At 42.3% G+C, this 72,089-nt stretch overlaps 2 protein-coding genes across 4 annotated transcripts in view; one reads left to right on the top strand and one right to left on the bottom strand.

Annotated features, from left to right (window-relative positions):
* chst11 (carbohydrate (chondroitin 4) sulfotransferase 11) overlaps positions 1 to 13,108 on the top strand; it is a 78,387-nt gene extending 65,279 nt beyond the window's left edge. For both annotated transcript variants that reach the window (XM_074624874.1, XM_074624873.1), the window contains exons 3-4: positions 10,316 to 10,545; positions 11,215 to 13,108. In XM_074624874.1, coding sequence (XP_074480975.1) covers positions 10,316 to 10,545; positions 11,215 to 11,839 — 855 coding nt within the window. In that variant the 3' untranslated portion in view covers positions 11,840 to 13,108. The remainder of the gene's footprint in view (positions 1 to 10,315; positions 10,546 to 11,214) is intronic.
* Positions 13,109 to 37,572: 24,464 nt separating this feature from the next.
* Positions 37,573 to 71,017, bottom strand: slc41a2b (solute carrier family 41 member 2b). Of its 2 annotated transcripts, none has more exons than XM_074626452.1 (11): positions 70,890 to 71,017; positions 68,083 to 68,747; positions 67,504 to 67,611; positions 64,767 to 64,838; positions 63,972 to 64,116; positions 63,585 to 63,731; positions 59,553 to 59,700; positions 58,022 to 58,101; positions 53,002 to 53,133; positions 51,978 to 52,126; positions 37,573 to 40,299 (listed from the first exon to the last, which is right to left on the bottom strand). In XM_074626452.1, the coding sequence occupies exons 2-11, from the start codon at positions 68,623 to 68,625 to the stop codon at positions 40,114 to 40,116; spliced, it is 1,710 nt and encodes a 569-aa protein (XP_074482553.1). In that variant the 5' UTR covers positions 68,626 to 68,747; positions 70,890 to 71,017; the 3' UTR covers positions 37,573 to 40,113. The 2 variants fall into 2 exon arrangements, with proteins under 2 accessions (XP_074482553.1, XP_074482554.1); XM_074626453.1 differs by lacking the exon at positions 70,890 to 71,017 and adding an exon at positions 70,397 to 70,503.
* Positions 71,018 to 72,089: the final 1,072 nt, after the last annotated feature.

The following is a 72,089-nucleotide window of genomic DNA, read 5'->3' as shown; positions in this document are numbered from 1 at the left end:
CTATAATTATACCCGCCACTTTTCTCTTTGAGGTATACTGACACACACCCAGAGACACACTGGCATGTTTACTGTCATAGTGACACAGTTTCTTCTTCTTCTTCTGTCCTGTGTTTCACAGCACCATTTCAAGGTAACTGGTCATAATGGAGGAAAGAGCAGTGTGAATGTTTTTCCCAGGTTCACTTTCCCCTGGGAAGCCGGCACGGCTCTGAGCTCAGGTTACAGGTTTAATGTGGCCGTGGGACGGCGAGAGTCAGGCTTTACCCAGGTGTCAGATATCCTGCAGATGTACCCTGAAGAGACCACAGCAGAGTTGTTTATGCGGTGTGTGTGTGTGTGTGTGTGTGTGTTTATGCGTACACAGTTGGGCATCAGCAGGACTTTAAACCATTCGTTTGCAATTTTTCTATAAAAGCTGCATTATGGTTCATCTTGTGGTGACGCAGCTGTGAGAGGGAGGGCTTTTAAAAACTCCTTCACAGGCAGACGGTGCATTCAAGGACACACCGGAGTCAGAGAGTCGGTGTTTGGGCAGCTGATAAACAAATCAATTCAGAGGCTACTTTGTTGGAAAATCTGATCCAGGTGGTAAAAAAAACATAGTCACTAGATATCATATTCAAAAACAGTCGCCGCTCTCACCACACTGTGATAACACTAAAACTAAAGCTGATGAAATTTCTTCAAAGTCTGCTGAAATGAAGTGAAAGCGTTTGTAGTTAACAGGCTAAATTGTGCTAATCTACTGTGGCAGCATGGTCCTTAAAGTGTTCATGAGCAAAATGTTGATCCCCAAAAGAAAGTTGGTATTGAATGATTCAACAAAAACCACAGATTATCTTCAACGTAGGGCCGTCGAAGATAACGCCATAATACCGCAAATTAGTTTTAACGCCGCTAATTTCTTTAACGCATTAACTTGTGATTGTTAGGTTGTAGCGGGCTCAGTTCTAAAGCTCGAGTGAAGATACTGGTATCATATGAAACTAAAAAACCTGATGAATCCATCGGTACCAACCATGTCAGACTAGCTTGTCATGAAAGAGGCTAAATAATGCTCCAAACTTTTGGCGAGGAAAAACTGTCATGGCCATTTTCAAAGGGTCCCTTGACCTCTGACCTCCAGATATGTGGATGTAAATGGGTTCTATGGGTACCCACAAGTCTCCCCTTTACAGACATGCCCACTGTCTGTCGCCCTAGTTTTTGCGGTGCACTGTTTTCGCTAGTTGACCCTTGTCACCAGCATGTTGAATCTGAAACGGAAGTGAAACGGAAGCGTCTTACACAGCGTCTTTTGTAGTCCATCTTGGGAACGTTGTAGTTTCACCACAGCAGATCTGCGTCAATAACGTCCACCGCCGTCGCATCATGATTACAGAGCCTAGTGAAGTGCAGTTGGATTCTCTTCTGAATCCTCCCTCACACCGTTCCTTGACCTCATGACTTTCCCATCAAGGTTAAAGAACAGTGGTTAGAAAAATACGTTAGGACGTAATTTTCTTTGTTGACTTTTCGACCGCAGCCCTCGTATATCCGCTGTCTTTGGTCTTCCTGTTTGCCCCTTTCTTGAATGGTGAATACAGACTACAGCCACCTGCTGGTGTGGAGAGTTATTTCCTCTCATGCTGGCGCCGAACGTACGCGCTAGTTTACCATTAGCTGTAGTCTTTAGGGTGCGTTCAAGTGCAACTTTTTGGTCAAGACAAAAGGCGACGTGAGGCGACGCAACAGTCGACCTTCATCGCCGCTAGTTCTTTGTGTGTCAGGGTCTCAAAAGGGTCACTACAAGATACAATATTTGCTTTCATTTTGAGTATTCTTTATGGAAGTGCAGTACTAAATTGCTGGAGTACTCCTTTAAATTGATTTCACGACTTTAGACTCTACCAGAAGCAGCTAATATTTAACTCTAATATTTAGTCCTGTTCATTTTGAACATTTTCCTTCCCAAGATTCAGAGCTTCCTCCCAGAGTCCTATCCCTGTTTTCAGTCAGACCATCATGGGGCACTTAAAACTCTCCATTAAAGCGTGCTAGTGAAATGGTCTGTTAACACTAACAGCTCCTCCAGGGTAGGTGAGGCAGCTTTTACAGACAACCGTCTCTGGAGTGCCCTAGAGTGCAATAATATTCACAATCCCCATCATATATTAGGTAGGCAGCGCTGACTCACTTTATCTGACTTTTACTGAGAGGGACATATTGGGGCGTAGCAGCTGATTACAATATTATTATTATTATTATTAGGGTCCGAGCATCGACAACGACGGGCCAGCGAAGGCCCTATTGAAACTGTAGCGTTCATTATTATTATTCAGGCAAATTAAACGCCTTTTTGACGACCTTTATATTCCCAAAAAGTTGCTAAACTTGGCACACTTATCAGACTTGGTGAAACATTTTATATTTTAAGGGTCTCGGGCTCGGGTGTTGCAAAATGGCTCGCTAGCGCCCCCTAAAAAAGTTGGAAAAATTGAGCCCCTCGCTCCGGTTTCACCTACATGTATGAAATTTGGCAGACAGATGTAACGTGAAGACACACAAAAAAGCCTCTTGGAGATATGCCCAAAACTCAACAGGAAATCAGCCATTATGCCTTTTTTGCGTGTACTTTAACGAACTCCTCCTACAGTTTTAATCAGATCGACTTGAAATCTGGTCAGGACCATCTTAAGACTTTGATGACGCATTATTGAGAAGACTGAGTTTTCGTTGAACGCCGTTGCCGTGGCATAGCGGCCATTTGGCGTGATTCGCCATAAAACAGGAAACTGTTGTAACTTCAGCATACTTTGTCAAATCTGCTCCAAATGTCTCAGCCATGATGTTGGTTCAGGCCTGACGTCATTTACATGTCAATATAGATTCATAGCCACGCCTCCTTCCATAACTCATGAAGCTTTTGTCGTAGAGTCTTGTGGCAGGCGTCATTGCACTCGTCAGAGTTCCGGTTTCATTGTGCCTGGCCCCGTCAGTCGGCGTCCCGCCAGTACCCCTGACGCGCGGATACGCTCGCAGCTTCAATTATTATTAGCATTCATTGGTGCTGAGAATGGAACAGAAACCCTGCAGCAACATCTCGTGTGTATGTCTCTGTTTGTGTTTGTTTGTTTCCCAGCAGGGCAGCCCAGTGCTTCTTAGCCCCTGACACACACACACTGAGTCCATTCACTGCCTCCCTGCAGTGCCCTTACATAACAGGCGTCAGTCAGCACAGAAATCACGAAGCGGTAGATTCACAGCTTTAAAGTTCTTTCTCCCTTTTTGCTGATTTTCCAAAAGTTTGGGGGATGTCTAGAGGTTAGAAGAGAGAGACGGTTTCAATCCGAGCAGCCTGTTGCAACCAGCTATATGTGTGTAAATTCAGCTTAGTTTGAATGTGTCAAACAAAACCTGATGTTTAGAATGAAGTCCGTTGCAGCCGACGGACAGAACATTGATTTGTAGGATGCGTTCACTCGAACAAGGGATTTCCTGTAACAGAACTATTCCCTCGTTTAAGGAAAGTTTCTGTATACGTCAACCTGACTTTATGGGTCGTGCAAACTTTACAGATTTGGGAAAACCAGCTGTCCAAATAAATATGATTTTTAGGTCATTTTACAGGTCCGCAAATGTCATGGTAATTAGGTGATAATAATTAGCAAGTAACCTTTTTTAAATTTCTTTGGAGTTACTGCTAAATTGATTCCATCACTGCCGATCAGAGCAGGAGCCGATAAATACCCGTCACTACTGCAGCGTCATTTGTCCCGGGAATGGATGCTGATTGTCACCTTTCCGACTAAAGACAGAAGCCAGATGTTAGTGGGTTTTAGTGGGTTTTTAATCCAGTGGGCATGGGGCTTTAGTGGATCAAGGAGAATGTATAACCAGATGCTGTAGTGTTTGTTGCTGGTGAGTCGCGTTTGGACCATTCAGCCTCGTTCTTCCCTTCCAGGTGATGTTGGGGCGGTGAAACAGAAAATGCAAGCAGAAAAGAAAGCAGAAATGCTTGTTAGCAGCGACACCTGTTGCCTTGAAATCAACGAAAGTCAGCATCTGGCTCGCGCTTGCTCGCTCTAAATATACCTGAACGAGCATCGCTCAAAACAGTGAGTCGACACACGTCAGCTAAAACCACAATATCACTCTATATTTCAGCTGCTTGGCAGTAATGTTGGCTGACCAGACCAAGGTCTCTCCATGAACATGATTTAGATCTGATCCTAGTGTTGGCTTTTCCTGTCTCAGTGCAGGCTGAGGTAGAGGAGCTCTGCAGCGTGTCTTCCTGCTCTCTCCGCCCGCAGCCGGAGAGAGCAGAGGAGACACCGGCACCCGGTCGGTAACGAGACGGTAACGTTTCTCTCTGCGGAGCCCCGTCACTTCACAAGACACGGGAAACCTCTGTTGGTCTGGAGGAGCTGCAGCAGTTATTTCTGCACAAACGTCCACTGAACATTCACTAGATATTCTCAGAGCTAAACTAACTCTTCTGCAGTGTGGAGTGAGCGCGCGTTCACGACAAGAGGTGGAGCGAGCTGAATGAGAACGCACGCGCTGTCTGAGTGAAGGCGAACAGGCAGAGGAGAGACAGCGGCTACACGCGAACGCGCATATGCGAGCGTGCATGTGTCCCGACCCGGTACATTTATACGCTTAAAAAGTTACAAACAGTCCCTTTAAGGGTTTCAGGGTACGTACATACTGCAAAGAGGTGCGAGGGAGCAAATATTTTCCGCGGGGGCCTTTTAAGCGTATAAATGTACCGGGTCGGGACACATGCACGCTCGCATATGCGTGTTCGCGTGTAGCCGAAATCACAATATACTGTAGAATATCTGTTGAAATTATTCATAGACTTAAGAATTAGGGCTCTAAGTGACCAAAACTCATACTGAGATACATCTCCAGAATGTTCCTTTGAATTACCATACATATGGAAACGTCTTTCTGCTGATAATTTATTCCTCAGAACTTGAGAAAATATGTTATGAATACTGTCTCGGAGAAGATGAGATGCTAATGCGTCGTGATTTGTAGCCTTGGGATTCTGCAGAGCATCGGAGCACTTTGTTTAGGAGGAAGATGCCTGAAACATCTTTTCCTCTATAAAAAAAAAAATAAAGATTCCTATTGCAATTTACACACTGCATCAGTCAATACCGCTATTTGGATATTTCCTCCATTAGTTGTGCAGCCCTGTTTATTTTCTGCGAGGCTATTCTCGAGTATTTACTCTCTCTGGAAACAGGAGGTGAATTTATGCCTCCGGAGTGAATCAGGTGAAAGCTGATGCAGAAATTCTCCTCACTTTGACGGCGGTAACGTCGGAGGAATGCTTCTTCTACGCGAAACAACTCTTCCATTTTGTCTCTTCAAACCTGATCCGCCTGCCCTCCTTCGTCTCCAGTTTGTGCAGCTTCTCTCTCTTCTTGCTAGCTGTGAAGTCATCTAAACAAAGATCAATAGGATTCATCAAAGCACACACACACACACACACACACACACACACACACACACACACTCACTGAGCACTAAAGGCAGCCTGTCTCGCTGACCCTCTCTGCTTACAGACTGGCATTCATAGAGCAGGCAGGAATAAAGCTGCCAGTGTACCAAACACACTCACACATATACACAGATTTTCAAGTGCTTCACCTGAGTCTCTATTAAAAAGCCAACAAGGCGAGGCCCCTTCTATAAAACCGTGACAATGCCGACAGTTTACGGGGCGAATTCATCCTTTCCACCGGAGGCCGTCGGCACATTAACTTTCCATAATGTCATTTTATGAGAAGTCGGACCAATACAGGAGGACCGGGCAACTTTGCCGTGACCATCTGCGCCCACTGCGACACGGAAAAGACCGGAGGAAATGTTTCTTTACCTTTATTTATCCAGGGAAACTACTGAGAACACATGGTCTTTTTCAGAGAAATGCCCTGCTCCATATTCATGCAGCTCCACACACATTCATACCTGGAAAAGACTCCGTATACAACCACAGACGTCTACCGAGCAGCTCCGAAAGGACGGGTCGGGGGAAATGTATTCGTCAAAAGGCGCCTCGATGGCACATAAAGTACACTGTGGGAAATACTGGGGTGAATAGAAGGACCTGCATTCAAAATGTTATTAAGTAAAAGTACAATAGTACAATTAAAGTAAGGCTGTCAGTCGATTAAAATATTTAGATTAATCGCATGATTGTCCGTCGTTAATCGTGATTAACCCATATTACCCATAGAACCCATTTTCATTCACATATCTAGAGGTCAGAGGTCACGGGACCCCTTTGAAAATGGCCGTGATAGTTTTTCCTCGCCAAAATTTAGCGCAAGTTTGGAGCGTTATTTAACGTCCTTAATTAATTAATACATATAATATGAACATATGTGAGAACGTGAAAGTGATCCAGGAGGATGTCATGTCAAGCAGCTTCCCAGCGTCGCCAAATAGGTAGAGCCAGAGCAACACGACCTCCTCTCCAAGCCAGATAGATAGAGCCAGAGTAACACAACCTCCTCTCCACGCCAGATAGATAGAGCCAGAGCAACACGACCTCCTCTCCACGCCAGATAGAGCCAGAGCAACACGACCTCCTCTCCAAGCCAGATAGATAGAGCCAGAGTAACACAACCTCCTCTCCACGCCAAATAGATAGAGCCAGAGCAACACGACCTCCTCTCCAAGCCAGATAGATAGAGCCAGAGCAACACGACTTCCTCTCCACGCCAGATAGATAGAGCCAGAGTAACACAACCTCCTCTCCACGCCAAATAGATAGAGCCAGAGAAACCCACTTCATACGGTTAACAGCAACTTCCTTCCTTCCTTCCGTCCGTCCGTTTGTAATCCCCTCCTAGCTTCCTTCCTCTATCTTCCTTCCTTTGCAACCATCAGGAGGAAGCTATTCATTACCGCCTCCGCGCTCATTCTCGCATCATATTTCAAAGTCATAACAACTTTCAGTGAGAATCATACAGCCTTGGCGAGGGAGGAAATGAAGTCTTGAAATATGGAAGCACATATCTCCACGTTCCCGGCATCAGTTTCTCACACATTTTTTAACAACAAATGTGCAGCGACGAGTAAAAGAGCCGCGTCGTGAATGTACAATGGGCTCGCCTCGAACTCCTCCCCGACGTCTGACGATAAGGAAACAGAGGCTTTTCTTTCTTTTCTGCATACACCACGCCGATAATGATGTTTCTATGGGGAGATTTGGTTTTAAAGCATTTCCTTTGAATTCTTCTCCCAGTTTTGATGGACAAGTTTTGCCAGAGGGATTGGATGCAGTTGCTAACACAACCCTCACATCCAAATCAATATGCTGGAACACTCAGTCATTCATCATATGCTGCAGCTGCACAGGGGGGATTGCTGAGCTGATACTAAATTGACCATATCATGCAAAGCTGCTAGCTACATTTACAGTTGTGGTTTTATGACTGGCGCTTATCCGACGCTGACCCACTAGTTCGTGTCCACAGGGGGATTAGAGGAGTAATGTGCAAGCAAATATGCAAGTAATGGTATCTGCTCTCCCGTGGGAACAGCTTGACACGGCCAGAGGTCGGTGCTCTCCATCACGCCTCCCTTCTCAGACCGCATCGACCTATCGCCTCTCTCATCTCCTCCTCACCCTTTCATCGAAACTCTGCACAAGAGACTCAACTGAGCTGCTTGAAGAAAAGATAAAATAGCAGAAAGCAATCCGGTGGAAAAGAAGAAGAGAGATAAGGAGAGGAACACTGAGGCAGAGCGGGAGATGACAAGATTCCCCTCCCTTGTCTCTTTTTCCCTCCCGTGCTAATTACAGCGTTTGTCCTCCTCTGGGATGGAGGGCCGCAACGCTCGCTCGCTGCGACATCCGTGTGAATCATAGCTTGATGTCTCTGAGCGGAGAGAGAAAAAATTAGAGATTTTCATCAACAAAGAGCTGCTATTCTCTGTGCACTGTTACGCCTTAGTGGGCTTTCATGTGTTGGCGTAAGCATGAATAGGAAGGAGTGGAGAGCACACAAAGAGAGGAGAAGTGGGAGGGGAGCAGACGTTCATAATCCATCAGCCATGTCAATTCATACTTCCCTCACGATGCTTTAGAGGTTTGATATGACAGGAAGAAAAGAATTATAAGGAAAGAGTAATAAATAAACTGATAAAGTTGTAAAGTAGAACGTCGTTAACAACGGGGGAAAGAATCTCTTTTGAATCTTGTGGAAACAGGATATTAAATTGTCCATAGCAGATATGAAGTATTATGTTTTGAGCGCAATCTTGTGTGAACAAGATCGAAAAGTTATTTCTTTGGCGAGATTCATAGCAGTGCACATGAGATGACATCGTGTTGGAACGAGGTATTAAGTTGTGGGTGCACAAATTATTCACAGATCCATATGTGTATACACGTTATCATGTTGTGGGAACAAGTTCTATATATTGTGCACGCTATAGTTATTTCCGTGCAGGGCCGAGATCCATCAGTTGTAGGGACAGGTTATTATCTTATGGAAACAAGATTGATATGTTATGTGCACCGGGTATTTTTTTTGGAAGACAAATCCATTTGTTGTGCACGTAGTTACTAGCTGGGTAATTCAAAAGTTACACCGTTTGCACAAGAATTAAAAAATACCATCTTTTAGGATCCGTACTGGCCGTTAGATCGAATACGCCACTGAGGAGGGTGAAGATGAAACTTTGTGTTGAAGCAACGAAAGGAACTTTTGGCGGTAGTGTTTCCGAGTCCCTTTAGAAAATCTCTGATTTGACTGCAGCAGGGTCTGACAGTCTGCCCCGCTGAGTCCTGGTTCTGGTTCTCTTGTGCCTCCCTTCCCTCCAGCGGGGATGCCTGGATGCATGAAGGTGCAGTGTTTTGTAGTGGCCATTTTCATGTGACGTTTGTCACCTGTTGTGTAATGACGGAAGTCTAACGTCAGAGCTAGTTGCGTAGTATATAAAGTGAGAAAGACCACTTAAGGTGGTGAGGTGTATGAGTCCATCAAACATAGGACTATCAAGCCCTGAGGCCCGTGTCGAAGGGGCACTGACCCAACGGCGGTATTTGACGAGTTGGGAGGTTGTTTACAGACATCATTCTGAAATATCTCTGATTCTAATTTCATGCATTAGCATCATGACTCCTTCATGGCTGCTTTTTGTATGTTGTCATCAGATAAAATGGTATAAAAGATTGGTTTGCACCCATGTTCTGGTATCAAGCTGTGCACGTGATGAATTGCTCACTTGGGAGACACGGTGACTTCAAAGAGAAACGCATACAAACCTCTTTAGTCAAGCTGTCTGTGTGGTGGGCATCCCTGAGTTGTGTCAGCACTCCTGGCCAGTGTAACACTCAAAGGCCACACTTGTTGTGAGTGGGATGGAGCAGGTAAAGATGCAGGCCACAGTACAATCAATTTAGATCGGGCGGGCGAGGCAACCGGGGGAACTGCCCCGGAGGGGAATTCAGACCCGGCGGAAAAATAATCAAGAGGCATAAGAAAACATTCCTGCCCTTCAGATGCAAAGCCCTCCGGCTGCTCTCCGCCTCCGACTCTTTTAATTCCTCCCCAGCCTCCTCCTCTCTCTCCTGCCATGGTCCACTTCATCACAAGCATCATGGTGAATATGAAATATGCCTCAGATGAATGATTGCCGCCTGGATTTGCGCATATTGAACACTCAATATGTGTAATATCCTCCAATATCATTATCTTCCTCTATACCCATGGACTAATCTCTATCATAGTCTGTGGAGCGGCTCAGATAGGAGAGAAAGATAGAGTCAATAAAGAGATGAGTATAATAATAAAGGCTGAGATTAATAACGCTCTCTCTATCTCCCTTCATCACTCCCTCTTTGAGCTTTGGTTGAGTTTCCTTCATTTTAGAGTGCTTTATTGGCACGCTGAGGTTTTCCTTATACACCGCTAAGGAAGGTTATACAATAACGTGAGGGAAAAGGTGAAAAGACATCAAAAGAAGAGACAGGAAGTCATTTTGTCACAAATCTCTGATCTGTGAAAAAAGATTTTTGCTTTAACTTAGAATAATGACTCCATCAGCATTTAGATTGGTTCCCTTTAGCCTAAACCTCGCTTTCACTACGCAGTTCTGTCTGTTTCCGGGTCACGATCTCTCTGGAAAATGAAGGCTTGAGGGCCGCCGCAAAATATATATGTAATGGAAACACTAGGGTGTTTGACTTTGCCTTCATCATAGCACTGAGATCGGGGTTTATAGTTCAAAGTTTGGATTCAGATCTTCATGTCCAAATTTAACAGCAATGTTTACTTCTCTGTCCCACTCCCTTCTTCTTCAGCCGGAGTTGTCTGGAGCGGCCGTCCTCCACCAGACCAGGAGGGATCAGGTCGTGGATGCTTGTCGAGTCTACAGCGCGTCCAGCCGTAAGCGCAGAGTCCTGACGCCCGGAGACCTCAAACACCTCGTGGTGGACGAGGACCACGAGCTCATCTACTGCTACGTCCCCAAGGTGGCCTGTACCAACTGGAAACGCGTCATGATGGTGCTCACAGGCCGGGGCAAATACAGGTCAGTAATACGGACACATTCATTGTATTCCCTTTCTAAATGTATTTGCTCTGTGATTGACAAATAGGAAGGTTTTGAAGCCTCGAGTTCGGCATCTTGGAGTTTTGCATCCAAATGTGACACGAGAGGGTGGAGCTAAGTAGTACTTCAGATGCCAGACTGGAGTTGGAGTTGAGAGACGACCGGACTGTTTCACAAGTAGCCAGTTTACAAGCTAATTTTAAACCAATAAAAAAGCTAAATCATCGGCAGATGATAGCCGGTGGGTTCCGAGATTTGGCCAATGTGTTCCACCTCTTTTGGTCTCCGCACGGATTGTTTACCGGCATTCAACCAAAGCCTGCTCGAACGTGATTGGTCAACAATACTACTTGCACTACAAACGGAAACCAGAACGCTTCTGGGACCAAAAACAGATTCTGCATATGAATGCACAATCTGTTTACATAGATTACTGAGGTAATAAATCAAGTGAGGCTCATTTTCTCAGAGATTTCTAAACAATCAGACTTCTTTTTGCAACCAGAATAGTCGCCCCCTGCTGGCTGTTAGAGAGAATGCAGGTTTAAGGCACTTCCACATTGGCCGCTTGAAGTTGATACAAAGACATGAATGCATATTGTTTGTTTTGCTGTTGTTCCTCACTGTCTGCATGCCTCTCTTCTACAGCGACCCGATGGAAATCCCCTCCAATGAAGCCCACATTCCTTCCAACCTGAAGACGCTGAACCAGTACAGCATCGCTGAGATCAACCACCGCCTCAAGAACTACCTCAAGTTCCTCTTCGTTCGCGAGCCCTTTGAGAGGCTGGTCTCCGCGTACCGCAACAAGTTCACCCTCAAGTACAACTCGTCCTTCCACAAGCGCTTCGGCACCCGCATCATCCGCCGCTACCGCAAGAACGCGACGCAGGACGCCCTGCTCAACGGCGCCGATGTCAAATTCAAAGAGTTCGCAGAGTATCTGGTGGATCCGGCAACGCAGCGCGACGGCCCGCTCAACGAGCACTGGCAGACCGTCTACCAGCTTTGCCATCCGTGTCACATCCACTACGACCTGGTGGGCAAGTACGAGACGCTGGAAGAGGACGCTAACTACGTGTTGCGGCTGGTGGGCGTCGGCGACTCCTTGCGCTTCCCGAGCTACGCCAAGTCCACCCGTACCACGGATGCCATGACGGCACAGTTCTTCAGCAATATCAGCACTCAGCAGCAGATCCAACTCTACCAGCTTTACAAGTTGGACTTCCTCATGTTCAACTACTCCACGCCCAGCTACCTCCGGCTGGACTAACGGAGGACGGAGCTGGGACTCTGAGAACGGCTGCCTCGTTTAAGGAGAGGCAACTAAATGAGGGATTTTTTTGGGAGGTAAACTTGATTTTAAAAAAAACTGTCGTCGTAACTTGCAGGCGTGGGGTCTGAATTAGACATATAAGCAGGTGCTGAAAGAAAGGAAGGTGATGCGTGCTTGTCTGGGCATAAAAGGGGGGAGGATGTCCGATCTCCTCTGTGTGATACAGAGGGCACTGATTGGATGAATGTGGGCTAAATGGACCAAATGCATGCAAAGATTAAAATGTGTGGGTGAAGCAGGTCTTCAAGGTGTTTTGAACTTCTCCTCAGAGGACGGACTTGAAGAGGGATTCTCCTGATGATGTTCCCTACATGTTTAAACAAACTGCTGACTAAAATTAGGCTGCTTCCGATTCTACAAAGCAAACAGCGGCCTCGCACGCGCCCTGACCCCCAACGCATCGTGGGAGCTAAGCTTATCTCCCCCCTCCCCCCTGATCAATAGAGAAACTCCGTCAAATTGTAAAACAACAATTAATGTCCTCATGTCAGCGTGGTGTGTTATCACCCCTTTGCCCTCACTAGATTCATGCATTTCAGGGGGGAAAACCAGCTCATCACCGCCGCAAGGACGCCCTGTGATAGATGGCTACTGGCTTCACTCTCAAAGACCTTTACAACTGTAACTATGGCGACATGGCCTTCAGCCAAAAAGGGTTTTTAAGGAAACAAGTTGTCACCGGTCTCTATCATTATGATGTTGGCAGAAGGGAGCTCTCGTGTTACACCCTGAGGACCCCCGAGAAGACGGAGACTCCTGCTGCGGCAGTAGAGTGTGGAAGTGCTTAATAAATCATTGCCTGTAACACCGAGCATCCTTAACACTTTGAGCTACAGGAACGTGGTCAGAAAGGTACAGGATGTTCTCACGTGACTGGACGCGCCGGCTGTGAGCGACAAGTCTGCGGCGGAAAGTCTGAGCTGAAAGAAAAGAGACAGCTGGTTGTGAAAGGGTTAAAGGCAACTGGATCTCATAACCCCGCTTTGCCGTGGCCCACCATGCCCCGCCCAGGGGCTCGGTGGACACGCCCAGGGACACGCCCACAAAGCCCCTGCTCAGACGACCAAACATGTCCTTCAGTAAATTAAGATTATGCTTTTGTCTCCATGCTTTTTTGTTTTTTCTTGTTTTATGAAGCATTGCTGCGAGCAGCAATAACTACAGATTATTTAATTTGCTTTGTTGATTAAAGACAGAAAGATTGAACTGTTTTTTTCTCTGAACATTTTTAGGAAATGTTTAAACTGTTGTTAATGTCATGTCAATGCTTTCGTTCTTCACAACTTGCCTCCGATATGTTATTAGTGCGTCGCCGCATTTTCATTTCTGAAGGTCGTGCGGATCATTTCCGCTGGCTTTGTCCTTCTGTGTCTGACCTCGTCAGAGATTTATGAGTTATTTTCTGTTTCCTGTTGTCAAACATTTGGTGCCAAAAATGTCTGCGAGAGCCTCAGAGATCCACACTCAGTGTTCAGGACACATAACTGCCGCTAAGACACCCCCCCACCCCCAACCAGAACATGAGAACGAGCTGCTACTCTCAGTGTACATATCAACAATCTACTGCCCACATCACACAATCAGAGACTCGATCTCACACTGTAATGTGATTAATGCTGAGCCATGTCAAGGTTAATAACTGCACTCTCCATCACGCTGTGAATTGGATTACAGGCTCATGTGTAAGTATTATACAGGAAGGAGAGAGAGAGAGATGGAGAGAGAGAGAGAGAGGGAGAGGGAGAGAGAGAGAGACAGAGAGGGAGAGAGAGAGATGGAGAGAGAGAGAGAGAGAGAGACAGAGAGGGAGAGAGAGAGAGAGGGAGGGAGAGAGAGACGGAGAGAGAGAGAGGGAGAGGGAGAGAGACAGAGAGGGAGAGAGAGAGAGAGAGAGACGGAGAGAGAGTCATTTTGTTTTTTACACCTCTGTAAATTATGAACCGCTCCGGCTTCAAAGTGAAAGAGATCTTTTTTTTTTGTTGTAAAAGCTGCATCTCTTTGTTGCACCTGACAGAACCAGTAATAATATTGTTTGTATGTCGTCTGTTGCAGACTGCATAAGAAAATAGATGGAAAACAGAGTTTTATAGAGTTTTAGAGTTTTATTTATGTAGTTTGGTTCATCATTCCTGCCGGTACTGGTAATATTTCACTCACCAGATTCAGTGTAGAGAGGATGCAGAGCAGGTTCGTGCCTTTGTATCAGGGATGCACCGACACCGATACCAGCATCGGATCCGATACTGTGCTTATGTACTTGTACTCGCAAAACGGCTCCGATACAACGGCACCGATCCCACTTTACGGTGGTGCGCCCGACCCCGCTGGGCCGGGATCCCACCTCAGCCGGCGCGCACCGGCCCTCACTTTCATTGCGCCATGGGGTTTTGTTTGCACCCTCTGACTCGCGCATGCGTTAGACTCCTTGGTCCGTGTTTCAAGACGGGTCGGATGGGTTGCCAACATCGCCGCAGACGATGCCTTGCCTTGGAAGGAGCTTCGAGACGGAGCTCCTGAGGCGATGCTACTTTCCAATTACGCTAGCTTTCCATCATCGTCAACCCTACCTTTAAGTTAGATAACGTTATGTAACCTAACTAAATTAAAATAAGTCAGCGTTGACTTTTGGTTTCACACGGGACACGGAGCAGCGGGTTCCTGGTGAAAGCCCACCACAACCTCGCTTTTTATACTATGTCACCTTACTTCCTCCTTCGCTCCCGATATTCCAGCATAGAAAATGCAATGCACATAGAGGGGGGTGGGGAGGGATTAAAGGGTTAAAGGGGCCCAGCAGCTATTTTTTCCCCCGCGGCCGCCTAGCAGGTTAAACCAGCCCTGCTGCTGCTCGACGCAGCTTTATGAACACCATTTAATCTATATATGAAAGGTCATTAGGCTACTATTACATTTTTTTAATTTACATACAGCTTAACAATGCAGGAAATGTTTTTAATGGACAGCTTACCTTGAGTTTTTATTTCCAGATTGATAGTACAGTCAGCTGTTCCGCCCGGTGATGACTCCGTGTCTTTAAAACGAAGCTGGTGAGTGAAATGTCAGCGTATAACTGATGTGGTGTGATGACTAAATGTTGGCTTATAAATAGACATTTCCTTCAGGACACGAACACGTTTCAGCTGCAAACCTCTCGTTGTAACTTCTGAAGTATTATTATTACTGTAGAGTGTGCACATGGCTGTGTGAGGGGGGGTTATACTGAGAGCCAGACATCTGGCTCTAATAAAGGAGAGCAGCTACCGGTCTGGCCTGCAGCCGCGGCCGCCGTCCTTTCTGCACAAACAATGGCTGTATTCTCAGCACGGCCTCCTCGGCTTTGCACATTATAGCTCTCCTGCTGATGTTGACGCCACGCAGCATCTTACTCAGCAGTTGCGATGCATAGGCACAGGCGGGCAGCAGCAACTCTTAACAAACTCGACTGAGCCTCGGCTTAAACTGCTCATTTAGCTCCCAGAATGGAGGAACCAACGATACACAGAGGACCTCTTAGGCTGCAAACAAGCCGCTACAGAGGCCTCGCTCTATAATTCTCCTCTCCCATCTCACTCCAAAAGTGGCCTCCTGTATATAAAGTCAGTGTCGATGATCCCTGCTGCCGTCCCGGTGGGGGAAAAAAGGGCAGCACTGCTTAAACAAACAGAGCTGGTAAAAACAAGCCCACGGGGGAACCGAGCGAGCACCTAGAGGACCCGGCTGACTTTCTAACAGCCACATTCAGAGTGCTGTTGTCCCTGTTCTTAACTCCTCAGTCTGCAGCGGTCTATGTTCACTGCCCAGCTGTCTCATACTGTACCGGTGCTTATACTCAAATCAAGCCGACGGGTATATTTATGTTGCTTTTGAACGACGTCTATTATTAGACTGAATTACATATTTGCTGAGAGGAACACAGGAAATATCTGAGGGGGTTTTTCTCTCAAGGAGTGGATTTGATTGTGCTCATATTTAAGTATTATTTATGCACAGATTAACAGATCTTTATATACAGTGAAGCGTGGTGTCATAGCAGGTAAAAATCAATTTAATGTTATAGGGTAGTTTGACCATTTTTGGGAAATACGTTCATTTGCTACGCAGCTCACGTGGTTCTTTGCTGCGCTCCTTAGTTTTAGAGTTTCGTCTGTGAAAAGGCCCAAAGAGTCTACAGCCCAGCTAGCAGCTCTGTGAGGTCGTACGTTACGTTAGATTACTTTGCGTTAAATGCCAACGTCGGCATGCAAACATGCTCACAGTGACGATACTCAAATGTTTACCATGTTCACCATCTCATGGTACGTGTCCACAGGAGCGTTTTTTATCGCGAGGGGACGCGACGCTTCCCAACATTGGACGCTTGGTGTGCTGTCCCTAGAAGCAAGGCACTCGGCTCCCGATTGGACGCAGTAAGAAATCAAATAAACATATTCCACAAAATGTCAAAGTGCTCCTTTAAAGGGCAGAAGACTGAAAACGAAAGGGATTTTATTTTGGTTCCTTTTGGCACCAAAAATTTTTTATTTAACCCAAAAATCTGATCACATCTCGTCTCATCAGCACAGACGGACAAAGCCAGGAACTGTTTTTTTAATTTTGTTTCTCTCCTTCTCGGCCTGTTTCATTCCTGAAGTCTCTACAGTCCCAGCGCAGGATGTTTTTGTACAGTGTAGACATGATGTCATTCATTCTGCTGTTGTTTCTCTGAGCTGTCATGTCTGGATCGATGAGTTGCCTCACACACTTACAGACATTACACACACACTATGTTTGTGTGGCACTATTGTTTCTCTGTGCCTTTCATTCACAGCGACACACAGAGCAAAGATTCAGAGTGCCACCTTCTCTCTGTGGTCACCTGGGCCTTCCTCCATTACCGACACACACACACACACACACACACACACACACACACACACACACACACACACACACACACACAGTGAATACCTACTCCAGCGTCTGCCAGCAGGACAGATGCTTCTGCTTCTCACTACGCTGTTTCACACACTGCTGCGTTAAGTTATCAACATAATTACAAACCGATTGGTGAAGATGGGTGCTTCAGATTGCCGGCCTGTCAGTGGCCGTATTAACCTTCCTCTTCTTCCCTCTTCTAAACAACAGTTCAAGATAACACTTCATTTCACAGGTCCGCAAATTTCATAGGTGATAATTAGCAAGTTACCTATTTTAAATTTCTTTGGAATTACTGCCAAATTACCCAAATATTTACCTCAATTTATTTTGGAAATTACACATTATTTAATAATCATATGCTAAAATAATAATATAATTGTAAATAATAATAAATGATTAATTAATACAAATAATTGTGTGACTTATTGTCAACACAAATGTAGCCTGGTTTCTAATTCAGGGAGTTTTTAAAGACATTTTAATTAATTGATTTGCTAATTATGATCTATTTATCAGCAGACATGGATATAAAGCATATCAATTAACTTTGTATTCTTTTCTATTCATTTATATCGGGAAATAGCGGAATATAATTATTAAATAATGTTTATAATAAAGTAATTTTTGATCAATTTTGAGGTAAATGTTGGGGTAATTTGGCAGCCTCAACATTTATCGAAAATTACTTTTATATAAACTATTTCCCAATAGCTGGTAATTTATTTAATACATTTCCAGGAAAAGAATACAAAGTTAATTGATACGCTTTATATCCATGTCTGCTGATAAATAGTCTTTAAAATGTCTTAATAAACTCCCTGAATCATGACATTAGCTACAGTTGTGTAGACAATAAGTCACACAATTATTTAAATTAATTAATTATTTATTGTTAATTATTAATTATTTTAACAATTATATTATATATTATTTAATATATTATTATTTTAGCATATAATCATTAAATAATTTTTAGAAGAAAGTAATTTTCAATACATTTTGAGGTAAATATTGGGGTAATTTGGCAGTCATTCCAAAGAAATTTCAAATATCTTACTTGCTAATTATCACCTAATAACCATGAAATTTGCAGACCTGTAAAATGAAGTGTTACCTCAACAACAGACGAGGGAAGAGTAGAAAAGCATCAACAGGAAGCACCTTAATTCAGTTTGAGGAAATACAGTAACACCTATAAATTGTGATTTATTCCATTCACAGCCCTTTCACGCAACAATTCACCTAAATTAACCTGCTTGTAAGATTTAATTTATTGCAACTTGGGATTTATTTCCCAAATGTGGCCGTCAGTGCTGTCAGTTATAATAACACTGAAGTTACTGCTGAGACGGAAACATGCCGACATCGCTGCAGTGTCACTGATAATAATGGACAGTACCATGGATCCGATCAATACACAGCACAGTTAGGCTACTGATGTTTCAGATTCTCAGTCAGATAAAGGATCAATGACGACGACGTTTTTGCCCTTATTCCAAAAAAAAGACAATATTCCTACTAAGATGTTTACATGGCTGATAAAAATCAATATTCTCGTTTACATGCAGCCGTTCATACTCCGGTTAACCGGTGTTGGACTTGTTGGACCGTGCGAATGCAGCCTCCCTCTTTCATTCCTTCAACCAGCTTCTTGAAAAAGGCCGGCGTTGTGATATTTGTGCAAATCCCAGCACCTGTTGATATCCGAGTGTTTAAAAGGAGGTGTGTTTCTCCCCCTTCTTTTCTTTTGGGCATGCATCTCTGCAAACTGTCGGCTAGGTGGTTTGTGTACAAACGCACAGAGTTGGCCGTAAACTGCCGTAAAACCCCCCCGATTGAGACGTATATTCTAAACAACCCCCTCGTCAAAGAGGCTTTCTGCCTATCTGTGAAGAGCACGCCCGGTGGAACACATTAAAGTGAACTTCCTTAGATAAATCAGTGCGAGTGGAAGGCTCGTCTTGGCCCGCGTCCCCGGCGGGCTTCATGTGTCTTGACATCTTGTACCTCCTCCTACAGCGAGCAGAGGTCACGCTCCCTCTGACCTCCGGAGTGTTTCCATCGGCGTCATGTTCTACCAGATGGTGTGGCTGTTGTGCTGTGACCTGTACAGTAATGTGTGTGTGTGTGTGTGACCTTTTGAGGAATGAGTCCTAAATCAGCCGTGTCTGTTACTGAATTTATACCATGTCATCAGCATTTTTCACCGTTGTGTGTATCAGAGTGCCTCATGTGCTGTAAAACTACGAGTGGAGCGGCTGGATAACGGCTGCATGTGTAGATGGTGTGTGTGTGTGTGTGTGTGTGTGTGTGTGTGTGTGTGTGTGTGTGTGTGTGTGTGTGTGTGTGTGTGTGTGTGTGTGTGTGCTGTACCCGCTCTGCCTTAGAGGGAACGTCTCCGATGAAAAGGCGACACTCTCATCCAAACAGGCGCCACTTTATTTATTTATTTATTCTCAGACAACTACCCATACTCCTTTCCATCCTTCGCAATCACCATGGCAACACACCCAAACTCCCCGTATCTCTCGTTTCCTCCCGGGGGGGGAAAACGGCTTCTCACTGTTTCTGTTTTACTCCGCTCATTTCCAGGCGCACTCACCAAAGTCATGAATAATTGACTGTGTGCTGTACACTGAGTGTGGGAGAGCGGTGTCGACCCTGCGGCAGCGCGACCTGCGGTTCATCCTGTCTGATGTTTTCACAATAAAAATGACACTGAAACTCCCAGAGCCTCCCACGGACTTTTTTTTCAAGCATGTGAAATATGTAAGAACACATAGCAGCTGTACATGACCCCCTGATACAGAAAAGTCCCGGCAGCACTTAAACACACCATACAGAACAGAAGAATAAAGCCGTGAATTCATCTCACTTTGCCTTCACATTCCTGTCGTCCTGGCTGGAGGACATACAGTAATGTCCCTCTGGCTCCATAGCGGAGCTCTCTGAACGGGTTCTATCCCTATAAATTGATCTAATTGACAGGGTGTCTTTATTCCAAGGTATCGACACACACGTGGTGTTTTTTTTTCTGATTGAAGTGAACTCAAAGTGCCGGGGGAAAGTGTAAAACATGTTCAAAATCACGACCGTATTCACTTATACACTACTCCCTTAAATACTAGATACTCAATAGCTTAATAGCAGTGATTTTGAATGCTGCCACACAGGTATTTGCAGTGTCCAAAATGCATAATTAGTTAATTAAAAAAAAGTCGTGGTAAAGTATATCAAAAAAGTAAAAGAAAGGTCATAGTAAAGTATGTCGAAAAAAAGTAATAGTATAGCATCTCAAAAGCATAAAAAGTCATATGTCGAAAAAAAACAAAAAAAGTCAGAATGTAGTATGTCGGAAAAAAAAAGAAAAGTCAGGATATAGTATGTCGAGAAAAAAAAAAAAAGTCATTGTATAGTTTATTGGTAATTTAATTTAAATGAAAAAAAGTCATAGTATAGTATGTCGAAATTTTTTTGAATAAAAAATAAATAGTAAAGTATATTGGTAATTTAATTAAAAAGAAAGTCATAGTATACTATTTCGAAATTTGACATGCTATTTCATGACCTGTGAAATGGCTCAGTGTGGTAGAAATTTGGTTGAAATACCGGGGGTTGTGGGTTCGATACTTATATGACACAGTCTGTTTTCAGGTCTAACTTCTAATGACCAAGTCAAATATACCAAGAGAACAATCACAAGTGTATCTGGTGGTATGGCTCAATGGGTAGATATCAGGTTGGAATACTGGAGGTTGTTGGTTCGCTCCTTATATGACAGTGAGTTTTGAGGGCTAACTTCAAATGATGATGTCAAATATACCAAGAGAACAGTCTTAAGTGTATCTGGTCAGATAGCTCACCTGGTAGATATCTGGTTAGAATACTGGAGGTTGTGGGTTTGATCCTTATGTGACACAGTCTGTTTTCAGGTCTAACTCCTAAAGACCAAGTCAAATACACCAAGAGAACAGTCCTCAGTGTGGCATTGGTGGCTTGGCTGCTAAGTTCCCGGTTCTGGCTGCGGCAGAGCGGGGTTCCATCCCCACCCTCACATCGATGCCCGGTGCCCGACAGTGGAGTGAGACGAGCGTCTCCTCCCAGAGATAACTCTGGGGGGTTATGCAACAGGAAACATGAAGTTGTAAATATAATGTAATATATTTATTTGTGCTTGTAAAACCCTAACCTGTATAATATATAACCCTAACCCTAACCTGTAAAAATATATAATCCTAACCCTAACCTATATAATATACAACCCTAACCTGTATAATATATAACCCTAACCCGTATAATATATAACCCTAACCCGTATAATATATTACCCTAACCCGTATAATATATAACCCTAACCTGTAAAAATATATAACCCTAACCCTAACCTATATAATATATAACCCTAACCCGTATAATATATAACCCTAACCTGTAAAAAGATATAACCCTAATCTGTATAATATATAACCCTAACCCGTATAATATATAACCCTAACCCTAATCTGTATAATATATAACCCTAACCCTAATCTGTACAACCATAACCCTAATCTGTATAATATATAACCATAACCCTACCACAGACATGTCAACCATCTGCAGGAGCAGAGCAACAAATTTAATGTGTGAAATGTAGTAAAATTTACTGCAACGTCATGTTCCCTGTTGCATAACCCCCAGTGTTATCTCTGGTAAACCCTGGGAGGAGACGCTCGTCTCACGACACTGTTGGGCACCGATGTGAGGGTGGGGATGGAACCCCGCTCTGCCGCAGCCAGAACCAGGAACTTAGCAGCCAAGCCACCAATGCCACACTTGAGGACTGTTCTCTTGGTGTATTTGACTTCATCATTAGAAGTTAGACCCGAAAACAGACTGTGTCACATAAGGATCGAACTCACAACCTCCAGTATTCCAACCAGATGTCTACCACACTGATCTATACCACTAGATACACTTGAGACTGTTCTCTTGGTATATTTGACATCATCATTTGAAGTTAGCCCTCAAAAGTCACTGTCATATAAGGATCAAACCAACAACCTTCAGTATACCTGATATCTACCCATCCAGCTATACCACCTGCTACACTTGTGACTGTTCTCTTGGTATATTTGACTTGGTCATTAGAAGTTAGACCTGAAAACAGATTGTATCACATAAGAATCAAACCCACAACCTCCTGTATTCCAATCAGGTGTCTACCACACTGAGCTATTTCACATATCAAATGTGACTTTTTTTCATTACATTTTTTCATTAAATTAATGACTTTTTTTAAATTAAATTTACAACATACTGGACATACTATGACTTTTTTTCATGAAATTTTCGACATTGTATTTTTTTGTGACTTTTTTTTCATAACATTTTTCGATAAAAACATAGTATGTCGAATAAAAATAAAAAAGTCATAGTAAAAAAGTAATTGTATAGTTAGTCGAAAATAAGTCATATAGTATATTGAAAGAAATAAAAAAAAGTGATATCATAGTATGTCGAAAAAAAGTCATAAGCATGCTGTTTTATGCAAATGTATTTATATATTTAATATTTGAAATTAATTACCAACACAAAACAATGACAGATATTGATCCAGAAACCCTCACAGGTACTGCATTTAGCATAAAACAATATGCTCCAATCATAACATGGCAAACTGCAGCCCAACAGGCAACAACAGCTGTCAGTGTGTCAGTGTGCTGACTTGACTATGACTTGTCCCAAACTGCATGTGATGGCTTTAAAATGAATATGCGTTAACGAGTAATATAATATTATTCTATCAGTCATACAGACCACTGTTGGGTAGATTTTAGCCTGAGTTTCTGCCTCCAGTAGCCCGTCATGTTGCTGCCTCTGATGCACCTGCTAGTTCTAAGCCTCGGCTCATTAGAGCTGCAGCAGCTGTGTTTGTGTCTCAGTCCGTCTCTGAGCCGGCACAGCCTCCCTGCAAAGACCCCCGTCCCTCTCATTACGCCAACACTGTGTTCTGCTGCGCTCAGTGGTTCCTTTAAAGTGGCCCGCTTTAAAGAAAAGGCCCTGGGTCCAAAAAGTACCACATGAAAAAATACCCCCAAAAACAGAAAAAAAAGAGAAAGGCAGAGTCTAAGACGGCTCTCATCGGTGAACCTCAGATTGGAGTGTATGAGGCTTTTATCCGAGAGCGTGGTCTTTCAATTTGAACTCATTGATTTCAGTTTTTGTAACCCTGTCCTCGCACTCAAATATGGCCCTTGCTTGCACTTAGATTTGCATGACCTGCAGAATGTCTGTGTAATGTCGTGGTATTTTTACGCCTTCCTGTGAGACCAGGTTGTCACTTTTCATGGTAACAATCGAGTGCAACACAATGAATGTGTCTAGATATGTGCAGCGTTACTTCCATATTTAAACAATATCACGCCTGTTCGACATGCTATACTATAATTTTCTTTTATAAAAACATAGAACATTTTCGTATGTCGAAAAAAATAAAATGTCACAGTATAGTATATTGAAAAAAAAACAAAAGTCATAGTATATTAGGTCGAAAAAAACATCATAAATTTAGTATAGTATGTTGAAAAAATATATATATCACGCTCCCTAGGGTGACCATATTTTCAAACCCCCAAACCAGGACCCTTAGGTGTACCGCACGTTCATGCATGTGCGTACATGCGCTAATATGCATGCACCATAGGCGTTTTTATCAGGATGGCTAACTTAGCGCACCTGTGGTGCATTTGAGCACGGAGTGGGATCAGAAAGAAGGCGTTATTATAGGGGGGTACATTAAAGGCTGTGACAATCAGGACTATCCCCGTCATGACGCACTGACTGTTTGGGAGTCCCGTAGAGAGTTTTCCTCAGAGGAAACGTATTGTTGTCTGGGACTACGTACATTATTTTTCAACTTGTTTCATCTCAGGCTGTTATAATAAAAATTGTGGAGCTCAGAGGACATTTTGTCCAGGATGGAGACACCGTCCGGGTGGAAGACTGACGGGAACGGACGGTCCTGAGGGAGTTACATAAGAGGAGTTAAATGCCTGTTGATGCTCAGAAGGAACTGTGTAGAATAATTAATCAAAACGACACGTTTGATGTGCACATAAGCACGGAGGGATCTGTGGTTCACACTAAATGCAACCGGCAGATCTGCCGTGTTCGTGCGTAATTGAGGCTTGACCATGCACAACATCACTCTCTATAGAGCCGGCAGCGGTGCGCTGTGCTGCCTCTTTGTATACTATATCTCATGCACACAAATTAATAATGAGTGGAACATGATAAACCTCTATCTACGTATAATATTATTATTTCAATTTGGTGAAAACAATTTGAGTGTTTTACAGATGTTTTTCGGGACTCGGGACACGTCAGCTTCAAACCAGGACGTCTGGTCACCATACGGCCTCCCCCCTGAGGTGGCTGTGGCTCAGGTGGGTTGGTGGTTCAAAGTGCCCTTGAACAAGACACACTATATGAATTCAGTCTGTTTAACATCTTGGCCTGAAATAGAACCTGCGACAACATCAACACGACGTGTGTCCTGCTGTAAACAAGAAGACCCACTGAACTGACTTGAAGGGAGTGGTGGTGTTGTTCTGATGGCCAACCGAGAGCGACCGAGAGCACACCCCCCCCGAACCCTCCCACGCCTTCACCAACCACACATTCAGACACACGATCGGCAGCGTTCCTCCTCATGGCTGACCTTGTGGTCCCATCTCTGAATTACACATTGCCCTTCCTACCCTCTCCAACTGCACACCCTGTCATTAGCGGGAGGCCAACAGCAACTGGTGTGTGTGTGTGTGTGTGTGTGTGTGTGTGTGTGTGTGTGTGTGTGTGTGTGTGTGTGTGTGTGTGTGTGTGTTTCAGTGGAGGTTGAAAAGCAGAAAAATCAGCTTCATATTCCGACCAAGAAGAGAAAGAGATGGAGGCAGGTTTCCTAAACAAGCTGTGTGCTACTGCTCTTTTCTTACATGCATTCTTCAGACTGACATCAATTACTGTCATTCTACAACGCACAACGAAATGCAAGTCTCTTTATGCTACACAAGAAAAAGAAAACAACCAAACAGAACTATTTTGAATGGTGGCGTATGGAGGATGATATTTGTGTTATTGGTGAATTTGGGCACACGGCACGGTCTCATTCGCAGGTCCTTAAACACTGACGTTATGTCGCAGCCCTCGGCGTCTGATACCAACGCACAAAGCACCCTGTAGCGTCCGTATGAGACGCACCGCGCTTTCAACTAACATTATTAGAAGCTCCGAGAAACTGCACCGGAAGTCAAAAGACGTAGTGAAGAGAACGGTAAAGTACTTTGCAGAAAGAGGATGGGGTGAATGGACGGGTCAAACAAATACAGGAGTTTCACCCAGGAGACCGCTGTTAGTGTCCCGCGTGAAACCAGAAGTAAATGTTGACTGTTTTAAGTAACTTAACATACACCACGTAAATAACGTAAGCTACGTAACTGAATTTACGTAACAAACCTACTTATTTGAATCCAAACCTTGACCTTTTACTAAACCTACCAAAATAGTTTTCTTGCCTTAACCTAAGTCAATAGTTCTCAACCTATTTCGGACGTTATCACCCTTAAAAGAATTACAAATCCTCGAACAAAATCCTCAAATGGAATAAGATGATTCAGTGTATTTAATGAGTTAGTCTTTTTTTTTATTAAATCAACTTTCTTTAATGAACAGAACTCTGTCAGTTTCGTCAACATGAATAAACTGATGACGTCTTCACGGATTTGCCAAGCGAATGAAGATACATAATGTGTTTTTCTTTTTTTTGTAACGGCTAAATTTACTATAAAAGTTTTAGAGCCGAAATAGATTTGTTTTGTTATTGTGGTTAAATAAATGTAATTTATGGTGCTGTTAGATTGTTAGATTGCTACTAGACCTCCTTGTTAATACAGGTACGGGTACCTCCCCTTTGTGTACATCAAGAGGGAGAGTAAAAAGGATTTAGACCGCAGCGAAGATGTTGTTTTTGAAAGAATAAACGCCAACAAATATGGATTGAAGCAGAATATTTTGTTCGATTAAAAACATGAATTTTGTAAATTATATTTTTTTAATAGTTTTATACACAGACTTTTATCTAGTAAGTATGTTATTTTGATTTTAGTTATACATTAGCAAATCTAATTTTGACGAAATCCTGGCGCACCCCTCTGTGATCTCCCAGGTTGGGACCCTCTGACCTGAGTGATTAAAGGACAGGTTCACAATTATTCAAGGCTGCTTGAAAATAATTATCAGGTGCCCAACATGTGCTTTGAAACAGGTTTTGCTCGCTGTAATCAATCCTATTGTTCATACAGGCTTTTAAGAGATCCATTCCTGATGGGAGACTAAATCTGCCATCACATACATGAAGGCACATATTACGTTTTTATTAAGTTATAATATGGTAAAATGTAAAGTTCTGTAAAGTTCAGACATAATTTATCTTCGTGTTCTTTTACCGTAACACAGAATAATTCATCTGGAACATGCAGAGGAATTTGAACGAACACTTTGCCGCTAAATAAACGTGATGAGAAGCTTTTCATGCCTCGATAACACAGATAACATCACATTTACTGAAATTTCCCATGACAGGGCTAATCAGGCTCATGACCACGATGTTACTGGTCCAGATTCACACCAGCGTCCCTAACCCTCCAGTAAGAGATGCTTCCCTCCCGATGCCCTTGAGTAAGACACCCGCTCCTCAGCTGATCAGCAATAAAGAGCTGTCAATGAACAAGTTGTTAGGGAGGTTTTGCTGTAAAACATTACGCACGGTTAGTCAATTTTTCGTCCATAAAGATGAAAAGTGTTGGCGGGATATCCAGACTGAATGGATTATCTGATGGGATGATAAATCACCCGCTGATTTATGCTAATGCTGACATTTAGAGTCGAGGGCTAAAGTGAACGGAAGAGGACCGATCTCTTTGCTCACATCGCAGGCAGTTTGCGTCCTGAGGGTTAATGTTGCCATAAAAATGTCATCTGTTATCAGGAGGGAGAATTCATAGCATGAGGTGGTGCAGTGGTCAGAGAGACTGGGCTTTTAACCGGAGCAAACCGATGAGACAGATGCCCTGCTGAAGCGCCCGTGGGCAAGACATTGAATCCCCCACCCAACAGTAGCCACAACAGATAAATGGTAAAGCTGAGGCAACAATAAATCATAAAACCCTCACAGGTACTGCATTTAGCATAAAACAATATGCTCCAATCACAACATGGCAAACTGCAGCCCAACAGGCAACAACAGCTGTCAGTGTGTCAGTGTGCTGACTTGACTATGACTTGCCCCAAACTACATGTGATTATCATAAAGTGGGCATGTCTGTAAAGGGGAGACTCGTGGGTACCCATAGAACCCATTTACATTCACACATCTTGAGGTCAGAGGTCAAGGGACCCCTTTGAAAATGGTCATGACAGTTTTTCCTCGCCAACATTTTGTTTAGAGCGTTACTTAGCCACATGACATGGTACCAATGGAAATCCTTAGGTTTCCTAGTTTAGTTATTATCATGTTAACTTTAACAGCCCTAATATATATAAAGATATACAGTCAGGGTCTGAAATTAGCACCCGCTTCCCGCCAAATGTGGGTAAATTGTTGGCAGTGATGGGAAAAGTTAGAGGATCACTACAGTCTGTAGGATTAATCTTCTGAGCAACGTGAATGTACAAACTTTAATGTCAGTCAGGAACACAGCGGTGGGCCGATGCTTCTCTGAAGGAGTGCCGGAGGTCTTTGAAGCACTTTGATTGACAGCTTTCTGAGCCAATCACACACAGCGGTGATGCCCTCTTTAACCCACCTCGCACTAAATGAGACATTTCGGTAACTTCAGTAACTGACAGATGACAGCGACACCTGCCTTTCAAATGTTCTTTCAGAGAAGCGTGATTGACAGCGCAGACGGTACTCCGTGTTTTTGTACACTCTATGATCTTTTATGCACTGTTCTGAAGGAAGGTGACCTCTGACCTCCCTAAAGGGGACAAGCAGTAAAACTATTCTTGTGCCTGGTTTAACAAATGATTCACTTTCCAGAGGCCGGCCCACACGCTGAAATAACACGGTTATTGATGGCGGTGGAACGATTCTGTTGGATTAGACCTGCTTTTATTTGCTGCCCATGAATTAAACTTCTGTCCCCTCCCAGTGAATAATCACTCTACAAGCTCTAATATGCAACTTTTCACCTTCATGCTGCTCTTTATACGCCACTCATCCTGAGCCGTCTGCACTGAGAGAGCTTCCAGCTTTGAGCCTGAGCTAAAGACGCCACAGGCACTGGACAAACAGATGGAGGAGAGCAGCCGATCCTCACTGACTGTAAGCTGGTGGAGCTGCAGGACGTGTCTGATCAAAGTTTGGCTTCACTGTTTGTGTTCTTTGACTTTCTTCTGTAGCTGAAGCTGATGCACTGTGGCTGCTACATCACTGAAGGCAACGTCCCGGACAAATATAGGCTGTTCAGAATCATACTAGACCTACTCTATCAAACAAAATGTCTTCTATTCACTGATTATTTTACTGTGAATGAAGTTAGCCTTGTTGCATAATTCCCTTGTATTTCCCTCTGGCGTCTAAGCTATTTCTTTGCTATTTTTAATCCGCCTTTTGTAAAAATGACTCTCAACGCTGTAATGCACATCAATCATGACAATTAAAAAAAAATTTTCAGGACAAACTGGCTAATAGAATATGTAGTGCAGTGATGTCACATGAATGTATAAATAATAAAAAATTACCATAAAGACAAGAGAGAAAATAAAAACGGAAATTGAATCTCACAGAAATGTACTCTGTGTTCTAACCAACACAAATCAAAAGACATTTCAATTTTTTTAACAGAGAAGTCCTGGAGTTTTTCTACAAAAAGACTTCAGACTTTTTTGTCTCACATTTTTCAGATCTTTTTTTCAGACATTTTTCAGATCTTTTTTTTCAAACATTTTTCAGATCTTTTTTTCCGGACATTTATTCAGACTTTTTTTTCAGACATTTTTCAGATCTTTTTTTCAGACTTTTTTCAGATCTTTTTTTTCTGACATTTTTTTAGATCTTTTTTTCGGACATTTTTTCAGATCTTTTTTTTCAGATCTTTTTTTTCGGATATTTTTTTAGATCTTTTTTTTCTGACATTTTTTCAGACATTTTTCAGACTTTTTTTTCCAGATATTTTTTTCCAGATATTTTTCAGACTTTTTTTGTCCGACATTTTTCAGATATTTTTTTTCTGACTTTTTTGTCCGACTTTTTTCAGATATTTTTTTCAGACTTTTTTGTCCGACTTTTTTCAAATATTTTTTTTCAGACTTTTTTGTCCGAGTTTTTTCAGATATTTTTTTTCCCGGACATTTTTCAGATATTTTTTTTCGGACATTTTTTCAGATATTTTTTTTCAGACTTTTTTTTCAGACTTTTTTTTAGGACATTTTTACAGATATTTTTTTTCTGACATTTTTTCTGACATTTTTCAGATATTTTTTTTCAGACTTTTTTGTCCGACTTTTTTCAGACATTTTTTTTCGGACTTTTATTTCTGGACATTTTTCAGATATTTTTTTTCGGACATTTTTTTAGATATTTTTTTCGGACATTTTTTCAGATATTTTTTTTCAGACTTTTTTGTCCGACTTTTTTCAAATATTTTTTTTCGGACTTTTATTTCTGGACATTTTTCAGATATTTTTTTTCGGACATTTTTTTAGATATTTTTTTCGGACATTTTTTCAGATATTTTTTTTCAGACTTTTTTGTCCGACTTTTTTCAAATATTTTTTTTCTGACTTTTTTGTCCGAGTTTTTTCAGATATTTTTTTTCCCGGACATTTTTCAGATATTTTTTTTCGGACATTTTTTCAGATATTTTTTTTCAGACTTTTTTTTCAGATATTTTTTTTCGTACATTTTTTTCAGACATTTTTCAGATATTTTTTTTCGGACATTTTTTAGATATTTTTTTCGGACATTTTTTCAGACATTTTCCAGACATTTTTTTTGGGACATTTTTTAGATATTTTTTTCGGACATTTTTTCAGATATTTTTTTTCAGACTTTTTTTTCAGATATTTTTCAGATATTTTTTTTCGTACATTTTTTTAGATATTTTTTTCGGACATTTTTTCAGACATTTTTCAGATATTTTTTTTCGGACATTTTTTTCAGATTTTTTTCTTCCGACTTTTTTTTCAGACACTTTTCAGATATTTTTTTTCAGACATTTTTCAGATATTTTTTTTCAGACTTTTTTTTCAGACTTTTTTTTAGGACATTTTTACAGATATTTTTTTTCTGACATTTTTTCTGACATTTTTCAGATATTTTTTTTCAGACTTTTTTGTCCGACTTTTTTCAGACATTTTTTTTCGGACTTTTATTTCTGGACATTTTTCAGATATTTTTTTTCGGACATTTTTTTAGATATTTTTTTCGGACATTTTTTCAGATATTTTTTTTCAGACTTTTTTGTCCGACTTTTTTCAAATATTTTTTTTCGGACTTTTATTTCTGGACATTTTTCAGATATTTTTTTTCGTACATTTTTTTAGATATTTTTTTCGGACATTTTTTCAGACATTTTTCAGATATTTTTTTTCGGACATTTTTTTCAGATTTTTTTCTTCCGACTTTTTTTTCAGACACTTTTCAGATATTTTTTTTCAGACATTTTTCAGATATTTTTTTTCAGACTTTTTTTTCAGACTTTTTTTTAGGACATTTTTACAGATATTTTTTTTCTGACATTTTTTCTGACATTTTTCAGATATTTTTTTTCAGACTTTTTTGTCCGACTTTTTTCAGATATTTTTTTTCGGACTTTTATTTCTGGACATTTTTCAGATATTTTTTTTCGGACATTTTTTTAGATATTTTTTTCGGACATTTTTTCAGATATTTTTTTTCAGACTTTTTTGTCCGACTTTTTTCAGATATTTTTTTTCGGACTTTTATTTCTGGACATTTTTCAGATATTTTTTTTCGGACATTTTTTTAGATATTTTTTTCGGACATTTTTTCAGATATTTTTTTTCTGACTTTTTTGTCCGACTTTTTTCAGATATTTTTTTCAGACTTTTTTGTCCGACTTTTTTCAAATATTTTTTTTCAGACTTTTTTGTCCGACTTTTTTGTCCGACTTTTTTTTCAGATATTTTTCAGATATTTTTTTTCGGACATTTTTTAGATATCTTTTTCGGACATTTTTTCAGATATTTTTTTTCAGACTTTTTTCAGATATTTTTTTTCAGACTTTTTTCAGACTTTTTTTCAAACATTTTTCAGATCTCTTTTTTTCGGACATTTTTCAGATATTTTTTTTCAGACTTTTTTCAGATATTTTTTTTCAGACTTTTTTCAGATATTTTTTTTCAAACATTTTTCAGATATTTTTTTCCGGACATTTATTCAGACTTTTTTTTTTGACATTTTTCAGATTTTTTTTTCAGACTTTTTTTCAAACATTTTTCAGATCTCTTTTTTTCGGACATTTTTCAGATCTTTTTTTTCGGACATTTTTTTGAGATCTTTTTTTTGGACATTTTTTTAGATCTTTTTTTTCTGACATTTTTTCAGACATTTTTCAGACTTTTTTTTCAGATCTTTTTTTCCAGATATTTTTCAGACTTTTTTTAGATATTTTTTTTCGGACTTTTCTTTCCGGACATTTTTCAGATATTTTTTTCAGACTTTTTTGTCCGACTTTTTTCAAATATTTTTTTTCAGACTTTTTTGTCCGACTTTTTTCAGATATTTTTTTTCAGACTTTTTTTCCCGGACATTTTTCAGATATTTTTTTCAGACTTTTTTCAGATATTTTTTCTTTAGACTTTTTTCAGATATTTTTTTTCACACTTTTTCTTTCTGACATTTTTCAGATATTTTTTTTCAGATTTTTTTTGTCCGACATTTTTCAGATATTTTTTTTCAGACTTTCTTTTCGGACATTTTTTCTGACTTTTTTGCCCAACATTTTTCAGATATGTTTTTTAGACTTTTTTGTCCGACATTTTTCAGATATTTTTTTTCGGACATTTTTATGTCTTTTTTTGTCCGACATTTTCCAGATATTTTTCTTCAGACTTTTTTGTCCGACATTTTTCAGAAATTTTTTTCAAACATTTTTGAAATATTTTTTTTCGGACATTTATTCTGACTTTTTTTTCAGATATTTTTTTTCAAACTTTTTCTTTAGACTTTTTTCAGATATTTTTTTTCAGATTGTTTTTGTCCGCCATTTTTCAGACTTTCTTTTCGGACATTTTTTCAGACTTTTTTGTCCGACATTTTTCAGATATTTCTTTTCGGACATTTTTCTTTCTTTTTTTGTCCGACATTTTTCAGATATTTTTTTCAGACTTTTTTTGTCCTACATTTTTCAGATATTTTTTTTTCTGACATTTATTCAGACTTTTTTGTCCGACATTTTCCAGATCTTCTTTTCAGACTTTTTTTGTCCTACATTTTTCAGATATTTTTTTCGGACATTTTTCTTCAGACCTTTTTCAGATATTTTTTTTCAGACTTTTTCTTTCTGACATTTTTCAGATATTTTTTCTCAGATTTCTTTTGTCCGAAATTTTTCAGATATTTTTTTCAAAAAATTTTCAGATATTTCTTTTCGGACATTTTTTCGATCTTTTTTATCGGACATTTTCTTTTTTTTTAGAGGTTGTAGCGACTCAGTTTTAAAGCTAGAGTGTAGATACTGGTATCATATGAAACTAAAGAACCTAAAGAATCCATCGGTACCAACCATGTCATACTAGCCTGTAGCGAAGGAGGTTAAAATACGCTCCAAATTTATGCCAAATTTTGGTGAGGAAAAACTGTTATGGCCATTTTCAAAGGGGTCCCTTGACCTCTGACCTCCAGATCAGTGAATGTAAATGGGTTCTATGGGTACCCACGAGTCTCCCCTTTACAGACATGCTCACTTTATGATAATCACATGCAGTTTGGGGCAAGTCATAGTCAAGTCAGCACACTGACACACTGACAGCTGTTGTTGCCTGTTGGGCTGCAGTTTGCCATGTTATGATCGGAGCATATTGTTTTATGCTAAATGCAGTACCTGTAAGGGTTTCTGGATCAATATCTGTTATTGTTTTGTGTTGTTAATTGATTTACAATAATAAATATATACATACATTTGCAGAAAGCAGAATATTTATCCACTCCCATTTTGAACAGATAGAAAATGGACGATTAATTTGTGATAAATGGTGATTAACTATGGACAATCATATATTTGAATCGATCGACAGCCCTGATTATATATATATATTGATTAGTGCAGCTTTAAAAGCCACTATGTGTAGGATTAAGAAGGACATACATGGTGGACATGGTGGATGAATAATTGGAGGTGAACGGGTGATACGAGCTGTGACAGCTTGCACACGTGATGATCCATCAGTGTTGACGTGTTTGGCTTCACGGCTGGGTGGAGGGTGAAGGACGGTTACTTTCCTCGTGACATGTGAGGATCAGAGGACACTTGTCTCTGTGTCCTCCTAGTGTCCCTCTGTGGTGATGGGGTAATTAGTGTGTCTGGGGTGTTCACAGGGTGGCACACATGCAGCTGTGAACCTCCCCGCGGAGTAACGGCCGCCAGCCTCCTCCTCCTCCTCCTGCTGCTATCTCAGTTCGGTGCCAAATGAGATTGATAACCGCCCAAATAAAGACGGATCGACCGGCGCTTCACTCCGAGAGCACTGAGCACCCGCTACAGGCTGAGTCATCCGTCCTCTGCAACGGCGCTATCGATCTTCCCCCCTGCCTGAAAGTACAGTTAGTGTCAGTGTAAAAAGATAGAAGACACCGTGGTGGGGGGGCGCAGAGGTCACGGTGGTCACATCCAGGCCAGCTACCAGCTGTCTCGGAGGTTTTACTTCTGAGGAATGACTCGACGTTTAAGACAGCGGGATGCTGCCCGTGTGAGTAACAACCCTTTGAAGAGGACAGAGGAGCGCAGGTCGAAGCACATCAACGTCACAGCTCAATAAATCCAACATTCATACGTCCCGTCTGACTCCAGAGGAATGTCACTCCAAGGTGGCAGGAAGTCCTCTGTTTACCTGGTAAGAACACATAGAGATGCTCCGGTCAGTCACTCAGACGAGTCAACTAACTAAGTCAACTCTGAATGCTCTAGGTCTCTAGTCTGATCCATCCATCCTCTGAATGCTCTAGGTCTCTAGTCTGATCCATCCATCCTCTGAATGCTCTAGGTCTCTAGTCTGATCCATCCATCCTCTGAATGCTCTAGGTCTCTAGTTTGATCCATCCATCCTCTGAATGCTCTAGGTCTCTAGTTTGATCCATCCATCCTGAATGCTCTAGGTCTCTAGTCTGATCCATCATCCTCTGAATGCTCTAGGTCTCTAGTCTGATCCATCCATCCTCTGAATGCTCTAGGTCTCTAGTCTGATCCATCCAGCCTCTGAATGCTCTAGGTCTCTAGTTTGATCCATCCATCCTCTGAATGCTCTAGGTCTCTAGTTTGATCCATCCATCCTCTGAATGCTCTAGGTCTCTAGTCTGATCCATCCATCCTCTGAATCCTCTAGGTCTCTAGTCTGATCCATCCATCCTCTGAATGCTCTAGGTCTCTAGTTTGATCCATCCATCCTCTGAATGCTCTAGGTCTCTAGTCTGATCCATCCATCCTCTGAATCCTCTAGGTCTCTAGTCTGATCCATCCATCCTCTGAATGCTCTAGGTCTCTAGTTTGATCCATCCATCCTCTGAATGCTCTAGGTCTCTAGTTTGATCCATCCATCCTGAATGCTCTAGGTCTCTAGTCTGATCCATCATCCTCTGAATGCTCTAGGTCTCTAGTCTGATCCATCCATCCTCTGAATGCTCTAGGTCTCTAGTCTGATCCATCCATCCTCTGAATGCTCTAGGTCTCTAGTCTGATCCATCCAGCCTCTTAATGCTCTAGGTCTCTAGTTTGATCCATCCATCCTCTGAATGCTCTAGGTCTCTAGTTTGATCCATCCATCCTCTGAATGCTCTAGGTCTCTAGTCTGATCCATCCATCCTCTGAATGCTCTAGGTCTCTAGTTTGATCCATCCATCCTCTGAATGCTCTAGGTCTCTAGTCTGATCCATCCATCCTCTGAATGCTCTAGGTCTCTAGTCTGATCCATCCATCCTCTGAATGCTCTAGGTCTCTAGTTTGATCCATCCATCCTCTGAATGCTCTAGGTCTCTAGTTTGTGGCTGTAAAGTTTCATGAGGCTGTGATTGTCCTAGAGGTCACCACAGGTCATTTTATACAGTGAGGTCAATGAAATGTCTCCTGGTGACGTGGTTGGTAGCGATGGATTCTTTAGGTTTTCTACTTCAGTATCTTCACTCTAGCTTTAACACTGAGCCCGCTACGACCTCTGAAGTCAGCTGCGATCGCCCGCTGACCCTGCGGGTCTGGTTCCCGGTTTCAAACTGTGACACACTGTTCCAACATGTCTGGCCTCTGGAGGAAATCTGTTTCCAATTATGTATGAAACATCAATTGTTGTCCTGAGCGCCCAGCGAGCTGCCGGGGGATTCACGAGCTGGCTGTGAGCTACCGCCAGACCGCTCCGAGCCTCCGTCTGTCTCAGGGCTCCGTATTAACATACTGCTAATAGCCCCGAGGGTGGCTGGATGAGTGACGGAGGGATGGGGGGGGGGGTTAGGTTTCACAGGCCCTCCGGTGCCGTCTGGGTCGCTGCTGCTGAGTCAGCAGACCGAGGAGAGACCCCAAGAAAACTTCACAGCTCGGTTTATCAAGCACCCATCGACCTTGTTAAAAACGAAGCGTCTAGACACCAACAGAGGTGCGTTGTTAAACACGCCGTCTGAAATATATTAATCATAAACTCCCCCTTTAATAATAAAGCAGGACGGCCTGACGCTCGCCGGCTCCACTCTGATAAGGTATTTTTAGATGTCCTGCTGTTGTTAGTCGATACAAACCTCCCGAACCACCTTTCATCTGAAGAACACATCGGATTCTCTCTCAGCCAGCGAGACGATCCATAAGCATGAATAATCTATATCTGCTGCCTCTCATCACATGAGAGGTAAGAAAATCCATTTGACCACGTTGAAAAGTTGTGAAGAGCGCTGGAATGCAGCGTCTTTAAGGAGATGTGGGAAATCCATCGGTTATACAACCCAGGACTTTGAATTTAGACCACGATCTGTAAGTACCCGCCTTTTTCCTTTTGATCCTGTAACTGCCTCTTCCTGTTTCCAAGAAAGACACACCTTGTGACACCCAACTTTGAAGTTTTCCTATTTCCATGTTAGCTCGGCCGCTTCCACGAGAAGCCGCAGCGCCGCGGAGACGTCTGGGCTGCTGCAGTCCATCGATTCTAGAGGAAACTTCTGAGGAAACTTTGATGCTCGGTGGTGTTACAGCAGCAGAAACGCAGAGATGCTTCACTGCCAAATTAACCAAACCGATCATTCCTCTTCTAAAACGCCGGCTGTCATGATCCATCAAGAAGGCAGAACGGAAAAAAGTGACAGAGGCCTGTAGACAGGATTTCAGGAACGCTGTGCACCCCCCACATCCGGGGGAAAAAAGGTTAGAAAAAGTACTGTTGCGAAATCTCGCAAAACAATGTCCTTCCGGCTCAACCACAACGATGGAGCGCACACATCGTTGTGGTTCATAGCATTTTAACTTGAGATTGGCCTCAAATACCATATAAAAGACATTAAAGGGATAGTTTGAGTGTTTTGAAGTGGGGTACTTATCCATAGTAGGTGTAGTACTTACAGTAGATGACGGTCGGCGTGCCCCCAGTTTGGAGAAACAGACAGGCGCACCAACACCAAAGCAAAGCAAAGCAACTGAAAGTGAAACTTATCTACGCTCTCTCTAAAAGCCAGCAGGCTCAGACGACAAAAACAGTACAGATACGTTTCACTTTCAGTTCAGATCGCCGTCAGAAAATATTCTAAATATATTGTACACTTGTACGGATATCAATTTCTTTACGTGACAACTTTCTTTTAGGTGTTTAAAATACGTTTTTCTGCCGTCCCCGTCCACAGCTACTGTAGTGCTTTGCTCCGGTGTTGGTGCTTCTGTCTGTTTCTCGGTGCTGGAGGCACGCCAACCGTCTGTAGATAATACACCTTCTACCTACCTACCTCACTGGTCCACTCCCAGTACAGCATCAAACAAAAGCCATTTCATCAATGCCAAACAATCATCAAACATAAAACCGTATTAAAGGTTATGTTCTTCCCTACGATGGCTGTACCACACCACCAGCTTTTACAGGGAAGCATGAGCTTCTTGGTGTGCTGGAGGTGCTGGAGGTGCTGGAGGTGCTGGAGGTGCTGGAGGTGCTGGAGGTGCTGGAGGCGGGCGTACGTGTGACATCTGTGCAGAAATGCATGTTTCCTAAACATCGAGCTCAAGGGAAGAGGTTCGAGCATCGCCTGGTCGTGTTGTCATGGAGACTGTCGGTAGATAAAATCTAAAGCCCTACTTCAGGCAAACGGAGAGATGAATTCTTTACTGTTCGTTTCAATCACAACTCCTTCTTTTCCTCCCTGGCTCGATATTTCATCTTTCATCTTCTGCGTTGGGAGCTCGTGTGACGGCCGTCTCTCCTCTCAGCGCAGTAATGACTACCGTCCACGACGAGATGAGAGGACGGCCACTTGTCAGCTAAACCCTTCAACTAAAATAACCACAAATGAGATGCTGTTCAATTGAAAGACATTTATTTAGACATGTTTGGCTCATATGAGCCACAAAAGCAAATTAAGGGTTTCATACTGAAAGGAAATGAACCGTGTGACCGTCTAGATTCTGACAACTTCGCTCTTTAGAAGTAGTTTCATGCCTGCAATTAAAATCATTTTGGAATGAAACTCCTGAAAACTAGAAGTCGTCTTCGTCGTCGTCGTCGAGAGTACAAAAGGAAATCAGCATTACGATGCTGTAGAAAGAAAACTGCATTAATGGCATGACAGAGAGAAAGACCTTGTTAACCAGTGAATCTCAAGAGGCACATATTGGATTAGAGCCAACGTTCACGTGCACACAATATGCTGCTGAGTTATCAGATTAAGGAGTTGGTTTGATTTCTCCCGGAGTCACACGGACTCGTTTTAATAATCAGGGTTGCTTCATCTGGATGTGACCTTTTAACAAACACATGAGATTTAATCAGGTTATGTTTACACTGATTTACGATGAGTAAATGAGTAGAGAATCAGACTACGCTGACATGAAAACTGCTGATTAGTTATGTGTGCATGCATGTCGATACTTATGCATACATGCGCCGTAAACAGCGTGTGATTAGCGTGCAAACATCCAACCGAGGAATGTTTGGTTTTTCCCCCGCTGAACTGTGTGCACAGCCGAGGATAACAAATCAACACAGGGAATGAATGAGAGGAGGGTGACATAATATACAGGTCTGCTTTTACATGAGAACATTTACATAATAAGGACAACAGGAGGCTGAAAAGATGAATGGCTGCACATGACGTAAACATAATCTGCGTATCGGTTGATCCAAAGCAGTAATTGACCGTTCACTAAACCCCGCTCCCCTTAGTTCCTGTTGCTACACCTGTAGCTTCAGTCAGTCTGTCTGTCTGTGTGTCCTTTATATATCTCAAGAACCGTTCATCCCATCGACGTCACACTTGGCGGGTGTGTTGACGGGGACCCGAGGACGTGCAGTGTCAAAAAGTATGGTGCAATTTTGGATGCGTTCAATATTAATAAACTTTGAATAAACAAGCGATAGTGCTCAGAGTCAAGCATACCGTCCACATCGGGCTACCTCCGAGGTCTGAGAACTGAAGCCGATGAGGAAGTGCCTAAATGTGCGTTCTTTCGAATAGCCAGCAGGGGGCGACTCCTGTGGTTGGTTAAACATGAGTTTATGGTCTCAATCGCTTGTTTCAAATCTTCTTCAATACAGCATGATGGATGGATGGATGCCAACACACACACGGTCTGTTGGAAACTCGCTAAAGTTACGCAGACTACGTGTGGCGGCGGCGAGCACGAAGCCTCCTGCAATGCTAGAGCTGCTAACGTAGCACAAACACACACACTGTTTGTTGGACACTCGCTATCGTTACGCCGGGCAGACACACAGCTGACAACCTGCTAAACTGAACTAAATGTGCGGTGGAGACTTTTACTGGGAAAGTGAATGCATGTCCGCGACACTACACGCAGCATCGGAGCTGCTAAGTTAACGCTCCCGGACGCTGAACTGGAGACTCCCGTCAACCAATATCTGTTGTGCCTCACATGCAGCTGGTACACCGCTGCATGTGAGGCACAAATCCTGTCGGTTAATAATGGGTTAACGAGGGTCGGTTATCGGTTAAGAACATTTTTCAAAATGAGCATCCCTAGTTGGGAACCCCTGATCCAACATCCTGTCAGGAGGAAGGTTAGAAAACAGCGGCAGAAATGTGCGCGTTCACTTACATACAGCCGGGAACAATGTTCCAGCGTTATCCTCGCAGAGAGAGAGAGGGTGGGACAACTCAAAATACTGAAATCAGAAAATGATAGTTGTACTGTATGGACAGAACACATGCTGAGTTTGGACACTGGGAAAACAGAAAAACACGTAGAACACAGGAAGAAATGTCGACCAAATTCGTATAATTCCCTTCGGACCCCGGTGCTGGTGAACCTGCGAACATGTCAGTTCAGTCGATCTCAGGTAAACCTCCACCCGACCGTCTCCGCGTCCCTCCACTGACTTGATGTTGCAAAGCGGTAACACACAAGGCAGGTAATAAGTTTGTGACACGGTGGGTGGTAAATCCCCAAAACATACACCAGCAAAAGAGATTTTTTTTTGTTTTTTTTTTAAGTAGAAGACCTCCGACTGATGCTTCGGCTGGCAGAGGAACACCAGCTCGCCAACAGCAGCAAGGTTTCCTCAGCGCTGTGGGTGGCGGCTGCTGCTTTCCTGCTCCTCTTAACAAGACCAGCAATAAAATATGCAAGTGCTTTGGTGCAAACTACGCAGATTAAAATCTGTACCGTCTTAATTTATGGAATATAATGTCCTTTTGTGTGTAAAAAAAAAAAAAGCCAGGAGCAGAAAATAGTTTCCAAACCAAGTGTAGAGAAGCAGAGGAATGTGCTGGCCAGCGACGGAGAGCACCCACGTTCCCACAAGAAGGCTTAAGGGAGTCGGATGGCAGAGGCAGGTTTCCCCCGTCACCGCCGACGCTGCCTCATTGTCAAAACGGGGGCGTCTCAGTCGCCCACGTCGCTGTCCTGGTCCCCTATGACCCACAGGAAGTGGAAGCTGAGGGCCAGCAGGGCGGTGCCCAACAGGTCGCCCAGAGCCGTCAGGTAAGGGATCGAAAAACTGTCCGGATCTTTGCCCTTCCGCCACATGGAGTGCACCATCCAGTCTGATATACACAACAACAGCAACACCTGGAGGAGGAAGAAAAAGAGGATTTGACTGCAGCTTGCTAGTATGAATATACGGCGTGAAGCCTACGTATAACAGAAGTGGACGTAGCCTCTGAATCTGAAAAGTGAAGCCAATGCTGAAGTGTCTTAAACCTGCGTTCTCTCTAGCAGCCAGCAGGGGGCGACTCCTCTGGTTGTATAGAAGTCTATGAGAAAATGAGCCTACTTCTCTCTGGATTTATTACCTCAGTAAACATTGTAAACATGAGTTTATGGTCTCAATCGCTAGTTTCAAGTCTTCTTCAATACAGCATGATGTTCATTTAGTAAATTATGGTCCCATTTAGAGTCAGATAGACCATAAAGCAGGGGATGCTTTAGGGCGGGGCTATCTTGTGATTGTAAGGTCGCTACCACAGCGACCTGTAGTAATGCGTATCCCTCCCTGGTGACTTCCAAAATGCTGAACTCGAGGCTTCAAAACCGTAGTCAACAAACCAACGGGTGATGTCACGATGGCTACGTCCACTTCTTATATACAGTCTATGGGCTAAACTATGAGGGTGAACATGGTAAACATGATACCCAGCAGTAGAGATGAGCCTGAATCTGGCAAAGTCTGACTGTAATTTCTTATTTTGGCTTTTCTTATTTCTTTTAACTCGTCTAATAGTGCTTTTTTCACGGCAATACCAAAGAATAATATGGCAAAAGGAAAGAGTATAATAAGAAGAGGCAGTCTGTTAGTGTTATCCTTTAGCAAAGAATAGAAAGAATAGCAAGATGGGAGACAAGAAATATGCTTGTGTTATCAAGGACGGGAGGAATAAGTGCTTCAAAATGCTGTGCAGAATGGCATAAACACTTAAACTGTAGCGGGGAACAGAGAAGAGAAGGAGTAATGGACGGAGCAGCAGACCGGGAGACGAGTTAAGAGAGTTATTCATAATTCAAGTTTCCAACGCGTGGAGGGGGAACGGCGCCGAGAGTAAAAGAGAAGTCTATTAAAAGATAAGGACGAGTCTATAACTTAAGAGGAAATGAGCTGTCCACAGTCGGCGGTACAAACATTATGAAAACAAAAAAAAGAGATGGCAGTCATTGAAAAATATTGACATGCAAAGAATACAAGTGACGATGATGGCATCAAGAAGTGGCGGGGATAATTGATAATATATCATTCCATTAGAAGAACACACTAATGTAGGAGTTGTGATAACCGGCTGACGGCCACACTTGTCTTCGTGCGAGGGGAGTTTTTCTGATGGGATGTGTAATCCTGTTGAACACGGCCTCCTCTGCTTTCCTAGCCAATATTGTTCAGTCATGACACGATGAAAGCGTCTCGAACAACAAGCTTTCCAACCTGACTACCGGCGAACTAGGGTGTCACGGCTTCCTCTTTTATTCATGATGACAGGGCGGCACAGTTGGACATCCTCTCAGTTGTTGCTTTTGTAGCATCTCTTGCCTCAAACTGTCAACTACGATCCGTCATTTACACTTACACGGCTTCCCATCGAGGAGCAGGTTGTTTTTTTACTCAAACAAAGAAAGGGGACGGAGAGAAACGTGTTTTTTAAGGATTAAGATGCATCCAATTTCCACATTTTGGCAAAAACAAATGACAGAGACAAATGTAATAGAGTGCCGATCCATCAGGCGGTCTCTTTCTCCGTCTCTGTGTTCGGTTCCTTAATCACGTCAGAGTGGCTACAAGATAAAGCTGTTTGATCTCCTGAGACGGCCGCGTTCGCTCTGCATCTGCCTTTGTGTCGATTTCTACAATTACCAACCACTTACACAGGTGGCAGAAACATACAGCTGAAGACGAGAGGCTGAATGTTGTTGCAGAAGAAGGTCGAAGGCAATAATTCCTCCGGTTCTCTAACAAACGGTGTTGGACAGAGAAAATCAGTACTAACTCATTTCCGTGCTCCAACGTGTGCAATCGTGCAGCGTTTTGGAAACGTTCTTTCATTTAGCGACTTCAGAAAAGAACAAGAAGCTTTTGTGTCTATATGAACCTGTTGGTCAGGCAACGGGCAAAAAGATGGTTTTATTATTATCTTTAAAAGGACTCTATGTAAGAATCAGAAATGTCTTCTTAACAGCGACACCTGTGGCCGTTAAGTCAACGAAAGTCAGCGTCCTGTTGCTGGCGCTTGTGCTCGCTCTACATAGACATGAAGGAGCATCGCTCAACACAGTGAGGAGACACACGTCAGCTAAAAGCACAACATCACTCTATATTTCAGCTGCTTGGCAGTAATGTTAGCTGACCAGACCAAGGTCTCTCCATGAATCAATGCTGATCCTAGTGTTGGCTTTTCCCGCCTCAGCCTCCCGACCGCGGCCGGAGGGAACGGGGGAGACGATAACGTTTCTCTCTGCGGAGCCCCGTCACTTCACAAGACACGGGAAACCTCTGTTGGTCTGGAGGAGCTGCAGCAGTTATTTCTGCACAAACGTCCACTGAACATTCACTAGATATTCTCACAGCTAAACTAACTCTTCTGCAGTGTGGAGTGAGCAGCATGCACGTGAGAGGTGGAGAGAGAGAGAGAGAGAGAGAAGGAGCGCTTCCTCCGACCGCGGCCAACACTGTTTAACAGACGGGCTTCACTAGATACAGGTTTTGGTGCTTCACTGTAGTTTGTGTTGGAGTCTGAGTCTGAACAGCGTAGCCACACAAATTGATTTATACGTGTAAGAAGTTACAAACAGTCCCTTTAATGCAGAATTATTAAATTATCAAACATACAATTTTGTTTTTTTCAAATTGGACGGATTACTTGAGCTTTAGTGTAAGCTTTAGGTAAACATCATATCAGATGGGACTCTGTATCTGCAGACACTCGATGTTAAAAGGACTTGGATCAGAATCGGGACCAAATAACAATCATTCCTGTAAATCCTGTAACAAACTGGATTATTATTATTATTATTATTATTATACGTTTAATAAAACACGAGGGGCTGCACCGCAGCGTTGCTTCAAGTACTGGTGAGATGATGAAATGAGATTCAGAGAGGCTGCTTCGATGCATCAATGTGAGTTAGAAGGCTTATCACACACACACCAAAACACTGCACGGCGTTTTATAATACCGTCAGACAAGTCTTTGAAGTTATTTCAGCCACGTTCGTCTCCGTCTCAGTGATTGATGGTAAACAGTCACAGAGTGTGCGGTTCACTTTAAAAAGCACAGAGCAGGAACGTCCATGTGAATGTCTAAGCACGGCCTCAGCCGATCTATATACAATCTATATACAATTACTGACTTTACTGATGTTAAAATCATATATATGTGATGTGTACTTGACTCAAGTGAAATCCCTGTTTTAAGCTGCTCCGTATGACATAAAGCTCCCGTCTTCTGTTTGCTCTGACTTAAGTATGCGAGTATACATAACCCTCAATCCCGTGCTCAAAGAAACCTGCAAATCCTGCCTGAAAGAACACAATCACTTAAAGTCACTCTATTAGCTCCGTTAGAACGCTGCAGGTATTCATCATGCGGGCACACATAATTGGATTTCGCTGCACTCTTCAAAAAATAACTGCTCACTGAAATGCTTGATTTGCAGACCCTTTACAAGCTGTTTCACCTTCCTGATCCGATTCTGTATAAGAACTAATTCTAGTGCATGACTTGAACACAATTATACGCATGAAGGAAAATACTCAGGTATCTTAATACATCTTTTTCTTTGTACTCTCCTTTAAGTGCCCGAATCTATATATTTGTTTCATTTGAGTCTGTGTGGAGGTAGAAGGACGTTACCGCTTTCATTGTTGTAATCCGAGTAACGTGATGTCATATCCGTTCCGTATCCGTCAACCAAAACAAACCTCAGAAAGTATAAACCGTCGGAGGGTCAGCGTGGATACGACCTGCACCCTCACATGTTAAATCCAGCGTGGTAAACACTACACATCCAGTAAAGGATGGAAACACTTTGGGTTTCACACATTGACAGGAAAAGCAGAGCTAGACATCACGGCTAAAGCTGCATGCTAACTTCTAAAAAAAAGGGCCAAAATATGTCTGAAAATAAGGGGCTAAAAAAAGGCATAAATATGTTCAAACAAAAGTCCGAAAATGTCTGAGTTATTTCCGGAAAAAAAAGGCTGAAATATGTGCGAAAAAAAGTCAAAAAAATGCCTGAAAATGTCCAAAAAAAGGCTGAAAAATTTCAGAAAAAGCTGAAATGTGTCAAAAACAAAATCTTTTAAAAAAAGGCCAAAATATGTCCCAAAAAAAACCCTGAAAAAAAAATGCCGAAGTATGGCCCAAAAAAAGTAAAAAAAAAAAAAAAAAGACTGAAATATGTTCAAACAAACGTCTGAAATATGTTTGAAAAAGGCAAATATATGTCTGAATAAAAGTGAGAAAAATGTGTGAAATATTTCCCAAAAAAAAAAAAAAAAAGTCTGAAATATGTGCAAACAAAATGCCCCAAAAAAGGTGAAAAAAGGCAGAAAAATGTCTGCAAAATATCTCAAAAAAGGTGCGAAAAGGTTAGCAGGAAACGTTATGGTATGGCGGTAACGTTGCGGTGGAGCCGGCCGCCGCTCTCGTCTCCGTGGTCAAATGGGCCGACGCTACGACTGTAGAGCACCCAGATACTGACATTTGTGTTCTCTGCATTGAAACGGCCCCGATGGAGCTGACCATGGATGGATAAAGAGAACGGAGCTGACGGGAGAGCTAGAGACCACCTTGGAGAAGTTAGAGGAAGTAGACACGTGGGACTACGTCTGCTTTTCAAAAAATAAGGTGTTAACAAAGGGAACTGTAGATATATAAAATACATCTATGGAAATAAGATTGATGGATTATATTCACCAGAAGTATAAATCATTACATGTCCCTTATAAATTAAAAAGAAAACACCACTAATCTGTGAGGGAAATGTCTTTATTCTTTATTCTTTGATTTTTCGGTTGCTGAAAATAAATAAAATAATAAATAATTACTGAACATGATACTGATATATTTAACATCTCTGACTACATACATGCTGAAAATCAAACATTTTTACTGGATTAATTTAGATATTTTCCAAAGTAAAAGTCCCTAGAAGTGAATGATTCAACTTTCCCCCACGGTGTAGTTTTAAAAGAGTTAACAAAAATCGCAATAAATCATAATATTGAATCGCAATCCTTGTAGAATCGGCACCCGAGTATCGTGATAGGTGAATCATCCCAGCCCGACTGTTTCATACATCAACATCACACTGTTCCCTCCTCTCCAGCTCTCACAGAGAGAACAGTTTGAGGCAGAGAACTCTAAGTTCTTGCACCGGCCCTTTAGTTAGTCACCGACGGTTCCCTCCTGCTGCTCTTCTCAAGCAACCAATCTACGTCTCGTTGAGATTTACAAAGTGTTTCATCTCCTGCACCGTCTGCTGTCACCTAAATCTAAACATTTGTCTCGGCAAGCTATATTTTGCTCACTTCACACTTTCTTTTACAGAAGTAAAGACACGGAATTTGTTACGTCTCAGTGGAGAGAATAAAAGCACAAACACTTCAGCTCAAGTGGTCTATTCTGCTGGATGAGTATCTGTATCTACAAGCTTCTACAGAAAGTGAAACAACCCCACTGTTCGTCTTTTCACGGCTGCAACTGTCCAACAGCAGGACCTCGTACACACTCAGGACCTTGAGCTTCAACTCATGTATGATGTCACGGGGCATTTTCCAAGTCAAGAGACTGGCTATACTTTCATTTAAAACATCTAAAATAACGACCCAAAATGAATCAGGACTCCTCAACCATGAGGCTTATATGTACTGTATATACACTACTCAAAAACATGAAGGGAACACTTAATTCACACATCAGATCTTGATGAACGAATTATTCAAGTGTAAAATCTTTACTGATGTACATTGTGTAATTTGTTGAGAACAAAATGACGTAACAACGGTCAATGGAAAGCAAAATCCTCAACCCGTTGAGGGCTGGATTCAAAATCACACCCAAAATCAAAGTAAATAATTGAAATCACAGAATGATCCAACTCATAATGTCACTCAGTAGTGTGTACGGCGCACCACCGGCCCGTCTCGCCTGCACCGTCGGGGAGGTGGAGAGCGAGCGCCTGCGATGGGACCCACAAGATGGTGACGAGAGGTTAACGTCACGCTGCCGTAAAGTGGTATCGGTGCCGTTTTGAGAATATGAGTAGATGAGCACAGTATTGGACCTGATAGCTGATCTCGGTATCGGTGCATTCCTAACGTTCACCACGCCGTCTCCAGACTCTTTCACGCCTGTCACATGTGCTCAGTGTGAACCTGCTCTCATCTGTGAAGAGAACGGGGCGCCAATGGCGGACCTGTCAATTCTGGTGTTCTCTGGCGAATGCCAGTCGAGCTGCACGGTGCCGGGCTGTGAGCACAGGTCCCACTAGGGGACGTCGGGCCTCATGCCACCCTCATGGAGTTTGGCTTATCAGCTATGATAGCATTTATAAACGTCATATTACACAATCAATCAGTAAACATATTAATTATAATTTCATCTGTTTGTTAACAGTAAAATAGTTGTCAATCAATTTAGCGTTTATAAATGACGGTTATTATAAAGTGTTACCTACATGTGGTGCTGTAGAGGAAGAGAGCGTTCTGTCAAGCATGATCAGATCTTTATATATACATAATATAGCGTCTAGCCTCAGAGAGCCTTGTTATACGGTGCTTTTATGTACCTTATCGCTGAGCGGAGCCGAGCGGTTTGAGGACCAAAAGCTCATCTGACAGACGAGAGATCAAGCAACAGCTTAGATGTGCAGGATTCCTGATCTGTCAAGATAACACTGATAGCATCTGATACGCAAGCCGGGGATGAAATAATGAGCTTTGGGCTTCAGAGCGAGAGAGACGCTCACCCTTTTGTTTAAGAGCCTTTAACTATTATCTATTACTGGTTTGTGTCTGACCACGTACTGACCCCGTGACTAAATCAGGGGTCAGCAACCTTTACTATCAAAAGAGCCATTTCAGGCAAAAAATAAAATAGAAAATCTGTCTGGAGCCGCAAAACATGTGATCATTGTGATGAAGGTAACACAGTTTATAGTCTAAGTATATAGTATATCAGTCTAATGCAGTGAGGGACAAAGAGACAATGTACTACGGAGTATTAGGGCCACATTGAGGGAAAACACATCTGAGATTTACAGAATAAAGTCAGAATATTACAAGAAAAAAAGTCGTAATATTACGAGAATAAAGTCATAACTTTACGAGAAATAAAGAAAAATAACACGTAAAGTTACTACTTTATAATATTACGACTTTATTCTCGAAATCTCAGATTAATTTTTTTTCCTCAATGTGGCCCTAATACTCCGTCGTACCGTCGCACCATAGACCTACAACAATGATAAATAAAAATGAAAATGTAAACACAAAACAGTTAATCATTTCCATGTTTAAACCTCCACAGAGAGCCACTAGAGAGGAGCTGAAGAGACACAGGTTGCTGACCTCTGGACTAAATGAACGTTATAGATGCATATTCATCAGCGGTAAACTTGGCGTAACCTTTTCAGAGTTTCTTGACTTCCAAACTTGTCAAACTGTTATTCTCCCGTCCTGACTTTTTTCCTTGACACCTCCGTGGCTTATTGCACCGTGTTGCCTTAGTTTATTTTGCATTGCCTCATTCTTTGTCTGAATATACTGCGGGCTGACTAACACAGCAGCATTGTTAAACCATGTTGTCGTGTTTATTGTTTAAGCTACGTTTTCATGTTTCTACTCGTTTTTATTAACCATGGATTTGTGCAAAACCATCACTGCATGCCAAAATACGCCAGTCAATTTAAGTGCATTCTTCTCCTGGCAGTAGATATCACAATGACTCCAGCTATTCTGCACAAAAATGTTTCATCCCCCCCCACCCCTAATTTTCTGTGGCTTTTTCCCTTTAAATGGAACATTATCAAACCGCAGCATGTGCAATTTAACGCTTATCGCTGCTATTAAAGAAACAGACGGTTACAGTACTTTATCAAATTCCACCATGCTACAGACATCTTCGCACAAATTGTGTCTGACCCCATGTAGAGAGAAAATCTGAAACTACACTTGTAAGGTCTGCATGTGTTGAATATCAAACGGATGGGAGTCCATGCTTAGAGCCTCAGGGCGATGGGGTATTTGAAATGCAGGTCATGTGTGTGAATTAAACATTTATTTCTATTGCTTAAGGTTACCGCAGGATATTAGATGAAATACATCTGCATGGGTAAAGTGATTTTTCAGATATGCAGTAATAAACCACGCCGGGGGTCTTTTGAGGGCATCGACTGAGGCCACGGACGGCCATAACTAACGCCGCCGTCTACCTCATTCCAAGTGGGCTGAACGGAGCCGCTCTGAGTCCAAACAATCTATTCCAAACATGGAAATCATTAAAATGAATGTTCCTCACGAGGTCAGGGGATTATAAATTACCGTGGAGCTGGTGTGTGCGTGCGTTCGTTTGAGTCTACTGTCGGGGCGAGATGATGAGAGTGGCAGAATGTTTATTACCATCATTAGTGCCTGGGTTGGAGGAGAGGTGGAGAGGCTCACTGAAGGCGCTGCCACTGTACAATTATACCCTGCACATAATCCTCAAACACACACACACATTTGTTTTCAGAGAGATAAAGACGTCAGTAGGAGCTTTGCACTCCAGCGAGAGAAATATTCATATATATACTATATATATTTTCGATTTAAACATGCCGTTGTTGGACTTCTTCTTTAAAAAGAGAACTGAACTCCCTTTCTATTTAGAAAGTGTTTCAATAGTTAGACTTCAGCAGTCTACGATATAAAAAGCTGCGTCTTTTCAACACCAGTATCTGTGTCACCCTCCTCAGTACAGAATCATTACAGAAACAACACAGAAATCCTTCTGCAGAGCATTAACTAGTCTGCTGTAATCTACAAAAACACGGTTTTATTGTCATTTACTGACACGCTCGTGTCTCTCCTCTCTCTCTCTCTCTCCTCTGATCACTGTTTGTCACTGAGGCGGAGGCGGAGCGTTGGACACAGTCTGTGCTCCGTCTCGCTGGCTTGTTTCTACCAACATCAGCTGCTCTGATTCAACAACATTGAGTTGAAAAAAACATGCACCTAGGCTGAAATTCAACCGTGGTGTTGTTCTGTCCATCACGCCTGCCTCGTCTCGGTTGCAGGACTGAGTAGTTTAAGTTTGTTGTTTTATGTTCCAAAATGCAAATGTTCCTTTTGTTAGTGTTTGTAATGTGATGTGTCTGTTCTCAACATGGTGGCTTACGTTGGAAATAAGGATTTCTATGCTGGTTTATAGTTCAAATCATGAGTGAAGTGGCTGTAACATCTCTTGAGGTAAGCTGTAGGTATGTATGAAGGGTCAAAGAAAAAAATAAAATAATTGCCGACCCTGCTTTTGACTTCGATGGTTGAAATCGGAAGTCAATTTCCATCAATCAAAAAAAAAAAAAAAACCCTGCAACACATGGATTCTGTATTGTTTTTATATATAATTTGTTTTCCTAGATTAATACGGAGCATTTTATCTTATACCATATATTTATACCACGTTGCAGTATTAAAAAGTGAGCCGCAGATTGAATGTGTCATTAGGAAAAACCTCTAGTTGGTATTAATAAACATATTATGTGCAGCATCCAGCCTGATAATTAGTGTCTTCTGTTCTATCTCTGTCTGTATTAATACACTGATGAGTTATTTCTGCATCACGCTTCAATAAACAATTATTCCATAATAACTTTGCTGCAGAATTCATACAAAGTTCCTGAAAGATTCTGTCCATCTTTTAAAAACAAAAAGCAAAGTGGTGTTTAAGGTTCTTAACTCCAATCAATGAATTGATCTTTTTTAGTGGTTGTAAATATCAAGATGTGAAACAACTCCACGGGGCCCGTCTCTGCCATTTGATAATCTATCTGGGACTAAAGCACCCTTAAAGCAGCTCTTCTGGCTGCGGACTTAATTGATCTGGAAAGTTTCCGCGCCTCAGTGGCCAGGGTTACATCCTAATGTTCCACGTCTGCATCAAAGAATTAATGAGGTGGGGGGCCTTAAGGAAGCCTTTCCAGCAAAGCGAGCGTCCGATGCATACACACAGAAAACACAGCTAAACTAAATTCTTAAAATTCCAGACATCAACACAGATCACGGTGCACCCGAGGAAGTAAAAGAAGTCATTCATAACCCATAAGTGGTTCCTTCATAATTATCTTAACTGCTGCCAAAACAAAAAACCTCCACTGAAGTCAGATTCCTTCAGGCATCGCCTGAAAGCACCGACGCTCGAGGAATTCACAGGATACACACACCTGCTTCTCCTCCTTCACTACTGTTGTGTGTCGAGGAGGAAACACACACGTCCACACATTCATCTTTCATAGACGAGAAAATGATGTTTGCTTCTGAATAATAACGGAAATCAACAGTGCAGGTTCGATCGTGCAGATGCAAAAATGAACTTGCTGAAGGTCGTAATGCAAAACTTGTATTGCAGAGTCACGGATTATGGTGAGCGACGCAGGGTAAACATTATACACAAACACCGATCGAACCAAAGCAACATGAATATCCTCGCTTCTCTTGTGTTCAAACTTTAGAGATGGGGCCATGCGATAGTTCATACAGGCACGCAAATCATTTTATAGTCATGTGTCCCGTACACTCTCTAATCATGTACTGTATGTCCAATATCAGCGACTGGATGAGAACATCGCTCATTGTTTATTTTGGCCATTTTTTGTCGTTTTATTTTGGTAATTTAATGGTCTGCCTCCGAAGTATGGAGGATGGACGCTGCCAAATAAATAAGTAAGTAAGTAAGTAAGTAAGTAAATAAATAAATAAATTAATAAATTAATAAATAAATAACTTGATAAATTAAATAGTTTTTGAGTTCTGCTCTGGAAACGAATGTGTGACATGCAAACGGACAGAAGGACAGACATACATACCCCCGACTACGTTGTCGCGGGGGTATAATAAATAAATATGTCATTAAATGTCGCAAAAATAATATAAAAAAATAAATGTAGCCAATAATTAAATGATAAAATGTGACATAAATTGATATCTGTTTTTATTTGCTTTTTTATCTATTTATCTTTGTATTAATTTCCTTATTTATTTGTTAAATTTATCCTTTTATGTGTGTTTATTTTTTATTAATTATTAAATGTATTTATTTATCTTTGCTTTTATTTATTTTTATTTATTCATTTTTAAATTAATTTTTTTTATTTATTTTTGCATTCATTAATTTTTATTTATTTATGCCGCCCGAACCGAAACAATTATCGGTAGGATGTGGACCAGAAAACCAAAAACAATGTGCTAAAAGATGCTAAAAAAAGCTCTGGGAGCTGCAGAGTCGGGTGATAATTCTCTGTGTGTTCATCTTAATGAGGGACCCCTTTTCACATTATACATACTAATTTTATACATTGTTAATATTTAATTATGGATTAGTGCAGCTTTAATCTAAAGTGCTGCTTTTGTTTCCTCCTGTCTTTTGTTTTGGGCTGAAAATCATCTTGAACATGAACTCCAACTTTAAAGCAGCATTACTGTCTGCTATATTAAGACAATGCCCTTCAGCTTCAGCTGCAGAATTCTAAAGCTTCTTACGTATTAACAGTCAACATGTGCTCACCTGCAGCATGGCAGCAGCCAGGTAGACGGACATGAAGATGGGCGTCAGCGTGGTGTGTCCGCTCTTCATCAGGTGGATGGTGTAGAGGAAGATCAGGTGACCGGGGATCACCAGGAGGAGGAGCACCTGAGCAGAGCGATGATTGGCTCCTGGAGGATGGAAGGGAAGGGAAGGTTGAAGGTGAATGTGAGGGAGCCATTTCTAATAAAACTGTCTAAAAGATCGCATGGGCTCTTTATAAAATACACGACTGAATCGACTACCTGCTGTCCACAGACTCCTAACAAGGAAATTAATTTACACCTGGGACAGCGGGACACGGCAATTAACTGCCTGGTAGGACAGAAAAAAGGTTAGTGCTGAAAAGTACCGTTTCAAACTGTGAACTTGCTGCACAATTTAAAGCCTGATTAGAATCCCGACAGCGATTTTTTTTCCATTGACCTCGATATTCAAACCTACTTTAAACATGTGTACTTGAGTGAAAGCCTTTAAGGTAAATTTTTAACAGATAAAAAATTTAATTAATTTGCGATTAATCGTAATTAAATGTTCTAATCGATTGACAGCCCTAATATATATTTTATATAGAACATGACAAACCAAAAAAGTAGATTAAATAATAATAGTAATAATAATTTTAATAATAACATCTTGCAGTTACTGTGACTTATATTTGTGTAATTACCAAGAGTTTAAGGGGAAATGTGTTAAATATGGCACACGTGTATAATTGTGTGTTTAAGGGGGGAAAATAAATAAATAAATAGATAAATAAATAAATAGATAAATAAATAAATAGATGAATAAATAAATAAATAAATAGATAAATAAATAGATAAATAAATAGATTAATAAATAAATAAATAGATGAATAGATAGATAAATAGATTAATAAATAAATAAATAGATAGATAAATAAATAAATAAAAAAGCATAGTATTAATAATGGAGTTGGACAGCTATGCCTAGCCAACCTGTGATTTTATTAAATGGTCAGTATTCTCGGCTGCACGGTACTGACCTGAGCCCCAGAATGTGCGGCAGGGGTAGTAGCAGCCCTTGGCCTCGTCGGGAACCTCCCCGGGAGCACAGTGGAAGTGCAGGTGAGTGGAGATCCTGCTGGCCTGAATCGCCACCAGGTTACCCCCGATTCCTGAAGAAAGGAGAGTTCACGGTTCATGACTGGAGCAGAGCATTCAGGCAAATAAGAAATTCAGTCAAAAGCAAGAAAATCCGTTAAACAAATTGTTTTTTTTCTTAAACTTTCCTCTCATCTTTGCATCGTGTCTCTTCAGGCCTTTTAAAAAAAGACGTTGCTTTAAACGTTTGGGAGCCAGTGATATACTCTTTTTACTATTATCACATTTTGTAAGACTGTGAAAGGGATCACAGTCGGTTTCCTTGTCAAGCAGATGAACAGTCGAGAGAATGTGGGACGCCATCTGTACTGAGGGGCCACTTTACATTCACATACTGCAGCTTATCACACCTTCCCTTTAGCAAGTAACTTCCTGCGTCTTTCATCCCTTGTAGCCACAGTCTGGTGACTAAGCTCTGCAGGAGAGCTGCACATGCATACAGATATCAACAACAGACTTGCTGACAGGTGGGCGCAGAGCAGCTATGAAGAGAACTGCTCAGAGTAGAACTGCTGGAGACGTTTCTATATTCAGAATCATAAAAAATGCATCATTCAAATGCTTGCAGTAGCAGATCTTCTATACGTGGCTGCTGTCAGTCACTGAAGTGGTTGTGTACTATAAACCAAGAACAAGAAGCAGGCCTGTTATTGTGGTGACGAGTATATTAAATTAGACACTGCCACCACCTCAGGCTGATCTATACTTAATTCAATCTATCGTGGCTCTTTGTCGGCCTGGTGACATTTTATTGGAGCATTACCAGCGCTCCCACGGGGGCCTGTAAACAGACATAACCTCACAATGAGCATTCACACTCACTCTCTGTGCCCCGTCTGTCACCGTCCTCTCACTAGCTCAACGTGCCACTGATCTGATGTGGGAGCTTTAAAGCAGCAGTAGGCAGAATATTTTTGCATCATTGATAATAATAACCATAATAACCTTTCAGCATATTGTAACTCAAGTGTTCTAAAGAAATAATTAGATTCTGCTCCTCCTCATGGCTCTGTTTTCAGGCTTTAAAACATCTAATCTGATCAGCGCTGTCTAGTTTGACCGTTTGGTCGGAGTTTGCAAGTGATTGACAGCCAGCTCTCATAGATGGCAGCTGGACAGCAGACCTCAGATCAGCTCTTACTGCTTGATTTCCTCCAGTCTGTGAAATCTTGCAGATGCCGTTAGGAGCACCGGAGGACACCAGAGGAAACTAAGGATGCACCGATAGTACAAGTACTTACATTTGGGTACTCGCCGATACCGAGTACCGATACGAGTACTTCTCTGTGCCAAAAGACCCTCGTTAACAGCCAGCTGGAGGGTGTGAGCGACACACGGCAGGCTGGGGAGTCCCGCATATGAGGCGGTGTGCCGCGACCGGCTATAGGGCGGCTTGGAAAGGCTCGCGGCCGCAGCTTTACAGCGCTCCCCGTCCAGACCACGCCGCACCGTGACGGGGCTCCCTGCTCCCGACTGTCGACCGGGACGGACGGTCCTCAGTACGCCCCAACCGCGTCGTGCCGTGGCCCACGTAAAAGGCGCCAGGGGTCTGCGGCGATGTCTGCAACCCCCCCGACCCGTCTTGAAACACGGACCAAGGAGTCTAACGCACGCGCGAGTCAGAAGGTGCAAGCAAAACCCTGTTGCACAATGAAAGTGAGGTGGGATCCCGGCCCAGCGGGGTCGGGCGTACCACCGGCCCGTCTCGCCCGCAACGTCGGGGAGGTGGAGCATGAGGACCCGAAAGATGGTGACAAGAGGTTAACGTCATGCTGCCGTAAAGTGGTATCGGTGCCGTTTTGTAAGTACAAGTACGAGTACATGAGCACAGTATCGGACCCGATACCCGATCCAAAAATCACAATAAATGGTAATATTGAATCGCATTACATATTGAATCGGCACCCAAGTAACGTGATGGTATTGAGTCAGGAGATAGGTAAATCGTCCCAGCCCTATAATTTTTGCATAGATTTATGCACAATAGATTATTGTGTTCTTGGATTGTGCATGGGGTTTTGACTTTCTGGCTTTTTGTCCTTGAGGGCGTTTGGGATGTGCAGGCGGCGGCGGCGGCGGCAGGGGGTTTCTTACAACCTCAGCAGGGGGCAGAGGTAGAGCGAAGGAGGTTTTGGGGGCAATCTGGCTTATTCAGGTCACTGGGTCTGACAGGAGGAATGAGGGTGAGGAGGTCTGGGCTACAGCGAGGCCACGTGGGGAACTGCAGGGGGTCTCAGCCGGGTCTCTCTGCCCCGAGGGGGAGAGACAGACATCTCATCTCATCTCTGCTCCTCTCCTCTCCTCCAGGTTTAATTTCATTTTGTTTATTTGAACGGCTCGGGGTGTGACGCGATAACAACAAACACAGATAAAATGTGATGAAAGAAAAACACGGACAAGCAGACAGAGGAAAAAATGAGTTATTGGTGGAAGTGAGATGTAAAGCAGGCAGACTCCTTATCTTAAAAACAAACAAATACGACAAGGTGACAAGCCGAGATTAAAGACGGCTTTATCTGAGTGCTGTCTGGTGGGAAACGGCAGAACAAGATGCAGAACGTCGTATGATATCTGCAGGTTCAGAGAGCCACGTCGGAGGCTTTATAATGACAAACTGAATTTAAAGTCTAAATAAAATAGGGCTGTCAAAGGTAACGCGATAAAAACACACATTTGTTTTAACGCCACTCTTTTATTTAACGCATTAACGCAATCGATCTTTCGGAGGTTGTAGCGGACTCAGTTTTAAAGCATGAGTGAAGACTGATGAATCCATCGGTACCAACCATGTCATACTAGCTTGTCGCGAAGGAGGTTAAATAACGCTCCAAAGTTATGGTACATTTTGGCGAGGAAAAACTGCCATGGCCATTTTCAAAGACCTGACAGTACCTGTGAGGGTTTCTGGACAATATCTGTCATTGTTTTGTGTTAAATGATTTCCAATAATAAATATATACATACATTTGCATAAAGAAAGCATATTTGTCCAGCAAATGTGAGATTAAATATTGTTAACGGTTGACAACCCTAATATAAAGACCAGAACACCTCCCATTTCATGTCGCTAAAGAACCTCTCTGGCTCAATAGGAACAAGTACAACAGGAAATTAACTGGCAGACGCTTCCTCAATACCTGGATTAAATAAACCAGAATACCTTTTAAGAATTTAAATAATAGAATTCAAGCAGCCACAGATACCTTCTATCTTCTATTGCAGGAGGGAAATTGCATAAAATAATGTATTAAAATGAACTAATGGAGGTCAGCGTCTCCCTCTATCTTTCATTTAACCCGTCTTTTCTTATCACGCTCTGCACATCTCCTTTCTAATCAAACATCCACACACCGTCCTTTCACACTTCCTGTTCCGTCTGCCTTCTTCTTTAATGTTATTCTTTTATTAGAAACGGGACCCTCGGTGCATTTTAATCTGCTGAAAAGACACGCCTCGCTGTTTCCTCACCCGTGAATAAAACGCTGGGAATCGGAGGCAGATAAAAGGTTCGCTCAGACCTGGATGTTTCTGACACGCCACGCACAAAATAAAAACATCTTCGCCCTCGCAAACAGACGCAGGCTTGATTCCCCCCAGCTGTTTCGTGCCCGGGATACGTCTCGACGGGAAAACCAATTAAGAGTCAGAATCGTACTCCATCTCGTTAAATGTCTCTCATTAATGCCATTTAATTAAAAGCTTATCTCTTGTTGTGGAGGTGCCAGCGTCCTGGCAACCGTGGCTGAGCCAGTGAGAGCGGTGGGAGACAGAAGCGAGAGGAGATGGAACAGGACCAGTTCTATGGAGTGGAGACAGACGGACTGTGGCCGTCTCATTAGGTAAGATGAGCATTTTGGAGTCTTTATTTAGTCACTTTCATTTCTCCGGGGAGCACACAGGCGCCTCTTCTGTTCACATACATTCACACCTGGGAGCTGCACAGCACAAAGACAAATAGACTCTAAGGCATGTCATCCATCTTGTGTATAAACTCTTTGTCTGGATCTCAACTCCAACGGGGTCAAAGACTGCATTAATTGCAAAACTGAGAAGGATAAACGAGACAAAGAGATACGGTTTCTCTGTAAACCCAAACGTTAAACAGTCTGTTGTCGTCCGCTGTGTAAAATAAAGCTGGGATGTGTCGCTGATGCTTGTAAGGAACCTTTTGTTTAATTATATTTGTATTGACACTTAGCATCAAACACACTTCCATGAAATGAGTTACAGACCCTGAATACATCACCATCCTATGTCTGCCTAAAGTGCCATCCATTCTTGACGGCACAATTCCAAAAGAGAAAGTCTCTTAAGGGGAACATGACATCTGAAAATATCTTGTAAGGCATTATGAGTCTCAGAATCCCAGAGAACATGGTAATGATGCGCATTTAGATTTACACAATTTTATCTCCAGGAAGCTGGAGTTACCATCATAGTGGGATTTCCGAGAGGATGTAAATGGGACTGTAATTTACTAAATGAACATCGTGCTGTGTTGAAGAAGACTTGAAACTAGAGATTGAGACCATGAACTCATGTTTAGAATGTTTACTGATGTAATAAATCAAGAGAGAAGTAGGCTCATTTTCTCATAGACTTCTATACAACCGGAGGAGTCGCCCCCTGCTGGCTGCTAGAGAGAATGCAGGTTTAAAACACTTCTGTGCACTGGCATTAAAGCAATCTAACTACACAAGCTTTGAGTTTCCATTACATACGTTTATCTCTTGTCTATACAGCCCTGGATTTAGGAAGCTATTATATTAAAACCGTTGGTCCGGGTTCCCCTCGTCCGTTGGCGCCCCCGTAGGCGAGGCATTTGCAGATCAAACAGTGACACCTTGAAGCCATTCACACAGTAAAAGAAGAAGAAGAAGCAGTGCCAACACTGTGACTCACCGTTGATAACCGGGGTGTACACCACGATGCCAGCCAGATTTGGGTCGGACACCGTTTTGTCCAGGATGAGCCCTCCGATGCTGCAGAGCACAACATCATAACATCATTAAGTGGTGTGTAAGACACAGATAGAGCGAGACAAAGACGGCATGGAAAGACGAAGATAGAGCATCTAAATGATGTCCACAGTGAATTTGTATGCTTGTCTATAAATGGCACTAAAAACTGCTTCATCAGCTGCAGAGTGGTGAAGACTAAGAGAGGGTTTCCATCTTATGGTGTCCAGACTGGAGACAGTATTTCTATCGTCTTCCTCTATAAAAGCCTGAGAGATATGGTATCACCTGCACTGAGTACTGAGTAATGGCGAGCGACACCATCATTCCCTCCTACCGGCTGTATTAGTGAGGCTGCCAGGCTCAAGGGGACCCGAGGGTGCGTGTGCTCCGGTGCTGCTGCAATTTGTTTAGGGGATGAGTCATCGGGCAGACCCAGACACTGGGAGTAGCAGACGTAGAACAGATGTTCTTTCCCCTTTGAAGGGAAACAGTAGGACCGGGACGATTCACCTTCCTCCTGATTCGATATGTATTGTGATTTTTGTTAACTTTTTTAACACTAAACCATGGGGAAAAGGGACTAGGGACTTTTACTTTGGAAAATATCTAAATGAATCCAGTAAGAATGTTTGATTTTCAGCATGTATGTAGTCAGAGATGTCCTGAAGTCAAATATATCAGTCAATGTCAGGAATTATTTATTATCCAGCAACCCAAAAATCAAAGAATAAAGACATTTCCCTCACAGATTAGTGGTGTTTTCTTTTTAATTTATAAGGGACATGTAATGTTTTATACTTCTGGTGAATATAATCCATCAATCTTATTTCCATAGATGTATGTTGTATTTACAGTTCCCTTTGTTAACACCTTATTTTGAAAACTAGTCCCACATGTCTACTTCCTCTAACTTCTCCAAGGTGGTCTCTAGCTCTCCCGTCAGCTCCGTTCTCTTTATCATCCATGGTCAGCTCCATCGGGCCGTTTCAATGCAGAGAACAGAAATGTCAGTATCTGGGTGCTCTACAGTCGTAGCGTTGGCCCATTTGACCACGGAGACGAGAGCGACGGCCGGCTTCGACAGCAACGTTACCGCCATACGATAACGTTTCCTGTCCGTGACAGAGTTAGCATGCAGCTTTAGCTCTGCTCCGTCTAGCTCTGCTTTTCCTGTCAATGTGTGAAACCCAAAGTGTTTCCATCCTTTACTGGATGTGTAGTGTTTACCACGCTGGATTTATCCACGTGGATGCTCCAATGTTTTCTATTTTTTCTCGTTTGGGCTCGGTTTGTTTTGGTTGACGGATACTGAACGGACATGACGTCACGTTACTCAGACTACAACAATAAAATCAGTAACTTCCTTCTACCTCCACATACTGTAGACTCAGATGAAGCAAATTGAAATTAAAAAAATTGATTTCAGGATAAATAAAAAATCACAACACATAGGTGAATAACTGAACACACACCTACTGATGAACATGGCAGTGATGACCGGCTCCCATCCGGAGTAGAGCAGGGTGCGGCTGGCCGGGTGCTTGGAGGAGATGACGATCCACAGCGGAGTCAGACACATGAAGAAGGCGCAGACCAGTGACGACACATACGGGTAGGTATCTGGGGAAGAGGAAGACATGCATTAATTTTTTCTGTTTGGGGAGCCTCTCCCAGCATGCATAAGGGGAATGGTACGGAAACAAGCTGGGTACTGTTTGAAAATGCTTCCAAACCAGTGCCATTATGATAGCTGACCTTCAGCAACGATACCAAAATGATACTCTCATCAGAAGCTTAGTTTGAGGTAGGGCTGCACAATCAATCGAATATTAATCGCGATTTTGGCATTCCACAATTCAATGAACATGATCGACCGCGATATATATAAAATTTAGTATCACATTTAGCAAAACCAGCTTCAGTCTCCAATCCAGCTGAGCTGCACATGTTTCTAAATGTGAGAGGAGATGTGGAGCACCAACACGGAGAAGGTTTCTCTCTACAACTGTTCTCTCTTTGTTCAAACCACAATATAGCACAACTATTTCGAAAAAAGTAATTTGGGTAAAGCACCTGCTCAGGTGTTTCCAGCAGGATACTAAATAACTGTCATTAGGAAACAGTCCCAGATTTATTATCTCCATAGTCTCGTATAGCTGCAGAACAGAAATGGCCCAATGTTCAGGGTATAATGGGCTCTAGCAGCAAACCGTCAGTCCTAAAATGCAGCGCTGAGAAAGATATAGCGAGGCACACGTTTGAGAGGGGAGCCTTGTCCCCAAATCAACCCACACTGACACTGACATTGACTTAAAATTCACAGAGTAAGCTGGCTATCAGCCACGCTCCAATTAAGGTCTTGTACAGGTTAAACTGTTTACATGAACCTCTGACAGCCTGCCATTGAGCAGCACCTTCTGCCGTGATTAAACCAACCAACAAACAATTGATATTTCGGTCTATCTCTGGTGGAATACCATCCATCCATCCCTCCATCCATCCCTCCCTCCCTCCCTCCCTCCCTCCATCCATCCATCCCTCCATCCAGGGCCGGGTCGCAAAAAAAGTTTTGATAAGCTGTGACAGCTCTTATTTGTGCCTCTGGCTGCTCATGGGTTTTGTAGCACTTTAGAGCCATCTGCCAATCTGTTTTCTCAGAACCAAAGTATTAAAATTAAGGGATTTTCAGACCGAGTACAAGTACTTACATTTGGGTACCGAGTACCGATACCGAGTACCGATACCGAGTACCGATACGAGTACTTCTCAGTGCCTAAAGCCCCTCGTTAACAGCCAGCTGGAGGGTGTGAGCGACACACGGCAGGCTGGGGAGTCCCGAATACGAGGCGGTGCGCCGCGACCGGCTCTAGGTCGGCTTGGAAAGGCTCGGGGCGAAGGTGCTTCCCGGGGCCGTGGCCAAAGCGTCACCGGGGCGGACTGTCCTTAGTGCGCCCCAACCACATCGTGCACCCCAGGGCGGGGCTCGGCCCATGTAAAAGGCGCCAGGGGTCTGCGGTGATGTCTGCAACCCACCCAACCCGTCTTGAAACACGGACCAAGGAGTCTAACGCATGTGCGAGTCAGAGGTTGCAAGCAAAACCCCGTGGTGCAATGAAAGTGAGGGCTGGCACCACCCGCACCGTCGGGGAGGTGGAGCGTGAGCACGTGCGATAGGACCCGAAAGATGGGGACGAGAGTTTAACGTCGCGCTGCCGTAAAGTGGTATCGGTGCCGCTGTATCGGAGCCGTTTTGCGAGTACAAGTTCATGAGCACAGTATCGGACCCAATACCCGATACTGGTATCGGTATCGGTATCGGTGCATCCCTAATGAAAATTGATGGCCATGAAACACATCTGTAATATCATTAAATGATCCCGGAGACTCTCGTGTTTCTATGTTGAGGAACATTAAGAATCAAAAAGTGAAGTTGTCTGTTTGCACACATACTTTAATTAATTTTTTCTTCCAGGCTCAGCCTTCTGCCAGTTTACGGCTGTATACGTAACGAAGTGGGGAATAAAACAAATAGTAAAATACATGGAGTATAATGCCCTCTCTCTTTGTCCTAATAGACGTGTGTGTGACTTGTGTATGACTCCCATTCTGCAGGTGTAGATGCAGCCGCTCTCTCAGCGGTCTAGACCCAACCTGAACCGGATTTATTTATTTAACGGCATTTCTTCCCAGTTTTTTTCTCCATCATGGAGTCAATTCTCTCGCGGACTGCCCTGAAATGGCCCAGCGTTGCCACATCCACACAAACACACACACACATACTCGTGCACGCTCACAAGCTTTGGCCCCATTCCTTGGTGTTCCCGCGCTCATTATCCCTGCTTTTATCTGCTGTCGAGCCCTCTCACGACTACAACAATCCTGTTTGTTAAAAGCTCTTTATAAATAAACCCAACTCCTGCAGCTACTATATGTCTAGCCCAGTCTCATCTCTAAAATTAGAAGCATTTTAGAAGCATAAAGTTCTTATCTGCACAGATATAATCATGTGTTTAGTTGACAGTAAACTTGACCATTACTTCCAATTCAGCAGGGAAGTGTCGGCGTGGCTCTGGCTCATGAACAACAGAGCTACTGTCCTGAGAGAGTGACACAGCCAGACAGCCTCGCTGCTCTGGCCCGCCATGGAAATATGAAATCTGAAGTGTGTTTAATACATTTAGCTCACAGCAGCAGCAGCAGCGCTAAAGTGTTCCTTTCACTGCGGTGAGCATCTATGTCATGCTATTAGACCAGACAGGGTTGGTTAGTTAGTTAGTTAGGAGACTCTGTCCAGAGGAAACAGGTCCCAGTGTTGGCTGTATTAAGTGATACAAGGTGGTGAAACGAAGGTCTGGGTGCGACATGAATTAAACATGTGGAATGTGTGGTTGTGGTGGGGAGGAAGAGTCCGTCTGTTCTCTGAGTGGAGAGCAGCGCTGCTACCAGAGTGAGGCAGGAGGGACCTCTACTGGCCGACTGAGGGAAGAGCTTCTAACTGAGAGGAGATGGACCAGACTGTCAAAGTTTATTATTAGGGCTGTCAATCGATTAGAATATTTAATTGAGATTAATCACACAATTGTCCATAGTTAATCGCATAAATCACATCTTTTTATCCGTTCAAAATGTACTTCAAAAGGAATTTTTTAAAAGTATTTAACAGGGATGAGTCATGATTGCGACTATTCATCCCGTCTTAAATAATCTATATTTCCCTTGTATTAAATGTCGCAGGCGCTGCTCGGTAGTAACGTTACTACCGGTAAAACGTCAAGGCCTTTGGAAGGAGGCTAGGACACGGGCGGACATGGGTCTTACTAACACATGTGCAGTGTAACTGCGTTGCGACTGGCTCAATTTCGGCGAGTGCAGACCAGATTTTACTGCACATGTGTTTTACCCCGAAGGTATGACGTGTGCATGCGGCGATTATTCAAATAATAATCGACTAATTCCCAGTGATTTAACGAATAGTATTTTTGCTTGGAATACACATCCCTAGTATTTAATACTCTTAAAACTGTGTCTGTTTTGGAAGTGTTGTCAAACTTCTGTATTATCTATTCATCTACAGAGTTGTCTTTTATATCTGACAACGAAGAAGACTGTAGTTCTCCTGGCTGAGAAGGGGTTAATGTTCTCAAGACAAAACAATTCCAGACACTGGGACTACTAATTACTTAATTGCACCTTAATTAACACTTAAGAGAAAGTATGCAGTAATTGCGCGTCGGAAAATGTAGAAAAAAGGGCTGTCATTCAATTAAAATATTTAATCACATGATTGTCCATAGATTAATCGCAAATTAATCGCACATTTTTTAATCAGATTTGTCAAGTATTTAATCCTCTTATCAACATGGGAGTGGACGAATATGCTGCTTTATGCAAATGTATGTATATATTTATTATTGTAAATCAATTAACAACACAAATCAATGACAGATATTGTCCAGAAACATTCATTTAGCGCAGAGTTCTGAAGGTAGAAGCTGTTCACCTACCCAGGCACTTGTAGAGGCCCTGGCTTATCCAGGCCAGGATCGCCAAGGTTATGAGGTCACCAAAACTGGCGGCGATGGGTGTGGCTACGTTGTCGGGGTTGATGCCCGTCTTCTTCGAACCCACAATTACACCCACCATGATGATACCTGAACAGAGCGTGACACAGAAAGGGTGGAGCACTTGACTTATGGTGACTTATTCAGACATTAAGAAGTGTTTTTGTAAGCCTAACTTTGAGATTAGTGACTGTTTGGGGAGGAGGACAGACGGGAGCGACCCAGCGTCGTCACGGCGACAGTATTAACAGTTTATTTTAAAGCTGTGGTCCTCAGCTGTCACTGTGTGTGTGTGTGTGTGTGTGTGTGTGTGTGTGTGTGTGTGTTTACCCTGCAGCAGGGAGGCTATAAAGGCCGTGGCCACGCTGCTGGAGCAGAGCAGCACGGCGTGGCTCATCTGGAACTTCCCTTCCGGGATCCAACCGAGAACCACGGCTGCTACGGCTGCCAGGAAACCCACCACAGTGGCCTGGACCTGGAGGAGAGACGGAGGGAGTGGGAGTTACTATTATTAGAGTAGAGACTACTACTACAGTACGTGTGTGAAAACAGGATCAGCAGAAGGGGGGACTTTTGGTACGTCATGTTCCATATCTGTCACATCACGTCTCGGTACAATAACACTTCCTGCTGATGTGTGTGTGTGCGTGTTATTGAGTAACATATCGGACAAACAGCTCGTCAAAACACTCCGAGGTTACATGTGTTTATCAGTGTGTAGGGAGATGATTAACAGAGAACGTACTCGCTCTCACTACACAGACAGAGATCGATAAAACGGTCTGAGCAAACACCCACCAGGATCCAACCAATTATCACCACCGGTGGTGGTGAGGATGTGTATCTAGAATATTACAGATGTTTGAAGGAGATGTTTTCACAGCAATATAAAATAGATAATAGAGAGAGAATTATAACTGACAAAACGCTTCAAATGTATTTTATTGCGTTGCCAAAAGGCCACGGTGGAAATGTTTTGAGTGCTCCTAAATGAAAAAGTTCAGTGCATCAGTGCAACTAATGTCTGGAGCTCTGAATCATTGTTGATTCCTTCTAAATGAAAAGGCAATAATGTATGTAATGTATGTGCATGCACGTAGTGTGTGTGTGTGTGTGTGTGATTACCTGCTTCAGTGCCAGGTTGCCTATAATTAGATTCCACTTCTCTATGGGAGAATCCATCTTGCCCACATTCACCTGTGTCGGGAGGCAGGACAGAAGAAAGACAACAGTTCGATGAGTTTTCTATGACTGCCTATAAATATGCCAGAGCCCCTTTATGACCTTAAACACAGCCCCCCCCAAGGTATCATGGACTTAAAGGGGTACTCCAGCTGTTCAGTAAAGCACCATCATACAGAATTAGAAGAGACAGATTAAAGAAAAGTATGGTCATCAATCGATGCAGCAGAGGCCGAGATATCCTGACTTTAAGACCCTAGAACGGGTCAAGCAGCTCCCAACTGGATCCTACAAGTCCCATAATGCAGTTTAATAACGTTTTTCTTTAGGCCCTCCCTACCTGGTAGAGCCCCACATCTTTCACACTTCTTTTTGGCTGTAGTTTGGTCTTTGAGCCAGCTGCAGTGTATGAGCACAACAGACAACTGAGTCTCAAGTTAACCATCAGGAGAGCTACGATGCTGCGTTCACTGTCCCCAGTTCAACGCCCGGGAGCGTTAACTTAGCCACGGTGCTGCGTGTAGTGTCGCGGACATGCAGTCACTTTCCGACAGACCGTGTGTGTGTTGTCGGTTGCGTTCTAGCTGTGAACGTAGCTGTAGCAGACAAATGTGTGTACACTTTATTTGTCGGTGAATAAATGCTACGAGGCAACAACTCCTCCGCTCACGCGAGCTATAGACGGGAGCCGACTTCCTGTATCTGTAACGCCGGCTCAAACTCTCTTAAGGTGGACCAGCTTGTCTCCTTAAAGTGACGATATCTTTTAACCGTTTTAATCGATAATCGCGTTAATCGGTTAAAATGCTTAATGTTGGTTAACGGTTAATTATTAACATCCCTAGTACCTCATACAAGCCCACTTCAAAAACACCCAAACTGTCCCTTTAATATGGACACACTTTGGACTGGACATGTTTCATCCCTTTTATAAAATCTTCATCTGTCGTCCCAGTTACACAGCAGCAGCATGCCCTTAACAAACACTTTAATCTACACTATCTATTATAAATTCTATATGCAATGTAAGTTAAACTGGTTCAACAGCTGTAATAGCTGTGATAAGACGGGATACAAGTCCTGCCACACTCTGTGAATCACTGTCTGTTCCACGGCTGAGCCGGAGGAAAACATGAACACTAAAGACAAATAGTTTTTTCGGGACACCACGGAGGAGTCTCAGCTCACACTGAGCTCCGCTGGCCGTGTTGACACAGCACTGCGTGAATGTGGAGTCTGTGTGCAGAGAGATGGAGGGGAGGGTGGGGGGGAGAGGACAGGAAGACACGAAAACCAAACAAAGAGAGAATTCTGCTCCGTCACTTCTTCATTTCAGCTTCTTGTACTTCTCAGAGAGTTTGAGTCAGTGTGGAGAGACAAACACGGAGAAATATCTGCTGAATGTGGACAGGAATGTAATCCCTACAGATTTATGAGGCAGTTTTATGTGCTGCGAATGTATGCACTCGTGGTTGTCTAACAGGCCAACGTGTTGCCCTTCCCTTTTTGTACACTGTTTGCTCTGGGAGGTCTGAAGTGGAGCAACACATTTGCCATCTGACTCTCGGGCCGTCCGTCCCACCGCCCTCTACGGGAAATCTCCCCTCGCTCTGCTACATCAGCACAAATTCCTCCACTAATTCCTAATCCGCAAAGCTCCTACACCAAAAATCCATTCAAGATGCTCCAAAATGATTCTCACATGAAACTTTCCAAAGTCATGAGAAGTAGAATTCAGAAGAAGGCCGGTGAACGCTGAGACACTGACAAACAAGGTCAGTATTCCAAGACGTTTCAGAGGTGACCAATAACAACCGTACGCAGACAGAGGCTCAGTCTGTGGCGATGAGACACCACCACAAAAAATGATGTAACGCAACACAAACAAACACACCCAAACAAATCCACAGCAGCTAAGAGGACATGTTGTGAAGCTGCCTGGGAACTTTTCTAATGTTGCAACTAGGGCTGGCATGATTGTCCGTAGTTAATCCTGATTAATCTCACATTTCATCTGTTCAAAATGAACCTTAAAGGGAGATTTGTCAAGTATTTAATACTCTTATCAACATGGGAGTGTGCTGCTTTATGCAAATGTATGTGTATATGTATTATTGTAAATCAATTAATAACACAAATCAATGACAGATATTGATCCAGAAACCCTCACAGGTACTGCATTTAGCATAAAACAATATGCTCCAATCATAACATGTCAAACTGCAGCCCAACAGACAACAACAGCTGTCAGTGTGTCAGTGTGCTGACTTGACTATGACTTGCCCCAAACTGCATGTGATTATCATAAAGTGGGCATGTCTGTAAAGGGGAGACTCGTGGGTACCCATAGAACCCATTTACATTCACATATCTGGAGGTCAGAGGTCAAGGGACCCCTTTGAAAATGGACATGACAGTTTTTCCTTGCCAAAATGTACTGTAAGTTTGGAGCATTATTTATTATTATTCTAGTTTCATATGATACCAGTATCTTCACAAGCTACATCCATTCCAACGGAGCAAAAACAAAACATTATTTTGTTTTCACACTTCATACTGGACATAAAAATACTTCCCTGGTAGTGTGTCATTGTGACTGTGATCAGAGAGAGCCGGTGTGTGTGTGTGTGTGTGTGTGTGTGTGTGTGTGTGTGTGTGTGTGTGTGTGTGTTTGTCTCACCGCTGTAGAAAGCCTGGAGGCCAGAGTCATCTCCAGGTTTCCCTTGAGGCCGAGCAGAGCAGGTACCAGGATGAAGATCTCTGTGATGTACTGGAACGCCTCCCAGTGCTGTGGAGGAAACAAGGAAGTAACGTACAGTATATGACACCACGTCTGACCTCCTAATAACTGAACTTTCCCTCATTTGACATTCAAATTCAAATACTATGCTATCATTTAGATAAAGGGAAACACTCCTCATTTGCATATATGAACCTGTGCAGTCAACAGGGCGACTTGAAATTCAATAAAGGATGTCAAACGTTGACCTGGCTTCGTAGTGCAGGCCTCCAGTTAAACTGTTGGCTTGTTTACAACCTGTCTGATGTCAGACTTTGTTCTAGTGGTGACATCATGTTCCCACATCTCCGTAATGACTCTGCTGAGTACAGTGTTATATCACGACTGATAGAAACAATGGCCTCAACTGTGAAATTAAGTATGTAATAAAGTGGAATTATCCTTTAATGCCACCCTGCCTTGAGCTCTCGATTACGCTGGTTGTTGTTTGAATAATAGTTGTATTGTAGCTCGGCTTACTTGCACAATATCCAGCACCATTCCAGCTGATACGGTTCCAAACCCAGCGAGCAGGAAAGGCAGCAAGATCTGCAGAGCCATGGCAAGTGGCGACTCCTTGGGCATGTTATGCGCGCGCGACCCCAGCCCTTCCTCCTCGTCCTCTTCGTCCTCCTCACACGCCTCCTCCCCGGAGAGCCTCCTCTCGGCCAGCATGGGCTCCGTTTCAGAGTAGCCTCCGTCGCCGCAGTCAGATAAAGTCACAGAGGACCGAGAGGCCCGGTCCAGGAGCCGTCGGCCCTCTATGTGCGGCGTCTCTTGCCTGTAGCCGTTCTGGAGCGAGACGGCCTCAGGTTTGGCGCCGAGGTCCACCATGGCCAGCCGCTCCTCCTGTAGCTTGGTGTAACCGGTGGGAACCATGGTCTGGAACAAAGAGGCGATCCGCCCGGAGGAAACAGGTTTCAGAGAGAGAGCGCTCCACCCGGCACCTGCTCCGCTCATGCGCACCGTCAGGCTAGAGCCCAGGGAATCCCCTATAGCTCCTCCCAGACTCTGGATACTCATGGTGTGGTACAGGGCTGACCTGTCTCATCTCCTGCCGTCCAGTCTGACAGCAGCGTACACAAATGAAGAGGTTTAGATTGGCTCGGGTGCATCGTCCATGTTGGCTTTAGGGACTCATCAGCCTGAGGAAAACACACAAGGAAAGATAACAGAGGAGAGAATAGCCGGGAGAACAGGAAACCTCAGCCTGAAGCAATATTTAACCGGACATGGAACAGCTGAGTCACCTCTTATGAAGAGGCACAACACCTCCAATATTGGTTGGGCTGGGACGATTCACCTATCGCCTGATTCGATACAATCCCGATACTCGGGTGCCGATTCGATATGTATTGCGATTTTTAAGTATTGCGATTAGCTTATACACAGCTTATAGTGTACTGTAAGTCTAATGCAGTGATAGCCAAAGTGAAAATGTACGACGGAGTGTTAGGGCCATATTGAGGGAAAACACATCTGAGATTTACAGAATAAAGTCGTAATATTACAAGAATAAAGTCATAAATTTACGAGAATAAAAGTCGTAATATTACAAGAATAAAGTCATAACTTTACGAGATAAAAATAAAATAACACGTAAAATTACTACTTTATAATATTATGACTTGATTCTCATAATACTACGACTTTTTTCTCTTAAACTTATGACTTTATTATCATAATATTACAAAGCAAAAAATCACAATATTGAATCGCAATACATATCGAATCGGCACCCGAGTATCGTGATAGTATTGAATCAGGAGATAGGTGTATCGTACCAGGTCTAGTCTGTAGCTATATATTTGTTGTACCCTGAAGACATCTTCAAGGTCTTCTGTCAGTGCTGGACAATGTGATGGCACATAAAGACATACATATATATATATATATATATATATATATATATATATATATATATATATATGTGTGTGTGTGTGTGTCCACATCTCACAGTGCTGTTAATGCATTTCACTGGGTGATGTGAAGGTGAAGTGGAAAAGGGATGTAAAAGTGAAACCAAAGCAGGAAAGATCATCATCATCATCATCATCATCATCACCAGTCCAGAGTTAAAGGTGAGTCCAGAGTAAACAGAGTAAACAGAGTAAATAGAGTAAACAGAGTAAATAGAGTAAATAGAGTAAACAGAGTAAACAGAGTAAATAGAGTAAACAGAGTAAACAGAGTAAACAGAGTAAATAGAGTAAATAGAGTAAACAGAGTAAACAGAGTAAACAGAGTAAACAGAGTAAATAGAGTAAACAGAGTAAACAGAGTAAACAGAGTAAATAGAGTAAACAGAGTAAACAGAGTAAATAGAGTAAACAGAGTAAACAGAGTAAATAGAGTAAATAGAGTAAACAGAGTAAATAGAGTAAATAGAGTAAACAGAGTAAACAGAGTAAACAGAGTAAATAGAGTAAACAGAGTAAACAGAGTAAACAGAGTAAATAGAGTAAATAGAGTAAACAGAGTAAACAGAGTAAATAGAGTAAATAGAGTAAACAGAGTAAACAGAGTAAATAGAGTAAACAGAGTAAACAGAGTAAGCAGAGTAAATAGAGTAAACAGAGTAAATAGAGTAAATAGAGTAAATAGAGTAAACAGAGTAAACAGAGTAAACAGAGTAAACAGAGTAAATAGAGTAAACAGAGTAAATAGAGTAAATAGAGTAAACAGAGTAAATAGAGTAAATAGAGTAAATAGAGTAAACAGAGTAAACAGAGTAAATAGAGTAAATAGAGTAAATAGAGTAAATAGAGTAAACAGACTATCACATTATAATAACCTGGTATTCTCCTCTTCATGTGTTCTACATCTCTGTTCAGCCTTTCATCACTACCTGTCTGTCTGAGCCTCTCCAGGTAACGTTAACCTTCACTGTAAGGTGACCTAACTGTCTTTAAAGCTGTGATTATTCAGATAACGATGCTAAACTCTGAGGTAAGGTGACCTAACTGTCTTTAAAGCTGTGATTATTCAGATAACGATGCTAAACTCTGAGGTAAGGTGACCTAACTGTCTTTAAAGCTGTGATTATTTACTGTAAGGTGACCTAACTGTCTTTAAAGCTGTGGTTATTCAGATAACGATGCTGAACTCAGAGGCTAACGGTAGCTGCTGTTGATGTTAGCTCTGCTAGCTGTTAGCTCTGTTAGGAATCACAACAGCAGGAGGTTTATGTGTTAACCCGGAGAACACAGCAACGTTAGCTAGGTTAGAAGATAGAATAACTACTTATTGTAGTCGTCAGCGTGTTTTATGTCTTTCCCATGAGTTACCTTTGAGCGGATTCATCTCACCAGGAGGCTGAAGAAGAGAGATGAAGATGATGAGTCTCCTTCTTCTCTGTCAGTCAGCCAGCAGAGAGCAGAGACGCGTCACAGCCAAGAGTCACCAGAGATCGTCTATGGAGGAGAGATGAGCTACTCCTTTAGAAAATAGAGGACCACGAGAGTCGCAGAAATAGTAATAAAGCATTTATTTAATTGATTAATAACTTCTTTTTTTATTTCTTTTTTTATTTGCACATATATAAAACTGCACAAAATCCAGTCAATGAAAAAAACAAACAAGAAATGTGTCAGTAAAGGGCAAGAAGCCACAGGCTGATACAAAGGACCCACAACCCCAGAAGAAAAAATAATAAAATAACAAAAAAGCTGCTGTTTTTACTGAACGTACTAGCTATTCATTTTTGCTTGGTCATTTATTTATATAATTTTATTCATATGATTTATTTCTCTTTTTAAACTGCATTTTCAATGTTATAGGTTATTAGGTTAGGTTATAGGGTGTAGGTTTTTTTAATTGCGTTATTTAAAAAAAAAAAATTGAATTTATTTTTTGAATTTTCATCACAAACAGACAAAAAACAAATATAAAATAAAAATGTAACATCTACAGACAGACTCACAAACATACCAACCCCACATACAGAATAATAAATAAAAGAAATAAAAGAAAATTCCATAATTTCTTTAATGAATTAATTAATGTCTTTCAAAATGATGTACTTATTGACTGTTTTATGTTGTTTTTGTAAATCCCTTTTTAATTTGAACTATTTATTGATGGATTAATATTTCATTTGTAAAGTCTTTTTTATATTTCTTCTTTTTACTTATTCATAAATTATTATTCATAGATTAATGCATACATTTGCAAAAAAAATTGTTAATGCCTATTTTTATTGTACAATTCGTTATTAATCAATTAAATGCATTATAACTATTTTCGTGACTCTATAAAAAAAAATGCCTGTGCAATATTTTCATAGTATGCAACCTCTACTGCTCCCATATATATATATATATATATTGCTTCTATAGTTACCATATACCAAGTACTTCCTTTATTATTATACTGTATATTATTTGCAAATACACTATTATTTTTATTTTAATTTTATTATTTTTTGCTACTTAACTTACTGTTTTCTTAATTGAGCTTCCCAGCAAAAAGTATTTCACATGATTGTA

Source organism: Sebastes fasciatus, chromosome 23 (assembly GCF_043250625.1).
Source record: "Sebastes fasciatus isolate fSebFas1 chromosome 23, fSebFas1.pri, whole genome shotgun sequence".
Taxonomy (NCBI): Eukaryota; Metazoa; Chordata; class Actinopteri; order Perciformes; family Sebastidae; genus Sebastes; species Sebastes fasciatus.
Note: the sequence above shows the minus strand (reverse complement) of the source record. Positions and strands in the feature narration are given on the sequence as shown.

Excerpts from the sequence above, each read along its gene's own strand:
- slc41a2b (XM_074626452.1), bottom strand. The coding sequence starts at position 68,625 with ATGAGTATCCAGAGTCTGGGAGGAGCTATAGGGGATTCCCTGGGCTCT. Across the intron at positions 64,839-67,503 it reads CCTCCAGGCTTTCTACAGCG|GTGAATGTGGGCAAGATGGA; the intron begins GTGAGACAAACA and ends CTCCCGACACAG. Across the intron at positions 40,300-51,977 it reads TGGCTGCTGCCATGCTGCAG|GTGTTGCTGTTGTTGTGTAT; the intron begins GTGAGCACATGT and ends TTCCTCCTCCAG.